Source organism: Thrips palmi, unplaced genomic scaffold (genome assembly GCF_012932325.1).
Source record: "Thrips palmi isolate BJ-2018 unplaced genomic scaffold, TpBJ-2018v1 HiC_scaffold_4, whole genome shotgun sequence".
NCBI classification, from domain to species: domain Eukaryota; kingdom Metazoa; phylum Arthropoda; class Insecta; order Thysanoptera; family Thripidae; genus Thrips; species Thrips palmi.
The window spans coordinates 12,480,459-12,544,640 of NW_023144631.1; the positions used below are offsets into that span (position 1 = coordinate 12,480,459).

Consider the following 64,182-nt stretch of genomic DNA (forward strand, 5'->3'; position numbering starts at 1 on the left):
ATTCTATTTGCTCTAAAGACACTAAGCGTAAATATTATTTGAAATACAACAATGGTATTGATAAAAAATTTAGGAAACCGAAAAATGTACTAAGTGGACGGCAATTTTTCACCCGTTTTCCGACTTCACAAGTATGAATTTTGTTTTCGGACGACAATGAACAAAACTTGATAGCCATCGCTCTAAATATTCAGACTTGCAAGTCTGAATTCAAATTTCTGACTTCAAGTCACACTTTTTAGACAATTGGTCTTAATATTCGTACCATATTGTGAATTTGCGATTCAGACCACAAAGTAAGACGAAATCAGTTTGAATTTTCATATTTTTTTTAACAGTGAGTGCAAAGTACGCGTTTTGTACTTTTCTTCCCCAACCTACCCCTACGGAAGTACACTGGTAAAACTGAAGCGTAGTTGTATGCTTCATTCAAGCATACAACTACGCTTGAAGACTTAACGCTTGAAGTCAAGCGTAGAGAAGAAATTCTCCCATGCCTTCATAAAGGCGGGAGAGAGGGCGAAATGAGAACTACCACTGTTAAAAAAATTCTGAAAATTCAGACCAATTTTGTCAGACTAGCGTTAGCAGTCTTGTTTAGAGTTTTTGTCTTACTTCGTGGACACTTTGTCTGAAAGCTTGGTTCAGACTCGAAGCGTCTTAATATTTGTACTCATTCTCAAAATTCAGATGAACTTGCATCAGACTTTCCAGACCTCAAGAGTCTGAATTTCGGATTCAGACTACTTTCTGAAATAGGTTCAAACATAAGAGAAAATTGGACAATTTTCTTCCAACATAACATTAGATTAACACACAATCAGTCTTACATTCAATTTAATCCGACTTCGTTTCGGGGACTTCATTCAAAACGAAAGTATTTTTCTCTCCGCTAGGTGGCACCAGTGTCGGTAAAGGAGCTTGCTGTTAATAAAACCGCCTTTTTCTGTTAAATTTTTAATATTTCCAACCCGAAATAGCTATCACTCTATTGGCTTGACGAAACACACGCTCCCATACCAAATTTATATCGGTAGCAAACGCGCGAGTTTAACAATTGACATTTGAAGTTACCTCTCGCGGTTGGCTCCGTGCCGTCGTTTCCTTGGGTGCGTCAGGCCAGCTCCAGATGAGTGCAGGGAGGAGTCCCGCTTCGGGGACATTTCCCTACAGTCAATTTTTTACATGGTCGGTCCCCTGGAGTACGTCTCTCCTTTGAGGTTCTGATGCAAACATTATTATATCACCGAGTTATGGGAACACTGTCCTGCCGCCACTTTCAGGCAAAAAAATCTAATAATTGAGACAATTTTGTCTGAATTTTTGAGACTACGACCTGCCTGAAAGGTTAAGACTTATGTAAGTCTGAAAATTTCAGATCAGGATTTAGTCTGAATTTTCAGTAGGATGTTCTGCATATTTACTTCAGTCAAAAAAGTCTGAATTATCAGCAAAAATTTTAAACAGTGACGCTTGAAGCCGAGCGTAGTTCTACTACGCTTGAAGAAAGGCGTAAAAGTACGCTTCAGTTCTACCAGTGTAGGTCAATAGCCTGGACCGTCCCTTAGACTGTCCCACGAAAAATTCGATGTTTGAAAATGCAACCTCACCCCGGACTTAAGTTCCTTATGTAAAAAAAGGACTCCATGAATTTTTTTCAGAATTTTTGAACAGAATTTAGAGGTCGCGCATCGGCAAAAACACGTTTTTTGCCATTTTTCTCGATGTTTTAAATATGCCCTACCACCACACCACACCCAGCCCCACCCCCTCCCCTTAGTTGGACTTCTAGTGACCCCGTGACGTCTTTCTGGAAGACACCCGTCCCTTCTGAACCCATCTAGACCCTCAAATCAGCACCCAAAACGATAAAAATAAGTCGAAAATTTCATGAAAAGCTGCAAAAGTTGTGCAAATGTTGTGTTTTTTGATAATCTGACATCACAGAACGATAGAGCGTGAAAAATTACGTAGGGGTGAAGACAAGTGAGCACGCCACACGGTCAGATTCGGTTACATAAGCGCGAGCGAAATAGAACGCCCCCACGAATTTATACATTTCCTGTTCAAAACTTGAAGTGTGGGGCTTTTATTCCTTTTGTGGGATGTCAAGAATCATCTGATGATTGTTTTATATGAAATTTGTCGAAATAAAAGCACTGCTTGTAATAAAAGTACAAATATATGGTGCGGGTCGCTGGTGGCGCCACCTGTCAGTAGTCACAGGAACTACATCGCCGCCTTTTCGCGCGCTTTGCCGCGCGCACGAAACGAACCGGCCAGCGAGCGTTGTTTTAAATCGTCGTTTGTGTTTTGGGATTTATTGTGTGGAATGATGGCGCCCCGACGGAAGAAGAGGGTGCAGGCTCACCTACCTTTGAGCTAAGGAAACAGCCATTCATAGACCAGCTAGACTCTCTGTTTGACGTAGCTCATCATGAAGCTACAAGCCAGCACCGACAAGCCAGTGCAACCTCTTCTTCCGTCGGGACGCCATCATTCCACACAAAAAATGGGGGGCGTTCTATTTCGCTCGCGCTCATGTAACCGAAACTGACCGTGTGGCGTGCTCACATTGTCTTCACCCCTACGTAATTTTTCACGCTCTATCGTTCTGTGATGTCAAAATGTCAAAAAACACAACATTTGCACAACTTTTGCAGCTTTTTATGAAATTTTCGACTTATTTTTATCGTTTTGGGTGCCGATTTGAGGGTCAAACCTCACTAAAAATTACTACTCATAAGAGTGGAGCACTTATCGGCTATTTCCACCGTTTCATCAGCCGATCAGCAGAAGAACTCGAGTCAAAAATTAGTTATACAATTGCAGTTGGTATCTCGCAGGTGTCCTGCAGTGGCCTGAGGTGTCTGATAAAACTCCCGGGAGAGCGTAGTGGGCCTCGTGTGAGAGGGACGCAGAGCGGCGGAGCGGCAGCCAATCAGAACGCATTGGTGTCCCCTGGGCGAAACCCGCCCCCGGGAACCCCCGTGCGAGGCTAGGTATGAGAGTTAATCGCGGTCAGACCGGCCGGCCGACCGGCAGGCCGGGGTTTCCCGCCTTGGGAGCAGCGCACGATTTTGTTCTCATACCGAAGCCTAGTCTCGCGCAAGCTACCCCGCGCCGCCGCCCAGGGGACACCAGGCGCTCGCTCTGCGTCGTCCCTCTCACACGAGGCCCACTAGGAGAGCGGCCTCGGCCAAACCACGCGTCGACCCGTGGTCATGCGTAAGAGAGAAGTTTCATTCTCTATTATTTAGCTAAGATTGCTCTTATTAACATCAATCTTGCTTTGGTGCGCTCTTGCCCTCTCAGACAATTACTTGGAATAAGTTTTTAACAAAATGTTCACCCCCTTTCGGCTTCAAGAGGCAATTTTAGCTCCAAGAGATCAACCAAGCGACACTAGCGCCACCTGGCGGATGGAGAAAAAAGTATCCATTTCGGAGCTCTGAAACATTCTATTTGCTCTAAAGACACTAAGCGTAAATATTATTTGAAATACAACAATGGTATTGATAAAAAATTTAGGAAACCGAAAAATGTACTAAGTGGACGGCAATTTTTCACCCGTTTTCCGACTTCACAAGTATGAATTTTGTTTTCGGACGACAATGAACAAAACTTGATAGCCATCGCTCTAAATATTCAGACTTGCAAGTCTGAATTCAAATTTCTGACTTCAAGTCACACTTTTTAGACAATTGGTCTTAATATTCGTACCATATTGTGAATTTGCGATTCAGACCACAAAGTAAGACGAAATCAGTTTGAATTTTCATATTTTTTTTAACAGTGAGTGCAAAGTACGCGTTTTGTACTTTTCTTCCCCAACCTACCCCTACGGAAGTACACTGGTAAAACTGAAGCGTAGTTGTATGCTTCATTCAAGCATACAACTACGCTTGAAGACTTAACGCTTGAAGTCAAGCGTAGAGAAGAAATTCTCCCATGCCTTCATAAAGGCGGGAGAGAGGGCGAAATGAAGAACTACCACTGTTAAAAAAATTCTGAAAATTCAGACCAATTTTGTCAGACTTAGCGGTTAGAGTTTTTGTCTTACTTCGTGGACACTTTGTCTGAAAGCTTGGTTCAGACTCGAAGCGTCTTAATATTTGTACTCATTCTCAAAATTCAGATGAACTTGCATCAGACTTTCCAGACCTCAAGAGTCTGAATTTCGGATTCAGACTACTTTCTGAAATAGGTTCAAACATAAGAGAAAATTGGACAATTTTCTTCCAACATAACATTAGATTAACACACAATCAGTCTTACATTCAATTTAATCCGACTTCGTTTCGGGGACTTCATTCAAAACGAAAGTATTTTTCTCTCCGCTAGGTGGCACCAGTGTCGGTAAAGGAGCTTGCTGTTAATAAAACCGCCTTTTTCTGTTAAATTTTTAATATTTCCAACCCGAAATAGCTATCACTCTATTGGCTTGACGAAACACACGCTCCCATACCAAATTTATATCGGTAGCAAACGCGCGAGTTTAACAATTGACATTTGAAGTTACCTCTCGCGGTTGGCTCCGTGCCGTCGTTTCTTTGGGTGCGTCAGGCCAGCTCCAGATGAGTGCAGGGAGGAGTCCCGCTTCGGGGACATTTCCCTACAGTCAATTTTTTACATGGTCGGTCCCCTGGAGTACGTCTCTCCTTTGAGGTTCTGATGCAAACATTATTATATCACCGAGTTATGGGAACACTGTCCTGCCGCCACTTTCAGGCAAAAAAAATCTAATAATTGAGACAATTTTGTCTGAATTTTTCAGACTACGACCTGCCTGAAAGGTTAAGACTTATGTAAGTCTGAAAATTTCAGATCAGGATTTAGTCTGAATTTTCAGTAGGATGTTCTGCATATTTACTTCAGTCAAAAAAGTCTGAATTATCAGCAAAAATTTTAAACAGTGACGCTTGAAGCCGAGCGTAGTTCTACTACGCTTGAAGAAAGGCGTAAAAGTACGCTTCAGTTCTACCAGTGTAGGTCAATAGCCTGGACCGTCCCTTAGACTGTCCCACGAAAAATTCGATGTTTGAAAATGCAACCTCTCACCCCGGACTTAAGTTCCTTATGTAAAAAAAGGACTCCATGAATTTTTTTCAGAATTTTTGAACAGAATTTAGAGGTCGCGCATCGGCAAAAACACGTTTTTTGCCATTTTTCTCGATGTTTTAAATATGCCCTACCACCACACCACACCCAGCCCCACCCCCTCCCCTTAGTTGGACTTCTAGTGACCCCGTGACGTCTTTCTGGAAGACACCCGTCCCTTCTGAACCCATCTAGACCCTCAAATCAGCACCCAAAACGATAAAAATAAGTCGAAAATTTCATGAAAAGCTGCAAAAGTTGTGCAAATGTTGTGTTTTTTGATAATCTGACATCACAGAACGATAGAGCGTGAAAAATTACGTAGGGGTGAAGACAAGTGAGCACGCCACACGGTCAGATTCGGTTACATAAGCGCGAGCGAAATAGAACGCCCCCACGAATTTATACATTTCCTGTTCAAAACTTGAAGTGTGGGGCTTTTATTCCTTTTGTGGGATGTCAAGAATCATCTGATGATTGTTTTATATGAAATTTGTCGAAATAAAAGCACTGCTTGTAATAAAAGTACAAATATATGGTGCGGGTCGCTGGTGGCGCCACCTGTCAGTAGTCACAGGAACTACATCGCCGCCTTTTCGCGCGCTTTGCCGCGCGCACGAAACGAACCGGCCAGCGAGCGTTGTTTTAAATCGTCGTTTGTGTTTTGGGATTTATTGTGTGGAATGATGGCGCCCCGACGGAAGAAGAGGGTGCAGGCTCACCTACCTTTGAGCTAAGGAAACAGCCATTCATAGACCAGCTAGACTCTCTGTTTGACGTAGCTCATCATGAAGCTACAAGCCAGCACCGACAAGCCAGTGCAACCTCTTCTTCCGTCGGGACGCCATCATTCCACACAAAAAATGGGGGGCGTTCTATTTCGCTCGCGCTCATGTAACCGAAACTGACCGTGTGGCGTGCTCACATTGTCTTCACCCCTACGTAATTTTTCACGCTCTATCGTTCTGTGATGTCAAAATGTCAAAAAAAAAAACAACACTTGCACAACTTTTGCAGCTTTTTATGAAATTTTCGACTTATTTTTATCGTTTTGGGTGCCGATTTGAGGGTCTAGATGGGCTCAGGAGGGACGGGTGTCCTACAGAATGACCTCAGGGAGTCACTAGAAGTCCAACTAAGGAGAGGGGGTGGGGCTGGGTGTGGTGTGGTGGTAGGGCATATTTAAAAAATCGAGAAAAATGGCAAAAAACGTGGTTTTTGCCGATGCGCGACCTCTAAATTCTGTTCAAAAATTCTGAAAAAAATCATGGAGTCCTTTTTTTACATAAGGAACTTAAGTCCGGGGTGAGAGGTTGCATTTTCAAACATCGAATTTTTCGTGGGACAGTCTACCGTCCCTACCTGTCCTACTAAGGAAATTCTGTACTATTTTTCCGTACCCGATTCCATGAGTTCTAGTGGGACAAGTACGGACGCTCCTTACTTTCCGTACTATATTCGTCTGTGCATTTTCCGTACAGAAGTGCGGAATTTTTTTACAGTGGGAGTTTTAATTTTTGAACGGAGAGGCTCGAATTGAGTGGACTCGAGGAAAGACCATCTTTGGCTTGTTTTGATGGTACTTCAGGCGGAACATCAGGATTTTCGGGTTGCCCCACTTGTCCTACCAATTATTTGTAGGACAAGTGGAGCCACCTGAGGATTTTCTACAACGTCACCTTGCCTTATCTTTCGAGAAGGCCGGACTTCTGGCTTAAGGACATTCGAGTGGGTAAACACTTGCGTAATACCCTGTACACAAAAGCCGGGTATTACGCCGTAATACGCCTAATAGTAACACATTTGGGGATCAAAAGTATCAAAAAATGTCATTTTTCAATGAAATTGAGGCGTCCCTTATAAAACGGGGAAGGTTCCGAAATGGGTCCGATCGGACGATCCGAAATTTTCCGGAGGACAGTCCGTCAGTCCCCGCCGGACAGTTCCGAAATCTTTCCCGGACTTGCCGGGAATCGGTCGAAAAGTACCACAATCAGAAGGATTTCGGGGAGTCCGACAGGGCTGGTCGGGCTCGTTCCGGGCCGTCCGAGACGCGTCCGGAAAAAAATGAAACGTAATACATGCGTAATACAAGTGTAATACCCCGTAATAGGGAGTAGTCTGTACTAGGTTCACCGGAGTGTTTACCCCCTCGAGGACATTCCACGCCAGATCACCGATTCCCTAAGTGACGCATCGCTGAACTCAAATTATATAACTATGTCTTGTGGGTACCAAACCCCCTGAACACGCATGCCCAAGAATTTTGAAAAAATATACGTCCCAGTCTGGTAAAACACTGGTAAAACAAAGGCACAAAAATTACGCCCTTTAGGGCATAAATACTCTTTTACGCCCTTCCCAAGGGCATAAATCGTTATGCCCTTGGGAAGGGCGTAACTGGTATAGGAATTTCAAGCTAAATTTCAATGCCCTTCCTAAAGGCCTTAACGATTTATGCCCTTTAAGGGCGTAAATCGTTTACGTCCTTAAAGGTCATAATTTTAATGCCTTTCTTTCACCAGTGCAGCAATTCTACTTTTGGAAGTGCCCTCTATTTTAAAAAAAAAACCCTATAGGCTAAATTTGTATGGACTTTCTTAAAAGATTAACGTTCACGACGCTGGCATGGGCGGAGTCAGGTTCGTTTAGGGCAAGTAGTTAATTGGCAACGCTGTGCTCAATGATTGCGGAATTTTGAAGGGGAGACGTCATAGAAATTCAGAGGCCCCGGAAAGACCATCACCTAAATTTGAAAGTCATCAGAACAGTCTTTCAGTTTTGGCCCTACGAAAGAGCCCGGGCTCCGCCCGCACAGAACCTTACGAAGTATTTTGAACTTACACAGTACAAACTAAACGTCGCACACGTTTTCTCGCTTCAGAAACAGGATCACGTACCGCGAAAACGCCCCAATGTGAAATTTGGCAATGATCAACCGAGCGTCACAATTTTGCCCTCTGCCCGGATGATCCAAAACGCGAATCATCTCGGGTTCACACCTTGAAGTACGCGTTAGATACTATCAAGTGGCTGCGTCAGACCGGTTTCGCGCACAATCCATCATGTGGGAGTCACAGGAATATCGGTCAATTCCCCGGAAGATCTGGGATTCCCAGAAGACAGGTTTACCATACAATTATTCGCAACTCACTTCACTTCGAAATCGATATTAACGATAAATTTCACTGAGGATGAGCAGTAGGGGCCGTCGACATTTGCGACTTTTCGATTTCGACAACGGAATAGCACTCAAAAGTTGCGTTTTTTAATGCTGATTTCAGATCTGTCCTCGGTTTTGCGATCAGACAAAGCTTTGATGACCCTACCGGCCGTTTTATGCAAAAAAGCGGTGTTTTTCATGTTTTTACTGTGTTAAGGCTCCCGGACAGCCTCCACGTCGTCGGCCAAGGTAGGTGACCGTTGAGTTGTCTTCAGTAGCATAAAAGACAACACTCTGAGCCACGAGGGGTCGTGGGTCACCCCTCTAATGTGCCAAAGACTTGAAAAACTGAATTTTTTTTGGTCGAAAATCACTCAATTTTTACCATTTTTTCACCGTTTATCGACTATTACGAGAGCCCACGGGCCCGAGGTCATAACTTACGCAGACCAAAAGGTGTCACTTGGTATAAGAAAGGTCACCCAGCCCCTGCCCGGGCCCGGGGAGGAGCTCGGGCAGCGAGAGAGGCGGTGTCGAATATGTTCAAAATGACCAAAATCAGCTGATCGGCCGCCTGGGACATGCTGTGTAGGGGATGGGAGCGTGTCGCCGCGCCGGTCACGACGCTTCGCCCGCTGCCCGCCCAGCCGGCCTGCTAGCCAGCCGGCCTGCCAGCCCGTCGGCGCTGCGTAAGACTGCAAGAGGGACAGAGCGACGGGAGCTGCAGGGCGGGCAGGCTGAAAGCGTTTCCGAAGAATCCATCGCTGCCTCTGTCGCACCCCGGAGGCAGAGCGACGGAGTGCTGCTGGCGCGTGTTGAGTTTGAGTTGCCAAGGCACAGTGAGGCAAGGCGTCAGTGTCGGCGGTGACCGTTGCAAGCGTCGTGCCAGCCTGGCATGGTCGACATGAGCCCCGATGGCCTGAGCCCCGGCCGAGCCCGACTTGAGCGCCGACACGAGCACTGACTGAGCTACGATGGCCAGAGCCCCGAACCGAGCCTGGTTTGAGCTTCGACCTGAGTCCCATCTGAGCCCCACGCCGAAAAAAATTCCATTTTTGAATTGTTCTTCGAAGAAGTTGGTTCAAATTGAAAATTTTAACTTTTTAGGCGCGGGGCTCAAATGAGGATCAAATGAGGCCCAGGTCGGGGCTCAAAACAGGCTCAGGTCGGGGTTTTGGACATCGCAGCTCGAGTCGGGCTCGGCCGGGGCTCAGTTCGGGGCTCTGGCCATCGTAGCTCAGTCAGTGCTCGTGTCGGCGCTGAAGTCGGGCTCGGCCGGGGCTCTGGCCGGCCGGGGCTCAGGCCATCGGGGCTCATGTCGACCATGCCAGGCTGGCACGACGCTTGCAACGGTCACCGCCGACACTGACGCCTTGCCTCACTGTGCCTAGGCAACTCAAACTCAACACGCGCCAGCAGCACTCCGTCGCTCTGCCTCCGGGGTGCGACAGAGGCAGCGATGGATTCTTCGGAAACGCTTTCAGCCTGCCCGCCCTGCAGCTCCCGTCGCTCTGTCCCTCTTGCAGTCTTACGCAGCGCCGACGGGCTGGCAGGCCGGCTGGCTAGCAGGCCGGCTAGGCGGGCAGCGGGCGAAGCGTCGTGACCGGCGCGGCGACACGCTCCCATCCCCTACACAGCATGTCCCAGGCGGCCGATCAGCTGATTTTGGTCATTTTGAACATATTCGACACCGCCTCTCTCGCTGCCCCAGCGCCTCCCCGGGCCCGGGCAGGGGCTGGGTGACCTTTCTTATACCCAGTGACACCTTTTGGTCTGCGTAAGTTATGACCTCGGGCCCGTGGGCTCTCGTAATAGTCGATAAACGGTGAAAAAATGGTAAAAATTGAGTGATTTTCGACCAAAAAAATTCAGTTTTTCAAGTTTTTGGCACATTAGAGAGGTGACCCACGACCCCTCGTGGCTCAGAGTGTTGTCTTTTATGCTACTGAAGACAACTCAACGGTCACCTACCTTGGCCGACGACGTGGAGGCTGTCCGGGAGCCTTAACACAGTAAAAACATGAAAAACACCGCTTTTTTGCATAAAACGGCCGGTAGGGTCATCAAAGCTTTGTCTGATCGCAAAACCGAGGACAGATCTTTTACGCAACTTTTGAGTGCTATTCCGTTGTCAAAATCAAAAAGTCGCAAATGTCGACGGCCCCTAATGAGCAGCAAATATCCAATGACCGAGAGCTTGGACGCATTTCATCGAGGTTGGTCGCAGCCTTGTCAGTCCGCACGAGCAAATTTGGTCTGTCGAGGGGCAAACAACTTCGTCAAAATTTGTACACCGCACGGAAAAAAATAATTTCGCTGATCCAGCGAAATTTTTGTTGAACTAGCGAAATTTTGTTCGTCATTTGGGAACCTAGTAATATTTTCGCTGACTGGCTACTTTAGCGCACATTGTTGACTGATAGAGCGAAAAATAGTAGCTGAATAAGTCATATGAATATCCTAAAAGAAACAGCGAAATTGTGTTTGCTGCCAGGATGTTCGCTACGTTAGCGAACACTTTTCGCTGACACAATAACCGTTAGTTTGTTGGCAACTTTCAAAAAGACAATCGGCCGATGATCTGGAATGTCGGCGATCTCGCACTCAGGGTACTAATGGTAAACTTCGTCCAATTCTGGCCGGGATCGAACCCTCGAACTCTTTGTTAGAACTCAGAGGCTTTGCCACCAGACCACCAAGCGACCTGAGGAGAAGAGGCCACAGGTCTTCTCTTGGCTTGGAAAGCCTTGCTATCTAGAGAATACTCAGGAAACTAATGTAGCGAATATTGTTTGCTTGTCCAGCAGAAATGTTCGTTGGATGGCAATGAAAAGAAGATCGCTTGAACAGCATTCAAAAGTTAGCGCATATTGTTCGTTCCTCCAGTAAAAATGTTCGCTGGATAACAAGTAATAAATTATCGGTAGAACAGCGAGTGGAAGTTCGCTACATCGACGTCCCAAATGCACTGAAGTAGCGAATTTGTTTGTCATTCCAGCAAATTTTGCTCTAGCAAACAAATGTTCGCTAATCTAGCGAAATAATTTTTTTCCGTGCGTTATTTCACTGTTATTTCAACGTTGTTTCAAGGGCATTACAATGTTATTTCGCGTTATTGCGCATTATTTCAACGTTATTTCACGGAACATGTACACTAAAGTTCAAGTTGTTTTCCCTTCGGGTCTGTCGCACAACTTACGAGCTATATTTCATCCTGTTGCAAACTGAACATCTTACATATGCTCAGAATATCTTTGTAGGGTTTTAAGCGTCCACCGACTTGCACTTGACGAGCTCGAGCACACCGCCGCCGCGTCGAGTCGAACGCCCGATGGGTAAGCAGCACCTTCGACATGGGGCGCCGGAGTGCTGCCTACCTGCTGGGAGTGCTGGGCGTTGTGGGCCGCGGAGAGCGGCCAATGCCCTTCCCTCCCCCTCACGTGCCCGAGCGCACGTCAACACTCCACACGTGTTGCCGCCACTGTGTAGCCTCTTCACCCACCACGCAGAACCTACGGCGTCCAGTCCACCTCCTTATTTTGAGGGTGGACGCCATGCTCGTTGGACACAACAAACGGACGTTGGATACCACAAACGGATTGAAAAAAAAAGTTGACGACTTTTGGCGGAATTGTGCGCGCAATGAAGTTAGGCAATTATGCAGACCCGTCTTGCACGTATCGCCAGACGTCCAACTAAATTTACGAAAAATTGGTTAACTCCATGGCGGAAATATCGCAAAAAAATTATTACTCATAAGGCTGACAACAGTTCTTCTCCGAGTTTAATGGCAAAATTTCCGCGTTGGGATTCCAAACAAAAATCTCAAAGCCCGCCGAAAACCGGAATCTGAGCGCTGAAGTACAGGAAATAGGTGAAATAGGTGAAATCATTTGCTAAAATCGTTGGTCGTAGTTTTTCGCTGGGCCCGGGCCGTCCCGGGCACTAGCGGTGCGTCACAACATTCGACCCGAGCTCGGCGCGGCCTTGACGCTAGCTCTAGGCGGCGGAGGGGGCTGGGCGCGCGGCGAGGTGGAGTGGAGGCGCGGGCGAGGAGGCGTGAAAGGGAAAGGGAAGAGAGGGGGGGGGGGGCTGAGCCCGCGAACGGGCCGCCGAAATGGCGCAGAGCGTAGAGCGCAGTCACCGGCGAGCGGCCGCAACGTAAGCCTGCTTCGCTGTTGCTTGCTCGCCACAACTCAGTGCTTTTATTTATTTGAACGAAAACTGCAAGCTATCAGCGGTGTCTTGTGGAACCGATTGAACCGTCGATTCTCTCCTCGGTTCTTTTACATTGTAGTGAGAATGGTCTGCGTGAGAAGCACTGAGTGCAAATACGGACCACTCATCGGACATTAATGGTGAGCTCCAGCGACCCGGTAAATTTGAAAGTCCATTGCGTTTGACCCCTTATCCGAAAAGATCGTTTCCTCAACTACTGTAATAGCAGAAAACCACCAAACTACCATGGACATTGAACAAATTGAATGCATTATCATAATTTGATGAGAGTGGCGGGTTACGAAGTGCGGAAACAAGTGCTAAATGTCAGAATTATCTTCAAATTTTTGGATTGAAACTACCGTGGCTTGGGGCGCAGGTACCGCCTACTAAAAGTGTCCGGTTGCATTTGTTTTTGATGTGCTTGTTTGTTGGTCCTAGAGCACTGACGCGCCTGTGGATGGGGCAGTAGGCAACACTTCGTGCACCTTCCAGCGGGAGCGAAGTGGGAGAGTGCCAGCACGCTATCGCCTGCGCCGATTGGTGCAGGAAGGGTTGTCTAGTGTCCCATTCACAGGCGCTGTGCAAGACCGGTGGAGCCGGCCAAAACTCAAGACGCCTTTCGACCTGCAGAGTCGCTAAACAGGACTCGAACCGAACGTTTGAGCCCACCAATGGTTTCCTCGCCAGTCGCCAGGGGAACAATCCATTGGTGGCTTCACACGTTCGGTTTGAGCCCTATTTTGCGACTCTACAGCTCAAAACGCGTCTAGAATTTTGACCGCCTCTACCGGTCGACAGACCCCTGCGCTGGCGTTAGTACAGCTCCAAGCGCAGTATCAACTACTGTAAAGTGAGCTAAGCTTGAGTTCACCCCTCCTGCCCATTTGCCATATCTAAAGTTAAGGTGCATTATTTCCTTGTGACTTCAGGCGACTTCGAAGACTGCAAGATGAATCGTGGACGGCTTGTGTCCACATTCCTGAGATGGTTTCAGCGTCCCGATGAGCGGACTGCCGAGCCGAACGAAGAAGAGGACGCAAATGACGGTAAATTGCTTTCGTGACACTGTCATTTATTTTGCGATACTACGACGTTGAGTTTTGTGACACAACCCGAGTTTGCAATTCCCACGATCATAACTAGGTTTTTGCAATGTTTTGTTTTGACCAACCCTTGATTTAGGCGATAAAAGAATTTTCAATTGCACTATTATTGCAAAATCTTGCCATTAACTTATTTTATAATTGTTTTGTATTATAATAGTATGCATCATTGCAAAATTGTAGTATTTTGTATTTCGTAAGTTTGCTTTCACTTGTGCATTGCATAATATAGACAGTGAGTGGGCTTGGCAAAAGTGAACTTATCGGGCTACATGGTAGTGTTGTTCGAGTCCAATTTCTACACTCTAAATGCTGTACAGTGAAGATTCTCCATATTATGGTGAAAATGATCCATATTATGGCGGTGCAGCTGATTTCGTAACATACCATTGAGAATTCACTGTACCTTCTAGATATTTTGACCAATGTCGTTGGTATTTTGGAGAGAATCTCCACCATAATATGTTGGTACAGCCTTTCACCGTAAGACATTTACAGTGTATTGCGTCCGTGTAAAGCACCATCAGCAAAAACTTGTGCATCCAATATTTCTCTGATCATAAACGTGGCGGCTCAACATTGCAGAGGACAATGCTTGCTTATTCTCGTTCTTCATGTTTGGACCAGGGCGAAGGGACCCACTGGAGGCGCTGCCGTTAGAGCTCGTGCTGCAAATTTGTTCTCTGCTCCCCGCGAGGGACCTCGTCCGACTCCATGACGTGAGTCGCGGCTGGCGGCGTCTGGTCGAAACTGCCTCTTTGTGGCAGGACTTGGAGCTGTCCGTGGCCGACCCCCACACAACCACGTCCACCAGCTTGTTGGTCCTGCGGAGAGCACCCTGTCTGAAGAGCGTCACATTGACGTGGCGGCTTCCGAAAAAGATTAAAGAGGCTCTCCTGGCTAACTGTCTCAAGGTAATTCAAGTATTAAGACTTCACGATTGTATCCGTGAATAGCAGGATTGTTGCCTACACTGAGAGTGAAACAGTCTCAACCGAACTCAAATTTTGGGTGAGTTGTACTTTACACTCTTAAAAACGAAGCAGTTGCTTCGAAAATGAAGGCATTGTAGAATTTCTTCGTATGAATAGGTCTAAAATATCTTGTAATGTATCATTCAATATTACAATAACTCTCAACTCTTCCCAATTTTCTTGAAATTTTACGACGTCACTTTATGGCCTGTTGAAGCAGTTTAGACCTCCATGTATGTCAAAGATTTGCAGTTTGCGATCCTAAGAAGCGCTTAAAACCGTACGAAGTATTTTGAGCAAATGAGCAACCGTTTAAGGGGGTAGTACACTTCGCAAGGTCAAAAAATCGCATTTATGGGACGTCTATTTGCGGACAAGGGAAGTGAGACACGTCAAAATTGATGATAGGTCTCTATTATAGTACTATTGAAGATCACAATTGTCAATTTTGAAGGTCCTCCGAGGTAGCTGCAGCGACTTTGGCCAATTTTCCCAAATGACTGCAACAAATACATAGTTCGTTGGTTTGCGTGATTGGGATCGAACGGTGCGACCTGGGGGTCCAAACTCGGTATGGACTATCAGTACACATGTAATTCTGGCGTACAGTACCAACTCGATCGCTGTCGCCTCGATCGCTGTCGTGTGCGAGAGAGACAGACATAGGATTCGGCGCTAGCCCGCTTCGCTTGCCGGCCCGAGCTGGCGGCAGCGCCGACGCACGCTTGCTCGGGCCAGCCAGCGGCCGGGCCGAGCCTAGCCATACACCCTCCCCGCCCCCCTTGCCCCGGCGTTCACTAGCCGGTAGGTGACAGCTCGTCTGCTCGGCGTCCGTCTGCCGCTAGGCTGCCCCAGCCAGCCGGAGCGCTGTGGCGCTCGCCCGCGGCCGGGGCTAGTAGAAGCGAACGAACTGCTCTCACTATCGCTGTCGCGCGACAGCGATCGAGTTGGTACTGTAAACTACGGAGAAAAAGTTTGGAAAAAATTTAGTGCCTCAAACTACACTGTAAAAAAAAAGTACGAAAAAAGCCCCTTTTTTCGCCCACGTTTGGCCCCGAAAAAGGTAGTAGTTTTTGTTTAATCGTATTTTCCGTAGTTCACGCCAAAATGACGTGTTTTTGCCGTGTCCCTGCAAAATTTCATCAAAATCGGTTGAAAATTGCGCCTGGAATCGCGCAAACCAGTTTGAAAAATGGTGTTTCGAGATAATCGCGTTTAAAGTTTTAAGTGGGGGAAAGTTCCCCCACTCCGCCACTTCCCGGGCGCGCTTAAGGGGGGACCCTGGTGAAACTTTCAAGTAGGCTTCAAAATAATCCCAGAAAGTTGAAACTTTGCTTAATTATGAGGTTCATTATGGTGAGTTCCCAAAACAAAATTCAACCCAAAATGTTGAACGGTCTCTGAGAAAAGTGGCTTTTTAGTGTTTTTTGGAGCGTTGGGGAAAAATCTTCCTGCGTCTTTCATTGGGACGGAAAGTCTTGAAAAATTTTTTGGGTTATCCTAAAGATGTATAGAAGAGATTTTAGTGACGGAATTTTCAAATTCAACTTCTGTCCTGAGATATGAGTTTTCAAATTTCAACATTAATAAAAAAGTGATTTTTTTCCCTTTTTTCAAACTTTTAGGTTTTAAAAAAAGTAGGGCTGATATCAAGATTCCGTCACTAAAATTTGTCGACAAGTCATCAATGAATAGAGTCCATGCAAGACCACTCATGTAGGTGTCAACCAGGAACGCAGGAAGTCTTTCTATGACAAATTTTTTTGTCGACTGAGCAAAGCTGTGAAGTTGAGCGTAGAAGCCAACGACAACTGATCTCAATGTTATTTCCTTCCAAATGATAAAGAAACTACCCACTTAGCTTAAAGGTGTTCAACCTGTTGAATTTGAAACCTTCTATGCACATTTTTATCTATGAACTGTGAAAATACTATTTTTTGGAATTTTGGCGATTTTTTCACCAGGGTCCCCCCTTAAAAATGGTATTTTGGCCGCGCCCCGACCCAGCTCCGGTCGGAACTTATAAAGTAAGGTACTAGGGACCCGAAAATGCAAAAAAAAAACAAACGATTTTTTGGAAGTCGCGAAGTGTACTACCCCCTTAATAATCGAAATATTAGTTCGTAAATAACAAAAGTACTTATCTTGTAACTCATATTTACTCGAAATAATTTGTAATGATAACCTACTTTCCCTTGACAGGTCTGAAACAACTAGTCAGGTTTAAAGAGTGGAGCCGTGTCCATCTACATCACTAAGGAGTTTTCTGTTACAGTTCCAGACAGTCAAGACGCTGGTCTGCGATGACGCTTCCTGGACTCTGAAGTTCCTCCGACGAGTGGCGCCCGTCCTGCAGGACCTGGAGATCGTCGCCCCGGACAAGAAGCACCTCGCCGCCGTGGCCTCCATGCCGCTGCTGCGGCGACTGTGGGTGACGTTCGAGCCGCGCGACGAACCCTTCGTGGGCCTGCCCGCGACTCCGCATCCCAGCGACCTGCAGTGGCTGCGCGTCTCCTGCGGCAAGGGCCTCACACTGTTGCGCATGCTCCACACTTTCGGGCCTCCGGTGCAGGAACTCCAACTCGGCGTCATCTGCCGAGAGTACCCGACCGACGTGGACTACCACTTGACCTATCTCCTGCCGGGCCTGCTGGCGTCGTACGGACTGGGCGCCCTGCAGCGATTCGAGCTGGGCCACGACGTGTACCCCGAAAACCACGACCCAGCGGACTGCCGCCTCCAGGTGGCCGCCATCCTGAAGGCATTTCCGAAAGTGGCAGTGCAGTGCCAGCTCTGCCGAGGCAGGCGGACATCGAGTGAAAGTGAAAGTGATTGCAGCAGCACCAATAGCTCTTCTTAGCCCTTGTGATGAGCATTGAATTCTCATGATTGGCAATCTCAGCTTGTTGCGTACCTTTTGTCATTGCAGACGACTTCGCATTTTCCCCTAAGCATTACCTGGTTATTGCTCAATTCTCATATTAACACGTATTTATTAAAGAAGGAAACTCTCGGTATTGTGTCCCCTCACACATCTTCGTCTTCTTATTAGGAAAACGTCAGTGGAAGTTCCGAAGATCCAAACTATCGTAGCGGGGCGGGGTGGGATCGTGTTGAATGTAAATGTGACTGTTAAACGGTCTTCAAATTTGTTACTCATGTTACTACAATTTTTTTTAAATAAAAATGTTCTCTGTTGGTTTTTTTGCTGTGGCAGGCGATTACGAAACATGTGTCGTTACGTTATTTCTTCTCTCTCACACAAAGCCCGGTAAAAATGTGCTGAAACTGACACCACACTAAAATAGAACGCACCTTTTGGCGCACAAGCTTTGCTCAAACTTGAGCATGCGTTTCGATATGCACGAAAGTGTGCGCAACAACGTACGTGCTGTGTCACGCACAAATTCCTGGCAGTTCAAAACGCAAGCTCAAGTTTGTACGAAGCCTGTCCACAAAAGAGTTCATGTTCATAGTACTTAAGTGTGACAGATCTATATATTAGGAAGCACCTTAGATGTGAGCTCTCCTTCGTGCGTGTCCGTTAAAGCTCGACTGCCTGCATTCTTGAAAGCTTACAAAACAAGTACTTCGCAGTACGCAGGGATTCTCTGTTCTTGTACTACGATCAACCTTCATAATCTTTTTATTGGATTGCAAACAAATACTCCGTAAGTAAGAATAAAACAAGTTCGTAACGCAAATTAGAAAGTTATGATTCGCAACTCAAAGAAAATTAGTTCGTAATACGATGCGCGGGGGGTGGGGGGGGGTAGAATGTATTACCAGAAGCGGCTGCCCGATTGTGCGTGAGTATTCGTGCTAACCTTCACACTAAATTACTGTGTAGGTTTTTCTGCGCGCCAATGCACGAAATTAAGCATGCCACTTCGTAACGTACAAATTTGTGCACGACAATGCACGATTTTCTGCATAATAACGCACGGAATCGCGCATTGTCGCGCACAAATTCGTGCATGTTTAATTTCGTGCATTGGCGCGCAGAAAAGAACTACATATCTATTTAGTGTGTTGAATGGAACTTCAAAGTTAGGTTGAACGAGTTCAACAAGAGGGCAAACGGGGCATTCCCGAATATTCCAAACCGTGTTCGGTACGGAGCTTCGAACCCTTAATTGGCTTGAGACGTTTTCGTATGTCAGCCTTACGACGATCCGCTCAACCCAGACGTCTGTCTTCGTTCTGGTCTGTGGCTGCACCAGAGAACGCTACCCTTTAAATTTTCTCTTGGGGTGATTGCACTTGCCGAATTACGTTCCCCAGCGATAGTTCTACGAAGGCTGTTCTGTCTCGGTTAGTTAGGTCAATCGGGGTCAAGCGTTGGAGTACCAGTTGAAGAGGGGGATAAGTGTAGGATATTATCCTTTGGTGTTCGTTCTGCAGTCTTCGCATTGAGGTTTTTGCTTACTTGGTCATACCCTGCACCTGGCGATCACATAGGTTTTGGCATCTGTTGCATAGTATAGCGTATCCGTCCACCTTTTCACATGGCTGTCTCCAATTACCATCAGGTTGGGTTTTCATTTACATTCATCTTCTCTTTATTTCTTGTTGTTGACTCGATTCCCATTCTATACTTCTTCTCTTCTTCCTCCAGGTTTATTACATTTACATTTGTTTCTGTTTCCAGAAAGAGCTGCTTAAGGTATCTCATAGTCCTAGGCCAATTTAGCATGCGTCGAGTCCTGAGCCAATCTTTGGAATGTGGATGCTCTTGAGGTTCTCTCTAATTACGTAGTTTTTCAAATTTACTAACGTCTTTCTGAAATTTTTCCATTCTGGTTTGACATGCGAAGCACTTTTAGTTAGCAAGTGCAGAATCATACCATTTTCATGGTTTTGCACCACTTCACTTCCAATTTCGTGTTCATCTTTATATTCTTCAGTGTTAGTTTTGAATTTTTCTTTTATTGCTCTTGCTATACCATCTTCCATTCTGAAATCTTGGGCGACACAGTGTGCTACCACTGCGCTTTCTGCTGTCTTTAGAAGATTGCCTTCTGTCATAATTATTGTATTGTAGCTAAAATTTTGGTGCATTTCATGTGTCATTAATTCCTTATTTGCCGGTTCTACTTTCATAGTTTTCATTGCATTGTTGTTATTGTCTCTCTGTTGGGTTAAGGCTTCTTGGCTATTATTTTTGAATATTATATTTTCAAGTCTCACTACCCTTTCTTTGAGTTCTTCATTGTTGTAGATTAGTGCACCTGGGTACTTACATTCACTGTTCCATTCTCTGATGTTGTGGAGAAAAATCTATCATTCATCAAGTCATTCATTGATTCATCATCTAGGTTATGTTCCTCTGTTGTCACATTGAGGAGCTGGCATGTTCTCTTGTTCAAGTTGATTCTCAGCTTTGGATCTTGCTTTCTTCCGTTTTAACCAATTAGGTCCTCCAGTTCATTAATTTCACTTTCTAATCCATTTGAAATTTTGGTCCTTGTTATCTATATTAATTAATTTTGACGGAACACTTTCGTGCCCTGTGCTCACGCCCGCCATCTTGGCGACTTCTCGAGAGCTGGTTCGATTGGTTGTCCCCAGAATTATTTCACCTCACTTGATACCAAATCATTACTTATTAAAATTAACACCGCTGGAGATGTAATTCCAAGTACAGCTTTCTGAGTCTTTGCGAAAGGTGACCAACCCACACTTGAAAAGAACAGTGTACGAAGCATCTGATTAATAACATCAAGGGAAGGGAAGTATAGGCATTGCAGCAGTGCGTCTTATTATTTAGGGCTTCACACTAAATAGCTATGTAGGTTTTCCTGAGCGCCAATGCCCGAAATTAAACGTGCACTTCGTAACGCACGAATTTGTGCGCGACAATGCACGATTTCATGCGCAAGTATGCAGAAAATCGTGCATTGTCGCGCACAAATTTGTACGTTACGAAGTGCATGTGTAATTTCGTGCATTGGCGCGCAGAAAAACCTACACAGTAATTTAGTGTGTTTCTGACGAAGCATCGAGGGGCAAACAACTTCGTCAAAATTTGTACACCGTTATTTCAAATTCACCTTATTTCACGTTATTTCATTGTTATTTCGCACTGAGAATGAAAGAGTCACCACCATCGCCCTTTCATTGGGTAACGCACGCACCGTTGCCCAAATTTGGGTGACGAGCCCGCGGTGACCAAATTTTGGGCAGTCATAAAATCGTCGCCCAAATTTGGGTAACGCCGTCGGCGACGCCGTAAGGTCCCCGATGACGCTCTTCCGAGGCCACCACGATGACCCAATGTGGTGTTGAGGCCTCCGGTCATCGTGGTGGCCCCGGAAGGACGCCATCGAGAACCTCACAGCGTCGCCGACGGCGTTACCCAAATTTGGGCGACCAAACGCCTGTTACCAAATTTCGGGTGATGAATTTTTCGTCACCAAAATTTGGGCAACGAAGTTGCATTACCCATTGAAAGGGTGATGGTGGTGACCAATTCATTCTCAGTGCGCCGTTATTTCAAGGGTATTTCAACGTTATTTCGCGTCATTTCCCGTTATTTCGCGTTATTTCACGTCACTTCACCGTTATTTTAACGTTATTTCACCGTTAATTCAACGTTATTTCATTGTTATTTCACGTTATTTCAAGGAAAATGTACACCAAAATTCAAGTTGTTTGCCCCTCGCGAAGCATCTATTCGCAGATTACGCCCTGCCTCGTTTTCTTTGTATGACGAATTGGTGCTTCTCGTACTTTGCATTCAGGTCTCACGACGGGAGTGGGTATTTTCGTGGATCCTGGACCGGAAGTCAATAGACTATACTGGTCGAAACTCAATCTTTATTTAGACCTACGCGCAAGCATGCTGTGAAAATTGTAATCCATATACACACACGTAATCGCATGGCACACACATTTTATATCTTCTGCTGGGGTTACTCTGTGACGCTGCATTTAATTGCCGTGTTACCTCGATGTCGATTTTGCTCTAATAGCGTCTCGTCAATTTCGGTTTAGTAGGATCCCGTTTGTTCAATACTGCGTAACGTCATTTTTGCACGGCCCCTGTCTATATGAATCCGTTCACACTCCCAATTTCCTACTGAAAAATGCTGTGCTGTCATAGTACTTAGCTGATTCTCAGTATTTTACGATTACGACTCAAATCCTGTCGTAATACAGAGAAATTTGTTCTTAATATGTATAAATATGTATAAATTGGTCATAATTAGCTACTGATAACTCTTCACCGTTAATATCTTCGCTGCGCAGACATAATTCTAAGTCTTTTGTTCGTATTTCAAAGAAAAAGCTCATTAGAATATTGGGAGTGCAGTGGTTGCTCTCATTCTTGTGTTTTTTTCCACTGAATGAGCGATAAGTAGAGGTGGTCCCACATCAGGCCCTTTCACATCCCCCCCCCTCTCTTCCCGCATTTTACTCTCAAAAATTGTGGAACGGGCCTAAAAGAGAGGGGTTACGCCTTACTTACACTACAAACGTAACTGTCTACTAAGTACACACTTACAAATGCATGCTTGCAAGTACACACTCTAACGCATGCTTGACGCATGGAGTTATACTGCGTCAAGCATGCGTTTGAAAGTGTGTACTTAGTTAGGTTTGTAGTGTAAGTCAGAGTTAAGCAGTTTCCGTTGGTAGATCTGTACGTTTTTGTCTTTGCAGTCTTCATTGTTCCTCGCATCGCTGCAACATGCTGCCCTTCCACAAATTGTCAGTTCACGAGCGCTACATGATAGAGATCGAGGGCGATCCCGACTGGACGGATTGTTCGAGCGGTGCGGAGTCGTCCAGTCCGAGCGAAGACTCCAGTGAGGAAGACAGCGATGAACCCGCAGAGCCACTCAAGGATGCAGATGAAAGCGGTGCCGAGGTGAGAGCTCCCTGAGAGTTATGTTGTCGGTTTCGGGACTGTCTGTTGCTGATAACTAATCCGTTGAGTCACGTCTGAGATTGTGTCAAATTATTTTCTTTCTGCTGATATCCGTCTCAGCCTGCAATTTCTTGTGTGATGCTTACCATGAGTCCGTTCAAGCCAACTTTTGGTTCCGTTCTTCCGGATGAATTTTAGGAAAAGAATATCATCGAAACTTTTGTGGTGACACATTTTTTCATTGTTTGTGGTTGTTTTGTAGACAAAATCATTATGACTTGCAAAATAGTCCCTCAATTATGTCACGGTACTTAGATGCAATACCTTCGAAAGTAATCAAAACAAGTTCCTGTTCCTAAGTTTGCATTACGGTTAGTGCTAAAATTTACTTGTGTAAAAACATATGCCATAAAGCCTCGTTTTTTTTTTAAATTAGTGTTTTGGTAAAATCTTGTAAAACGTAGATTTCTCGTCCGTTTCTATGTGAAATACGCTACTCGCTCGTTTGAAAATTGTAGCAGACTTCATCTTACTACATGGAAAGGCACCAGTAATTCCCAATGTTATCTTGACGGTTTTGGTAATTGAGGGACACGGGGTAAAACTGAAGCAGCTGTTTTCTGGAAAAGATTTGACAGTTTAGACCTCATGATGTGTCAAATATTATTTTCACAACAAGAACAAACACATTTGGTCTGACCAGAGTTCTAAATGTCTATTGTCGACCAAGAAACAGCTGTCCCAATTTTACCCCGTGTCCCAAAATTACCCCAACTGACACAGAAGTTTCTCGTGAGTAAAATTCGCCCCGTCAATATCTGTTATTTGAAGTCTCATATATTTTTCCCAGTGCAGTTGCATTGCGTGTCTACCTCGTGATAGATGTGGAGTGGAGTATTCACCAGGGGAAGTGCACCTGCACTGTGACAATTTGAGTCGTCACTTGATGACAATTTCAAGGCTAATTTTCCTTACAACAATGTCATCAATTCAATTGATGACATTGTTGTCACGCCCATGCAATAAGTAGGAGCTTTGATGAATATGCCATCAATTTGTGACGAGATTGTCATCATTTCAAAATGATGAAAATATCATCCATGTTTTTGTCCTAAAGTGACAACACATTTTTACAGTGTGTCTTCTTACTGAAACGCATTTTTTGATTGGCTTCCTCCAGGATGTGTGCGCCGTGTGCTACGGGGCGGTGCATCTGTACTGCCAGCGCTGCTGGGCCGAGTCGTACTGCGGCTACCGGCACCTCGCCGAAGACCGGCCCAGGCACGACAAGTGGTGCTTCCCCAGAAAGGTGCAGGACGACGAGGAATCTCCGCCAACGCCGCAGGTGAGACAAGGATGCACTCTCAGCCTCTTACTGACTTAATCGTCAGTAAACCATGTTCTATTGCCTACAGCAATGATTAGTAATTTCTTGGTAGATACGTGCATAAAACTATTTAGGAATTTTTGTTTGTCAATAAGTACTAAAAAATATGTTAATAATCATTACAAAAGCAAAAATTACGTATTTTTGATGCACAAATTACTTGAGGTGCTACTCACAATATATCAATACCATGTACTTAAAGTCAATAGCGAGTCTGAGTGTGGAACGTACGAACTCGCAGCTCCCGAGTAACTTCCACGATTTTGTGGGTGCTTACGTGGAAGATGCATACTATCATGCGTAAAAATGCATGTACTGAGTTAAGGGCTTATTTCTTCAGGTTTGAGACTGAGACACAGAAGCGGCTGTCAAATGCCTTTGAGTGCCAATAGAGCGCCTGCGAACTTGCGTCAGGCCGCCCGTTGTGCTCCGCTGTGTTGCGGGCTTGCCTACCCGACTTCGTCAGGCGCTCCGCACACACTCTCAGCCCGCCTTAACCTTTTTCGTTCATTCAAAGCGCAGTCGTTTAAGCTAGTACCATTAATTACAATTTAGTTTATTTTAATTGAGTGGGATATATCTGATTTGTAAATTAATTGTGAAAACTAATTGCTACTACACTGCGTGTTATGTTCGCAAAAATTACTAGGATTAGTTTTGACTAATTTGATATATAAGGCATAATGGTAACGCGCTGAGAGTGCGGCGTGAAACCCGTACACTCTCATTCCAGGAACGTGACATCACGTTGAAACGAACGTGACACAATGTCACGTTCATTTGAGCATTGTCACATTCGTTTGAATGTGAACAAGTTAATTTTTGGCCGATTCACATCCAAACGACTGTGACACAACGCTCAAACGAACGTGACATTTTGTCACGTTCGTTTCAACCTGATGTCACGTTCCTGGAATGAGAGTGTACCTTCACGTCAGCACCATTTCAGAAGTACCAAGTACGAGCTTTTCTGCCAACGCAAGTGTGCGCACATGCAGAAGTTTCATTAAATCCCCATGATTTTTCCATCTTATCTTTTCTCGGAAATTTTGGACAGTGTAAGCGGGGTTCCGGTTGCAGGACGCGGCCATCCTGTCCCTGGGCGAGGACGCGCTGCTGCTGGTGTGCCGCTTCCTGGGCGCGCGCGACCTGGTGCGGCTGGGCCAGACGTGCCGCGCGCTGCGGGCCGTGTGCCGCGACCCGCGCGCCTGGAGTCACGTGACCTGGAGCTTCGAGTTGTCCGAGGAGCGCACCCTCGCCAACGTGGGCCTGCTCAAGGTGGCGCCCGCCCTGCACACCATCAAGCTGGGCGAGCGCTGGCCCAAGGTCAACATGCTTCGCTGCACGCGCCGCGTCAAGAAGTTCGTCCTGAGCTGGGACGAGCAGCTGCAGCAGCCCTACGCCGTGGAGCCCGTGATGCGGCTGCTAGGCCACTGGCGCGGCACGCTGGAGGTGAGTCCACGCGGAAGTCCCAAAGGTAACCGTGTTTGTAGGTTACGGATAGTTGTGTACAACTACAGCACGGATCGAATTTCGTCTTCGTGCGAAAGTTTTTGTCCGTATGGCCATTTTTCGGTCATACACCTAAGTATGAACCTTTTTCGGTCTTACATTTCAATATGACCCTTTTTCGGTTCAGTATGACCCTTTTAGTGGTCAACGTTCTGACCTTTCTGTTTTCAGTGTACGCAGGAGAAGTAACCCTGTTTGCTATTTCGACAGGTGGTTGTCCTGGGCTGCCTCAACAGCGAGGGCGACGACGTGAAGTTGCTGCGCTACATCGACGGCCTCAACATCAAGGAGCTGTACATCGGCGACCTGGCGCCGACCCTGGTGAAGGCGTACCCCGGCAGCGCCAAGGCGGTGCGGAAGCTGGAGATAGGCACCCAAGTGAGCGGCGGCGTCCTGACGCACCTGCTCCGCGCCTGCCGGTCGACGCTTGTCCACTTCAAGGTGCGTCGGTATATGCGCTCTCTCTCTCTCTCTCACACGGTGAAAACGGAACCTGGTTTTCCCAGGAAGCCAATGGTGAAGGCATGAGCAACTTCCAGGGAGTTCCTGGGAAAACCAGGAACCGTTTTTACCGTGCACTCACTCACTCACTCAGCATCCACTGAGAGTGAAGGAGTCCTGATCAGGGCTGAAATTTTGGATGAGATATTTTTTTATCGCCCGACTCTATGGGGGAGATTCATTTTATTACTCCAAAATGGCAGAGGATGAAGGTTTCCTCGCCCTAATTTGAGTGGCAATATACACCTGGGCTTATCCTAACACTGAAGGTCTGCTGAGGCTTGACAGCGATGACGATGATGATTGATTATGATTCATGATGACAGTGGCGGATCCAGAGTCGGCCTAAGGGGAGGAGTAACACTTTTTGCCTACTTACAGAGGAAAAGTGGTGCTTTTAGCCTACCTTCCAGGCTGCTATGTATTGTCCTCCCCCCCCCCCCCCCGAAAAAAAAACAAAAAAAAACGGTGGATCCGCTCTTGCATGATGATGGATGACGATTGATGATGATTTTATCAGTGTGACGCCGCCATCTGAGTTCCTCTCTCCGCGTTGTTCCAGGCGTCGTCCTTCTTCATGGACCTGAACGCCTGGGTGCACCCGCACAACTGCGGGCGCGAGCCCCGGTCGTCGGTGCGGCGCGCGCTGATGCGTTGCCCGGGGCTGGAGGTGGTGGCGGTGCCCGCCTGGTACGGCAGCCTGTCCATGCTCCACGCCTGGCCCGCGCTGCACTCGCTGTGCCTCTACGACTTCGGCGAGGTGAAGCACCGCGCGGCCAAGGAAGTGTTCCGGACCGCCGCCGCGGCCAAGCAGCTGCGCTCGCTGTCGCTGTGGATGGAGACGGTGGCGCACCGCGGGCTGCTGGTGGTGGTCGCGGAGGCCTGCTGCGCGCTGCGGGAGCTGCGCCTCATGTTCGGCACCACGGACGACGTGGTGCTGGCCCCCGTGGACGTCCCCCGGGACCTGCACGCCGTCCTCGGCCGCCTGCCCGGCCTGGAGAAGCTGGTCCTGCACGCGGCCAGGGTGCCCGGCACCGTGTTCCGCGGCCTGGCGCACGGCGCGCTGCCTGCGCTGCGGAAGCTCGTCCTGCTCAAGTGCGCGGTGAGGCAGCCTTTCTCGTGTCGTTGTCTAGTTGAACCTGTCCCCTCCAGTCTAAGTTTTTAGCAGTTGAACGTGAGCTGTTACAGCGAATGTGGCGCAAGCACATCACGAAGAATTTTTTTCTGTGCGTATTTTTATTTTGAAGATACCTACCAAGTATAACCTTCGTTTTCTGGATATTAGTATCTTCCAATGGAAATACGTACAGAAAAAGTGTGTGCGAAAAATTTTTCTTCGTGATATGCTTGCGCCGAATTTGCTGTAACGTTGCTCAAATTTCATTGCAAGAAACTCAGTGTGTGTACACAGCATGCCTCAGGTTGAAGCATGCCTGCAAGTGCACCCCTACTCTCTAATTATCGTACACTGAAATCTTTCCCAATTTTTGGTGAAATCGGTGCAAGCATAATGTGAATCAATATTTCTTCATAATACGAAACTTTTTAGTCTTTTCACTGTAAGATTCAAAGAGTAACATTCACAGTAAAACTACCTTCGTGTTACGCTTGCGCCACTTCCTTCGTATTATGTAAAATTTCTTCGTGAGGCGTGCAGTGTGTGACGGGACTCCGACGCTCTCCCCGCAGGTGACTCCGAAGGGGCGGGAGGCCCTGCAGCACCTGCGCGGCGTGCGCCCGGACCTGCGGGTGAAGGCGAGGAAGCTGCGGACGGCGCGCTGCCAGGGCGACGGCCTGGAGGCGGTGCGCTGCGAGCAGGAGCTGTGCCGCGTGCCCTCCGACTGCGAGGACGACGACCCCGTGGGCGCGGACGCCAGCGACGACGACCACGACTCCATGGACTCGGACGACTTCACGGACTTCGTGGAGCGCTGTTGGAGCGTCGGGGACAGGGACGGTGACGACGAGGAAGAGAACGACGAGGAGGACGAGGACGAGTAGGCGGAGAAGTTACGTTAGGTGGCGAGCGGAGTCAGAGTACTTGGACTGAACAGCTAACTGTGATTGCCTCAGAGATGATTTTGAGTTGGTGTTGAAATTAATGCGGATGAATTTGAGTTAGTTTTATCATTTTAAATGGAATGAATTTGAGTTAGTTTCATCATTTTAAGTATGTTGAATTTGAGTTAGTTTCATCATCGAAAGAAGGATGAATTTGTGTTAGTTTCATCATTTTTATAGGTATGAATTAGTGTTAGTTTTGTTATTTTTAATGGTATCAAGTTGAGCTTTTGTAATTTTACTGGGGATGAATTTGAGCTCTGCTTTTGTTACTTTCATTGGTATGAATTTGACTTGCTTTTGTAGTCTCGATTGTGGCCACACGTTCGGAATGAGCAACTAACTGTTAATGTAAGAAGACGAATTTTAGTTAGTTTTACAATTTATATTCGCCTGAATTTGAGTTGTCTATATTTTGAAACTTCGATTGCGGCGACATGTTTTACTGATTTTATTGAGGCAATGCGGGACGAGGCTGGGAGTTTTACAGTTTTTCTAGTCTAAAAGAATTGCCCGCAGCCGCAAGTGATACTAGTTTTGTTGTACCCTACATTTATTTGTTTTATAAGGATTAAATTAATGGCACGTCTTCTTACGATGTGTACGCAAATATTCTTTTTCCCCTTCCTTTCCCTGCGCTTTCATGTTCCACGCAGCATCAGCGTCCAAACTCGATTCAAAAGTTGATTTGAAAACTTGTCTTGCTAAAACAGGAGGTTAATTTTTTTAACCGAACGAGCATGTACCATAACTTACTCTACAATTTGAACTCAGTGCATAGTGCACTCTGCGTGCACACTTTTCACATACACAGCAGTGTATCTGGTCGAGACAGCATGCTGCAAGCCACCTGCCCAGGAACTGTCCTTACGAGCACACCGCTTGTTGTAGTTTGCATGCTGATTACGCTCCAGATGGAGTGTGCCATGCGCGTAGTTATAACTGTGGAGGGGTCAAAAGTTCGAATTTCAACTTGGAATTTTTGTTGTTGATGCAGCTTGTCTTTATTTCGCCTACACGTTCCGTTACTGAATTAGCTAAACATTGGAATCTAATTGTGTTTTTAGAAATGGGCTGGGCCAGAAAACAATCTCTGCGTGGTCCGCTCACGGCCCACGGCACCGCTCGTTCTGATCCCGGCAGCCTACGATCTAAATGTCTTTACTATGAAATCGTAGCTGTGTTACAGTGAATTCGGCGCAAGCATAATACGAAGCAATATTTCTTCGTAAATCTTATCTCTTAATTATTTTATTTGTAATATCCAGCCTTCGTTACGTGACGAAAAACCACCTTCGCATTTGTATGCTTGCTCTGTTTCTTTCGCGTTACAGGAAATTTCTTCGTAAGACAAATGTCCAGATAAATGAATAAATTTAGAGCGCAGGCCTGCCTCTGGCTTGAGAAGAGGGATGATTCCTTGCCAAAAAAAAATCAAGGCATAGAAGTTAGACAACTAGACAGAATTACTGATTTAATATTAGGGATCCTTAACTTCACTGATATTCCAAACGCTATGAGTATAGCACGTATGTTGCAATGCATTAAGATATTGCACCATACGTGCTATGCCATAGCCATATTGCACCTTACGTGCAATGCGTCCCGAAAACGCCCTATGCTAATGCATGGGAGGCATTGCACTTCACGTGCAATGCAAAAGCATTGCACGCAATTGAGTAGCAACTGACAGAACTGTTTAATGATTGCACCTAATTACTGATATTCCAGCGCTATATAACACGTATGGATTCCAATGCACTTGAGAATTGACATAGTGCTGATGCCAAGTACACAATGTAGCAACAATACAGTGATTGCGTCCCGAAAATGCCCTATGCTAATGCATGGGAAGGCATTGCACTTCACGTGCAATGCAAAAGCATTGCACCAATTGGTCCAATGAAAATGTCCTCAAATGCATTGCACCAATTGACGCTATACCGAGCGCTATACTCATAGCGTTTGGATTCTCAGTGTTACCCCGAAAGGGCATCATAACGTTATCGGAAGCGCCAAGTCATAACCCTTGACTCGTAAGTTATTTTTGTTGGATCTCGAACATGTATTTGGAAGTACTCGCAACAATCCATTACCTTAGCAAACATCGTCGTATGTTACATTGTGAAAGCAGTGTAAGTTAAATGTTCCCTAGCTGCTACTCTTCACTCTTCAATAGAGATTACAAGCCTTTATACCTAGTTCGCAAGGGTGAGGTGATTTCTTCAATGAAGTGGTGTGAAAACTTCGTTTAAGGTGAATACAAAAAAAGTCACATAAAATGTTTTGGGCAGGTTTCATTTTTACTAATCACAAACTTACTGAAATTCCTCGGTGGATGGCTCTCCAACACGAGTAATTGAAAACACTTACAAATGACAGTATCACAAATAACTTAAGAGATAGGCTATGACCTTAGTGTTGACCAATTCGTCTAAACCCTCGCCGAGAATGAAATCATGGTGCTGGTATCGCGGAACTTTGTTGACGGACACAGTTGAAGGAATAGTTTTCGTGAGAGTATCACAATCCTGCAAAATGAAGGACATCACGTTGAAGAAGGAACGTAGACTAAGCGAAAGTTTGAAAGAAGACAGAGAATGTATGCATGTTGGTCGCTTCTTTTTCAGCAATTCAACTCGCCTTGATGCTGACTGTCCTGTCACTGATCCCGCAGAAGAAATGGACCGGTGAAGCGACAGCCTGCAGGTTGTAGGATGGCGGCTCAGACGACCCGTACAGCTCAAGGTTTCTAGCCCTTCCGAAGTCGTACTGCCTAAACTCGCCACCTACATAACAAAGCGTCGCGGAGAAGGGATAGGATGAAATCGCAGAGACTTGAGCGGCAAATTACTGAGCAGGCGAATTCACACAGCGTGCGGTGTGAAGCCCGGGGAGAAGAAAAAGTTACCTCTCTCGATGCTCTGGGCGTAATGCACACATTGACGTATCGAAGCCCCAGATGGAATTCGGACGGTGAGTCCACGTAGCAGCCTCTGCAATAAGAAAACAAATACACTCTGCAAGCAAACGTATACACACTGCAAGAAAAAGTGTGAATAGTTTACGGTAAAAACGGAACCTGGTTTTCCCAGGAAGCCAATGGTGAAGGCATAGGCGATTTCCAGGGAGTTCCTGGGAAAACCAGGAACCGTTTTAACCGTGTACAACAAAGGTACAACAAAAACTGTACACCTAAAGTAGAACAGGGATTGTAGAAAGTACAACGAGAACTGTACAAACCACAACGAGGCCTGGACTGCACTGCACAGCATTCCTCAAGCCGGTTCCATTGTGCTTTGTACCACAACTTTTGTACTTTGTAAGTATAAATTCCTGATAAAAACGTTGCCAGAAATTTGTGCACTTTTGTTGTGTTTTCTTTCTTGCAGTGCAACATTGCCCTCTTCAGCATTTGCGAAGAGTCTTGATAAATGCAATTTGTCGGTCTGGGTAACTATGTCACCCACCTACTGCACGGCAAAAGTACCGCCTGGGATTCCCAGGCGGTGCCTGGAAAATAGGCCCTTTTCCCCATGATGTGCCTGGGAATCCCAGGCGGTACTTTTGCCGTGTGCTGTTTATTATTGTACCACCCCAAGACGGGAAATGAAGGGTATATCTGTGATCCACTTGGCTTTTAATAAAAAAAATATTGGGGAGTTGTTGGTACGTACGTCGGCAGCTGAAGGACTGTGCCTTCCCGCGAAAAACTCCGAGAGCAGCGTGCATATTGGCGCCAGGATGATGTTGCGCTTGGCCACATGGCAAATGGTGGTCAGGGACACATCCGAAAAAGGTAGCTTGTCGTTTATTATGTGGTTCCCGGTGGCGTCCTGGAAAATCATGTTTTGCAGGTGTTGCAGAACCCTTAAAAATGCTACACTGCAAATCCTACTGCACTCTAAAAAGCCTACGAAGCATTTCCTTCATAACTACAAAGAAAATAAAGGGATTGTAGAATTGCTTCGAATTATGAAGAAATGTTTCGTATCACGAAGGATTTTGTTTCGTGACACGAAGCATTCTTCGTAGATTTTTTACAATGCCTTCATTTTTTTTTCGTATTACAAAGCGGTTCTTCGTTACAGTTTTTACTGTGTGTGGATACAGGCATACGGCAAGACGCACCTTGAGTAAATTAGTAAGACCAGGGAACATTTTCATCGTGACCTTGGTCAATTGCCACAGACCAGTCGGGTGCTTGATGAAAGCCGACGGGGCGAAGAAAATGTTGGCTATGACCTTGGAATTGTACTCCGGACGTTCGGAGTAGAGCACCATGGAGGCAGTGCAGCTCATGGAGTAGGACACAGCGAAAAGGCGCTCGCGCCCCGTGATGTTGAGTATGTAGTCTATCATGGCGGCCTGGTCAAGGACGCCGTTCTCATGCCAACTGAAACAAGAGGACCACACTGAAATTCGAAGGGTTAGACATCTCACCAATTTTCGGCGATACAAAATGTATCACCGAAAAAATGGTCGTACACACATGTATCACCGAAAAAATGGTCGTACACGCATGTATCACCGAAAAAACGGTGAGACATCAGCGAGATTGGCCCTTGTTTTCCTGGGGAAGTATCACCCTTTTTTCGGTGATACATTTTAGTATCACCATTTTTTCGGTGAGGCAGTTATGTCTCACCCCTCAGAGAGTGAGGTGTATCACTATTTGATTTTCAGTGCAAGAAGAATTACAGCTTAATTTTGCAATTAAGTATCTCTTTTCCGCAGTAATGACTGTAAAGATAATGCGATGGAAAGTTATCGCAAAAATGCGATAAAGTTACTACAAAACGCTCTTTTATCGCAACAGTTAAGGGGCGGGTATTGCAAAAAATTACAATAACAAAATAATTGCACTCCGGGGTGCGATAAATCGAGGAAATTGTGTCGTTTTGATTTCTTTCTATTGGCCAATTTAACTTTTGGTCGTAGGACAGCAGTGGTGTTGCCACGGAAATTGTTTTTCGACTTGAATCAAACTTCGTTGGCAAAGTGCCCGTTTCCCGCCCATTTCCGTGGAAAAGCGTCGGGTCTGGTTCCATAGTTCCAGGCTGATACCTTTCAGCACCTGGTACTGAAGACCGGAACTAGACGCGAGTTCGTTCCATAATCCAACTCACCTGAAGTCCCAGAACTCGTGTGACTTCGGACTGAGAGTTTTGTGTCTCAGACCGTAGGGAGTTCCTCTATAGTTACCCAGCCATACATCGAATCCATTGTCCACAAGCTGCAATGCTGTACCACAAAAAAGAAAAAAAAATGCGAATTATAGTCAAGTTAAGTGTGCACGATTTCTCGTCCTGAAATTTTCACTGAGATTTTCAATGTCACTGGTTTTCGGACAAAGGGACTTTAGTCCACATGTTAGTCAAAATGGTTTTATTGTTTTCTCAGAGTGCTGGCGAGACTTCACACAAAATGGTGAAAGACCTATGATCCTAAGGACATTAGTTCGGAGATCCGACGGCTGACGCATGAAGCCTGAAGCCCGTGTTCCGCGGCCATTGTGGGGCCACCTTCAACCTCATCGCATTTCATGTCAATAGAAGACCCTTTCATTAGACCATTTAATATTTTCTCTCTTAAAGTTTACTGTCAAGTTCATGGAACAGCTTTTCCTTGTACGTCCCTATTAACCTTTTCATTCACCCTTGCAAAATGGAAAATATATGGGCACTATATGGACAAAATATATGGCCCAACATGTATTGACGTCATATGTGGAAAAGATAATTTAGCAAGATACTTTTCTGATATAAAAAATATGTTGCAAATATATAAATTTCATACGTTGCTCTATATGTAGGCCATATATAGTGTGAATACACCATGGAGTCTGACGACTCAGAGACTTCCTTTACTATTATAAAAGAATGTAAACTTCGCCTAGCGCAGACATCCAATTGTGGTCCTACCGTGGTCATCTAGAACTTTTCACGCTACACTCAAAAAAGACGTTTAAAATTTCCGAACTGTTCCAGTTCACTTGTTGAACAGGATTTCTCAAAACTTCTTGGAGACTTAAACGCATGGAAAAGAACCTTTCCCCTGCTCAATATATGGCGTCAATATATTTTACAATATAAAATCATGTTGAGAAATATAGCCGTCTTTCAACATCCAGTGCCAAGATTTTAAGAAAAGTTACTTGAAAAGTCTGCCCTCCTCATCCTGCCCCATCCCAAGACGGGGACCGTGTCAGATATTGAAACATATATTTCGCGAAGATATTATTATATGGGGAAATATATGCAGTATATATTAACGGGCACCAATATATACCCCCATATATAAACCACGTATTGTGCAAGATAATTTGCAATATATTGAGCAAGATACAATTATATTGACAACGCATGAAACATAAATGGAGTCATATATTGACACATATTTTCCATACATTTTCCTTTTTGCAAGGGCAAATTCATCTATCTTGCATTACCAAATTTACCTTGGTTCAAACATTTTTATGTTAAGTCACCATTCAAAGATTACACCGAAGCAGTTCCAAATTTGTCTCATCCGTTACCTGTGTACATGTATTGCAGCTCTCTCTTATTCTTTTCTCTAACACTGCATATTGACTAATACTTTTATAATAACTTTCCACAAACATATTGTCCACTTTGTTTCAGTAAACAACAAATACATGTCAAATATTAGTTTAAAGATGGATGGAGAGATTTCAATTTCCAGATTTCTTACTATAGAATTTTCACCTTTTACCAGACTGTTAGGTTTTCGATGTTTCTTTCAAGACTGAACTCATGCCGGCCTCACAGATGTTCCAGATACCCCACTCCCCTTATGTCTTCACAACGCCAAACCTGGCCGGAAAAGGAAACTGGTATGTATGAATGAAATACATTGGATGTATGGGCTTGGTCGAGGGGTGACCGACTCCGAAAATTTGCGTACGAGGAACATGTTCCGTCGGAACATGTTCCAATTTTGGGAACATTTCGGAACATCTCGGAATATCAGGAACATAGGAAATACCAGGAACATCTGGGAACATCTGGGAACATCTAGGAACATTTGGGAACATTTGGGAACATCTGAGAATATCTAAGAACATTTGTGAGAAAATCTATCAAATCCAGTAAAAAAGACTCGTTTGCAGTCGAAGGCTATTGATAGAATCATTACTGCCTCGATTGTTTCTTCTGCTACTCCACTCTGCCTCCTCTGACTGCTTTTCACCCAAAGATGTAGAAGAGATTGTAATGTGACTACCATCTCTATGTGCAGAATAATCTTTTCTTTTCTTGCTATAAAAGGAAATGTTTCATGCATGGATTTAATATTTCTATTTGAAAAACATTGACACTTTTGACTCAAAATTTTAAATCCATTTGTCGCCTCTCACCAATTTTGGAGCTGCTTTGTGTCATCTATATTGTGAGTTTGTGTGCCAGCTATTGCAACCTTTACTTTGTTTCGTAGTTTCTTATTATTTCAGCAAGCGTAGGAGAAATACAAAAATTAGAAGAAATACATGTTTTTGAAATTTTTATTTGCATGCATATGCAGAAGTGCCTCCTGCTTCTGGGGATTTCACAACATGTTGCTACAAATAAATTAAAATTTGTATATATTATATATATATATATATATATATATATATATATATATAATTATATATATATATATATATATATATATATATATATATACACATGCATACATACATACATACATATGGATAACAAAAATAAAATACAGTGCAATTGCTTTCATTGCTGTTTCGTTATTTATAGTGTTTGAGTCTTAAAGCTGCACTTAGCAATAAAACACTGCATATACCCTCTTTAAATACTACTCAGGTCTCTGAAGTCAGTGGAAAAATTAAACAAAACAAATATTTGTCACTAAAGCAATGCTTCTTATGATAGCATGACTAGTAGAATTAGTATGTTGCTAACTTACAGGTAAAACTAAAAGAAATATTGCACTGAGCTTATTTTAAAATTAACAGACACAAATAAAAGCAGCAGGAAAATTACCATAAAATCTTTCTAAACAGTCCTTTGGAAAGTCATTAGGAAAACGATCACGTTTGAGTCTTAAAGCTGCACTTATCAATAAAACACTGCATATACCCTCTTTAAATACTACTCAGGTCTCTGAAGTCAGTGGAAAAATTAAACAAAACAAATATTTGTCACTAAACCAATGCTTCTTATGTTAGCATGACTAGTATGTTGCTAACTTACAGGTAAAACTAAAAAAAAATATTGCACTGAGCTTATTCTAAAATTCAAAGACACAAATAAAAGCAGCAGTAAAATTACCATAAAATCTTTCTAAACACTTATTAGAAAAGTCATTAGGAAAAGGATCACAAAAAACTACCTTCTTGACTTAAAAGAACGGAACAGAGATCTCATCTCTGTGCAAACTCTTCTATCCAAGCTAAGAGATGAAGCATCTTGGTTTGGCCTCGGAAGAGTACATACATAGAATGAAATATTATGAAATCCATGAGAGAAGGTTAAGTCAGGCACTAATGAGTTGCCCTTAAGGGCATACCATGCACAGAGGACCCCTACACTCTTCTCAGTTTTAGGAGTGTTCACCATAGCAAAATTTCTGGAATATTGCAGTTCTTTGTTCGTATTTCCAGAGAGATATCCAAAGGCAATGGTACGGCCCACCAAAAATGTTTTCTTGTCAGCTGTAGCAAAGGCACACCAATCACCTTCATTTATGCACTCAGCTTTGATTACTGATTGAACAAGCTCAGCAGAATTTCTCGATGATAAGTGATGGACCTCTGGCACCTTAACTCTATGAAGCCTGTCACTACTAAGTTTTGTGCCTTCTTGACTCCAGATGTACAGTAAAGTTTTTTTCTTAATTATCACAGGTTGCTTGAAGCCATCTGCCACTTTGACATACATGCTGTTTGGGGCTAAACTCACATTTTCCCAGGTTTTGACACCAATAGCTCCAGTTGAAACCACGCACAAATCTTCAGAAATTTCTATAGCTTCTTCATCCGCAAGACCCATCTCATCTTCACTTATTTCTTCCTCTGCATCCATTTCCACCAGAGAGCCATCATTATCCAGGTCCTCATCAACAGGAAACGAAGCGAAAGAGAGAGATGGTTCGGGAATAATGCTTGATTCCATTCCAAGCTTCTGAGCTGTCTTCAAGGCAAGAGCTTCCGCTTGGGCAACTGCATCTATAATTTCTTCATCACTTGGCAGTGGAAATTTTGGAGGCACTTCCTGCCTGGACTTAGTTGAGCGTCGACTGGAGGGAAAAGTAAATGTATCACCCAGCGATGCCTCAACGTCAGCTTGAAAATCTATCCTTCTGATGCGGTGTAAAAGTTCCAAGATGGTAAAATTTACCACTGTAGTCAGGGTTGAAGTAAGTAAGCGAGCAAGGCGGAAGAATGCTTCACAGCATTGACTGGAAAATAACCAGGGGAAGAACAAATCATCTTCTGCTAAGTCACGCAAGGTGATGATAAGAATAATTAATGAGTGTGCATTAATTTCAATACAAAAATAGGCATTGCTGGTGATGAAATTATCTTGAGGATTGTAGTTATTTTTTATCAACCAATCACGCCACAACCTGAGAAAGAAAACCCACCGCCAAATGGAAATTATTCTTTGAAGTGGTGACAACATTTTATCTTTATATGAGGCCACGACTTGTCTTGTCATTTTCAGGTATGTAGCTGTCCCAAGGCTTCCAGGAACTTCTGTCTTCAGTAGGCGGCAAACATTTCTCTCCATCATTTTTTCTATTGACCTAAAGTTCATTTTGTCTTGGGAACTTAAGTCACTTAGACACAAATTATGCTGGTCTTTACTCACATTTTTTATAAGTACTCTGAGGTCAGCAGGTGAAACAAGAAATGAGCCCAGCGGAAGCAAAATTGATGGGGTTAAAAGTCTGTTTCTTAGCTTTGTAGCTATGTGGATATAATCCTGAATGCACACTTTTTTAGAAGAGGAGTCAGACTTAAACCATGATCCAAACTTGCCAGCTGATGTGGAAAATGTTAGATTTTGCATGCACTTCATGAGCCGGGTGTCGCCATCAGAGGCATGAGCAAGAACTATGATGCCATGCTTTGCTGCTTCATCTTGGAGGTATTTCCACCTTCTGGAGACATCTAATGCAACAAACTTATTATTAGATCCAAATAACGATAGACAAATGGGTGCTGCTCCATCAGCTAAAGGTTGAGCCATCACACAATAGCCATGATTACTGAGGGTATTTTCTTCAATGTGCTTTTTGATTACAGGTGCAGATGTTGCAGGAAATGCTCCTATCTCAGGAAGGCCTCGTTCATCTAATTTAGGGACAAGTCCTACCAGCTGATTTGTTGCTGAGTCGTACTGAACCTTGCAGATGATCCTTGTTCCGTCCTCACCAATTATGATCATCTTGGGGTATCCTCTTTTCTCCAGATATTGAGCGACCAAGTCAAATCTGATCTCGCCCTCCTTCAGAGTATCATTGCTGTTGGAAATGGTGCTCTGGAGTACAGATATACATGGAAGGCCTCCTGGCAAGTTAACATAGAGTAAGTTATAAAATTTTCGACCAGCAACTTGGAACATGTAGGCAGAGAATTGTTTCCATTCTAGGAAAAATCTTCGACCATGAGGGTCTCTTCCTGCATTGCTTTCAGAGGCGGCAAGAAGGAATTTCAAAAAGTTGCTCAGTTTACCTTTTGATGATGTTTTGTTCTGTTTCTCTAGATCTTTAGACATTGCATCAAGTTTCAATTTTAAAGCATTATTTTCCTGAAGCACACTTGTCAAATCACGAAGAGAAAAATATTCATTAATTTTGTGGCAATTGACCGCAGCGGCTTCCAATTTTCTCTGATTTCTTGCTCTGCGACTCCAATCAGTCTTGGTTTCTCTTTGGCTGCGTTCTGGGTTTGTTGAAAGTGAGAGAGCAGATGCAGCTTGACTTGCGCTCTCAGTATCTAAAAACCCAAAGTAGATTCATCTTCAGATTCATCACGGATTTGGTTTCCTGAACATTTCTTTTTCGGTGAAATAGGAGCTGACTGAATTGAATTAATATCATTATCAGAGTCATCAACAGTATGAACCAGAACTTCAACATTCATAAGTCCCGGGTTAAATTCATCTTCTTCAGTAGTTTTCTTTTCAAATGATTTTCTTATGTCCACATTCTTTGTGCCCTTTGTTTTCATTTGACATAGTCTGATGTGTTTGTAGAAGTTACAGGTTTGCCATGGAGTTGAGGCGTTCGGTTTCTTAATAACCCATTGCTGATTGCAAATATGACAGTTAACAGATGCCGATGTTTCTTGACAGCTTGTGCAAGTTGGTATCACCTTTAGATCTTTGATGTTCAGCGTACCTTCATAGTGTTTTCTTATTGAAGAATTCAATTTTTCCTTCAGGGCTTGGACTGGATCTTCTGGTTGCACCTCTTCAGTGCGAGGCTTCTTGGCTGGCACTGTGTTAACAGAACTGGGAGATTTTGTTTTCTTTGCAGAGAAAATTTCTGGCAGCTTTTTTTTTTCTGCTGTTCTACAATCTTCTGTGATATATTCCTGAGAAGTTGTTTGTGACCTGTAAATAAGTATTGAATGAGTAACATTTATAAAAAAGTTAGATGCACAGCAATAGACAGCTTTGTTGATAAAGTTGATACTGGTTTTCAAACTAGAGAATGAGTAATGCATTATATTGCATTCTAATATTACATATCATTGTAACTAAGGGAACTAAGGTGTCATTCACATATTTTCTCAGTCAGTCCACACTATTGTAAATTAGTTACCAATATTGAGATACATGTGCACTTCTTCCCTACAGTTGTAGGTATATTAAATGGAACTTTGTTTCTCAATGTTTACTACATTCTGTTCCACACAGATTAGGAATACCTTAAACTGAAGGAAAATAGTGCACTGGAAAGAAGTTAATGAGTAGAGGCAAACAAAAGAAAATGTGGGTATAGTTCCATTGATAACTGGAAGGAAATAGAAAGTGTTAAATGAGAATGAAAATTTTACCTTCTAGTAGCTGAAATTTATCTGGTTTCGATTTGAAAATTCCATAGTATTGTTGGACTTCTTCTTCAGAAAGCAAGTCTGAACTAGCCTTCATGAAAGCTTCAATCTTGTTAAATACTTCGTCATTAATTGAAGCCAGAAGGCTCTTTGAATCGTAACCATTCAATGCCAGTATATTTTGAAGCATAAGGGGTATCTGTATATCAGTCTCTACCGCTAGTTCAGACCACATACTTGTCGCAGTCTGCGTTGACTCGTCCTGAATTAAAAAAGAAACAAAGTATTTCAATGTCTTCACCAGGTAAAAAAGATAATGAAGAAATTTTGGATGTTTTAAAGTACACACCTTCTTACTGATTCCGTCTGAATTTTGTTCAAAGTGATCACCTCCTCCTTCGGCCATTGTTATGCTTGTTGCTTGAGTACGAGTGGATTGTAACTCAAACTTTCTGAAAACAAATCACAACCAAAAGCAATATTAGAATATGCTAAAAAAGGAAATGAGAATGTTGAGCTGTTAACAAAGTGTGCTTTAGTCAGACATGTTTTCTAGAACTGCTTGACAACAAAAACAACGTCACATTGAAGGGTACTATTTTGGTGAGGTTAAAGATACTTGTGTTCGGTTACACATGTACGTTCCTCACTTCAATGCGTAGGAAACAATTTTTCTAGAATTTCAATGCGAAAATTACGCGAACTGCCACAAATACTAACGACGAGAGAGTTACAAGAAGTGACCTGTAAGAAACAAACTTAACCTTTAAAACGCAGCAGATCCGAGCAGATGTTTCCAGCCTTTCCGTTTACATATTTTTACGACTCGGAACACGCAAAACTAGCAAATAGTAAACACGCCGTTGATTTAAAACATTTCGGTCGATCAGAGGCGTATATAATTACCTTTTGTAGTACCAAACTCGGACATGCACAACTTGACTATGTCCACAGGTCGCAGCTCGTCTCTGGCTCGGAGGGAATGCCGTTTTAGAGGGCGATGGTAGCGCCGTGGAGGATGGATGAACTACGACAAGCTGCTGTAGGCGCCGATACTCCATGCTGCACCGGTGGGCGACGCGGACCGGCTATACTTGTATTTTTTGAAAAAAAAAAAAGGGGGGGACAGGGAAAATATCGGAACATTTCGGAACATTTTGGAACATTTGGGAACATTTGGGAACATTTGGGAACATCATGGAATATCTGGAACATTTTGGAACATGAGAACATTAGGAACATCAGGGAACATTTTTCGGAACATTTGACCGATGTACGAGGAACATCGGAGTCGGTCACCCCTCGGGCTTGGTGGTTTTCATCGGGTACTTTATGAGGCCATAGTTGGCGGGCCTGCCGTTCGTGCTTTTGTCTGAGTTTCCCCCGTTGTTATTGCAGGAAGCTACAAAATCGCCCTCACCGCAATCATCTTCATCATCATCATCACCATCATCAGCAGCATCTTCATCCAGCTCGTCGCCCTCACCGTCGCCCGTAAGTACGGCAGCACGGCCGCGTGTACCGCTTCCCACTCAACTCAAATATGCTCGGTTTCTCCACCACGGTATTAAAGGGCCTCACACAGTAAAAAAAGATTCGCTGTTTTGGTGGTCGTTCTATATCCAATCTCACCGAAACGGGTACCCATACAAACCCGGCGACGGCCCGTCACCAAAACGGTGACCTGCGTCACCAGGTGGTGTTCCGCCAGAGAGGTTAGGACAGCGGTTCTCAACCTTGGGGTCGCGAAAAAATTTCGGGGGGTCGCGGCGAGGTAACTGGGGTCGCTTGGGGTGGCGGCGGTTTCCCAGCTGGCCCACACGCCGAGCACTGGCGGGAACAACTTTTAAGTTGATCAAAACGGTCACAAATGTCTATTGAAAAATCGTGTTTTGAGCCGACTTTAAGCAGCCACTGCGTCTAATCCGAGGCGGTATGCCGTCCTCCCTCAACGGGCATTTGGTCTTTGGACCTTCCTTTAGCATGCCTTTGTTACGGAGTGCGATTATCTACCTTAGTTTGTGAGCAGTATTGCCGCAAAGTTGATCAAAACGGTCACAAATGTCTGAAAAATCGTGTATTGATCAACTTTGCGGCAATACTGCTCCCAAACTAAGGTAGATAATCGCACTCCGTAACAAAGGCATGCTAAAGGAAGGTCCAAAGACCAAATGCCCGTTGAGGGAGGACGGCATACCGCCTCGGATTAGACGCAGTGGCTGCTTAAAGTCGGCTCAAAACACGATTTTTCAAAGACATTTGTGACCGTTTTGATCATTTTTGCTGCAATACTGCTTCCAAACTAAGGTGGATTATCGCACTTTGTATCAAAGGCATGCTAAAGGAGGGGTCGCGTGGGGTCGCGAAATTTTTCCTGGGGGTCGCGGAAATTTTTCGCTACAAATTTGGGGTCGCGAACCGAAAAAAGGTTGAGAAACGCTGGGTTAGGATGACCACAGCAACTGTTTTTGAGCTGTTTGTGCATATTTGTGCGTGCCCGCCGGCAACGTTACGCTTTGATGAGTCACACGAATGATTACTGACAGCCCCTGACTTGTTTTGTGTCCTATTTCACATTAATACGACGGTTAAAAGTCGCTGGCGGGAGGGTGACTGCAGTGCCGTTCTGGTGAGGTGGCCGCTCCGGAACGGACCGAGCGCCACCGAAACTAGACCGAGCGTCGCCGAAACGAACAGAGGGCCGCCAGAACAGTTTGAGGGTGTTGCTGTTCTTGTAATATTCTCGTTTTGGCGCCCAGACGTCACCGAATTGGCGAATCTTTTTTTACTGTGCAGGCCACCTTCTTCCAGAATCTGACAACCTTTATCTGGAATTTGATTCTGTTCTGCCTCAAGAGGCATTTTTGGTAATCTATTTACACATTTTGAGTTACAAGCAGTTTAGGACTTTAGAGCCGTTTTTCTCAGTTGTTGATCTTCTGAGCTTGTGTACAAGCTTTTGAGAGAACGGCTTGAAATATCGCCTTGGAAATACGCTGTTTTTTTGGGTTTTAAGATTGATGCATCTCAGTTGAAAGACAATGACAAATTTCAAAAGGTGTTTTTTATGGTTTAAAAAAATTAAGTTTTGAAATATTTCCTGATGTTCTTTCTTAAAGCTATAGGGTTCTTTTTACTGCCAAAGTAAAAGTTTATAAATTACCAATATTCTTTGGCGTCTTGTTGATGTTGTTTTTGAAATCCTCTGGTGAATGTGCAGTGTTTCCTTGTGCCTTTCATCTTTTTTCTAAATCATCTCCACAGAAGAGCGATTCTCACGTTTCGGGGTAGTTTTGGCGTCTCTGATTAGCCGAAAGTGAGAAATATCCAATTAAGTTTTTCTGATTATTGGGGTCCTGGATGATACTAGAGTTATGGCAATGATATTTATAGTAAAGACCTTTTACTATCTTCCTAAAAACAAGAGCCATAAGGTATTCCCATACGTTTTAGTGGGTGTTTTGATCACGGAAATTACGTTATCATGGAAGTTACAAAGTGTGAAAATCAGCTTTACGGCTGACTCGGGCTTGCTGTGGCTTAAAAGTCGTTCCAGGGTCAAATGATACTCTAAGCCCGACATTTCAGCGGAAAATTTTTTCACCTAGTGCTCCTGCAACATTGGGTAAAGGGTGCCACGGAAGTTACAGGTAATTGTTGATACACGCCATTTTATAATGCTCTAGCCCGCTTTGAGACCGTGTACAGCATCTTAGATTTCCGCGACCCATGCAATTATATCCCAGGGACTCCACTTTGATGGCTTGTGTCATGGAAAGTTAAAAGTTTGGCTTGGGGAGAAGTCCAGAGCTGCCTTTTCGAAATTTGTGTAGTTAAATTGAATATACGGAGGACATTTTTCGTTGCAGGATAAGTACCTTTGAAAGAAGTCTGGCGTATTGGTCTTCGGTTGAAATTAGCTCGAGACATGCCAAGCTTCGAATCCCCATCGACAGTGGGCAGCATTTTCGAACCACACCGCCACACTGGGGGCGGAAAGTTCGAGTATGTTCTCTTTGGACAATCACGGAAGTTACATTTGGGGTATTCCAAACGCCACGTAGACCAATCCAACGAACGAGAACTTTTCGAAATGTGTGCGTTTAGTGGGCAATGGCCCTCCCTAACATCAGAAACAAACCCCATGTCGATATCTGCGCAGGAGTCAGAAGAAACGAAACTACCCCGAAACGTGAGAATCGCTCAGAACTCTTTTTCAGCGATAATAGCCAATTTGCTTGTAGACCTATAGAAAAGCTCTGACAGACGCAACTTGGGTAGACTTTATCTAAAAGGATGTTTGTCACCAGTTGATCATCTTGGTAATGAATATGTTGTCCTTGTGCATGTTCTTGCAGAAAATTCGGCGGCGTATGAGGAGGCACTCGTCTGTCACATCCTCCAGTTCATCTCAGTGAAAAAACAACTAATGAGCACAATGAGCAACTGAAAGAGTAAGTTTGTTCCATTCTCGACTATGAATTTACTTGTGGAGGAAACCTATTGCAGTGCCATACTCCAGCTGAAATTTGATAAGGAAAAAGAGGAAAATCAATTGCGGATTCTTGTAAAAGCAAATTTGGACCTCAATGTGTAAGTAATTGGTGCTAAATGCTCTGCACTATGAAAGAGTGACGTTATGTTGCTGGAAGCACAATTTTAACGCAACAGCGTTGAACCAAACAACGTAAGTCCAGTCGTTTTCTGATAAACCCGGGGGGGGGGATGCCACTCGTTCCTAGGTGAGGTTCGGCTAGGCCACACATGATCGTATGCCATTTCGGGCCCGACACAAGCTCGCCTGCACTGCGAAACGAGACATGGCCGTCCTTACTAGGGTGACACGTTATGGTTTATCTGATAAAAATTCACGGTGCACAAAAAAAAATCAAAAGGTCATTCATTACATTCACAGAAAATATCCCTCACAGTATCAAAATATCGTTCAGAAAGGAAAGAAAATGAAAAGGGATGCTCTGTGGCCGCTGTGGCTTTGGGTTGGAGAGTCAACAGTAGACTATCGCCACTGCTGTATGTTGCTGGACGCGGGATTTAGCGGGACGATTGTGCAGAGAGCAACACAGAGCTTACAATTGTGTGTTGTGTGACATCATTCATTATCTTGTAAACGAGAGGGATTATTTTTCTCTCGATGATCTGCGTTCTCGTGTAAGTAACTTTGACTACTGTTCTACTGAAGTGGGCAACCTTCCCCCTTCATGTAAAATTACAGCTGATCGCATAGCTTCTAGTAACTTGAACTTTTCAGCTTCTGAAATGCTTTGCTTTACAATTTATTTTGGTGAAATGGTTGGTGATTTGGTTCCAGAGGACGATGAAGTCTGGTTACTCTACTTACAGCTTAGAGACATTCTAGATGTAATTCTTTCACCAGCTTTTGTTGTAGGTACACAAGTGTTTTTCAACCACTTGGTAGAAATATTTTTGGATTTCTATGTCAACCTTTTTTATTTTAATCTTACTATCAAGTTTCATCTTTCGTTACATTATGGTTTTTTAATGGCATTGATTGGGCCTCCTGTTTTATTGTGGGGTATGAGAGATGAAGCCAAACATAGGGAGTCAAAAATCATTGCACACTGTACAAATTTTAGGGTCAATCTGGCTCTAACCCTTCTTATCAAGCACCAGCTAAAATTAGTACAGAGACTACTGGCAAGGGAACATTCACAAATTACGTAAGGGCCTCGAGGGGGTGGGGGGGGGGGTGGGGGTCGACCAATCGTTACTAGAGTCTTAGTGGGGGTGGGGGTGGGGTTTTGGGGGGGGGGGGGGTCTAAAGCAAGCCTTATGTAAGGTTTCTGAAAAGCGCTGAAATGGGTTAAAAGTGGGAATATCTTCTGTTATGTCATGTTTGCGTTGATTTTATTATGGCCAAATGCCCTTTTATTGATTTCTAGTTATGAACCCACGCTTTTGCAATGAAAGCAGTGCCATCTTAAATCAGAAATCTGATTGATTTCTGCCTCCGAAACCGCTGACTTATCTCGTCTTCTGCACAAAACACGTAAAAAACAGAAAACCGTTTTGAGGGTTTTATGGGGATTTTTTGGGGCGAAAACCTTACGTAAATGGGGGGTGGGGGGTCTTGAAAACCTTACTTGGCCTTACAAGGGGGTACAGGGGGGTCAAAAACGCCCCAAATCGCCCTTACGTAATTTGTGAATGTTCCCTCAGAAGTCTCTTCCTCCTGTTTTGTGTGGTTGCCCGGTTTACACTTTCAATCTCAAGAATGGGCAGATTTATTATGCCAGACACCGACGCTTCAGTATGGCGATCAGAAGTCTCTTCCTCGTTTCGTGTGGTTGCCCGATTTACGCTTGAGAATGGAGAGATTTACACTACCAGACACTACGCGTCCGCCACCGATGATTCGGTATGGCGATGCAACCATGGTGCAACCACCGGCGCCCATCGTCATGATGCGGCGAGAGTCCGCAAACCGACGCGTTTTGGTAAGTACAGCACACAGTGCCCTCGACGTTGCCTTTGTCCTGTCAGTACCTACATTACGAATTTAACCAGTTGTCTGACTAGAACCTTAACCTCAACCTTCAAAACGTACGTGCCGCCTTGTACCTGGGGCACAACCAATGTTCACTCCGCCAAAATGAACTGCCCTTTTCCTAAATTGCATCAGTCTTCATTGTTGGCTGAGCGATAGCGAAGCATGTTTACTCGGGTGGTGTTGAAAAGTTTTGTCTGTCTGTCTGTCTGTGTGTGTGTGTGTCAGCACTGCTGCTCCGGAACGGCTCGGCCGATTCAGCTGAGATTTTGAAGGGTCATCGGGTATATTCTTAGCTCGCCACACACCAAAATGCAGCTTACTATCTCAATCCCTGCGGTTAAACCCACAAAAAAACACTTTAAAAATGGCAGGAAAAGGCATGGTTTACATATATAAGCGGATGGAGGAGTTTTGCCTCAATTGGTGCCAGTGCCAGCAGGGCATGTAGGGGTGTTTTAGAAATCGGGGTGACCAGACCGGTTCGACGAACCCGGTTCCGACAAGATGGGCCGCTCCCACGAGTTGGCCAGATCAGGATCTTGGAAATTTCTGAGCGCTTAGAAACTTAACCACTTAAAGTAGGTGTAAACGCCAAGCGTGGATTGTCGTGACTGGGGCAGCACCGCGAAGCCTGTTACGACGAGACACGGTCTGGCGTACACCTACCTTGTTATGTTCAAAAACGAAAGGACTTAAGTTGTTTTGTTCGAAAACGAATGGACTTACGTCACCGAACAATTGCTACAGTTTTCTGAGTACCATGTTCACTGCTAATCCAAGTGTGGACCAGGTCAACGCTACGTAGCGTGGACTACGATGGTCCAAGCTAGGAAACGTGGACCAAGCTGAGGTCCACACTTCACAGTGTTTAACTCCTCATAGGTCAATCATACTTCCAGATGTAGACTATTCGTGGTCCCTTCCATCAAACTTTGATGGAAAAGGAGAGATTTCATAGATACTCAAAGAAGATCCAAAGCTGTGCGAAGTGGAAAAGGAAAGTAGACATATCCTGCTCCTCATTCTTGGAAGAAGTGTCTCAGAAAGTAAACATTGTTGAATCGCCACCAAACTATTGTGCAAGTGTGGTGCTGCTGAGACCAGCACAAAACCTGCAGATCCCTAAAATGTTTAAAAAGAGTGCAAAGAGTGCTGCCAGGAACCTCAACTTTGAATCGAGTAAGGAAAACCTTGGAAGAAGAGAAAAGTTATGTCACTCTTATTTACTTTATATAACCTTATTATTCTCAATTTATTCTTTTGACTTCAGGATTTGCCTCCACCAGCAGACGACAACAACAGCAGACTAACTGTGCTCTGGAGGAACTTTCAACTTCTGGTGTGAGTGATGAAATTCCTGCCAGTCCTCCTGTCCAAGTGACACTACCTAACAGTGATTCAAGCAAGCATGGACCATTCGTGGTCCACGCTACCTAGCGTGGACTTGGCCCACACTTGGATTAACAGTGTTGTCTTTTACCTGAAATTTCATGACCATATTTGCCATAACAAAGCTTAAAACGACTTGTAACTGTCTCCTGAAAAACTAAAGGAAATGGACTCACGTCCCTTTGTCCAAAAAGCAGTGATGTATCTCGAGTGATTCAAGCCTATTCTGCCTGAATTAATCTGAAAATGTGTAAGCAGAACTGAGCCAGAGACAAGGCGGAGAATTTGATATCTTCGGAAGTATTGCTCTCTCTCTCTCTCTCTCTCTCTCTCTAATCAAATCAAATCTCTCTCTGCGGCGGCGTCCACTTGCGTACAAAGAAGAGCCTTTTCACGACGAGATCGAGAAAGGTCGGTTCTACCAAATGCCGAAAATAAGATTCGATCGGATCACGCGTTCCGGACTTAAAAACAAAATTGAAAATCGAATTTTGACATTGGTTACCACTTTTCGGCAAGAGTACGTACCTAGGTTCCCGTCCTGCCGGAAAATCCACTGCTCACTGCTTGTCAGAAGGCCATGGCCCAACAGGATAGGGCTGTTGTGCCTGCTGGAGTTGAGCGCGTCTGGCTTGGACAGGCGGTGCACAGTCAGGATGTAACCATCAGGCGTAACCACGTCGTGCGTGTCGTCATGGTAACCATAAGACGCCGCTAGCTGTTGATGCGAAAGGGGAGGGTTACTCAAAAATACATGCGTAGAATTCTTCAAACCTTAGTTACGCATCCTTAAAACCTTACGAAGTATTTTGAGCATACTTACAAACTAATTTACTTTGTTATACGAAGAAATAGTTCGTAAATTACAAAGTATTTTCTTTGTACACACTAAATTTCATGGGCCTTTTTTTGTCCCACGGTTTATGCAATTTTAAGCACATCCGACACTGATACAATTTTGTCCCCGTCTGGTGTCACATTTTGTCCGGCGCCAGCTGCAACTTGTACTTTCACTAGACAATTTGTCCCGCCTGGCGGACACAAAATTGCATCACCACCGGATGTGCTTAAAATTGCATAAACCGTGGGACAAATAAAGTCCCATGACATTTAGTGTGTAAGCTTATGTATGCTCAAAATACTTTATTCTAACAAACTGCTTTGCTTTGTAAGACAGTTTGTAAGGTTTTCTCAGAGCGAATCGACACCTCCGTGGAAGACTATACTTTCCCCGTGGCAGGGGAAGACTGGTCCACACTGCGAGAAAAAACTGCAGAGAATCCTGTTATTTTTTTCACAGCGTCGCTCTGTACCCACAACTACAGTGATCTCTGTCTCTTAAAAGACGGAGCTCACTGTTGTTTTTTGGGTTCATCTCTCTGTTGTCCGAGCGGCCAATGCCACATCGGGACAGCATGGCCAAAGCCTTATAGGTCACCGTTGGGTCCCCGAGGGCGTCGACGGGTACCTCACAGGGTCCCCGATGACGATGCGAGCATTTTAGACCTAGGTTCCGACCATTCGTTGAAAAGGTCTCGTCAAGATCTACTCGAATCAAGAAAAAAAAAAATTGTTGGTCAACCCCCTTTTTTCAAGATCCAGTTGACCAATCAGGATTTTAAAAAAGGGGGTTGACCAATAAATTGTTTTTGCTGAGCGATAGCGAAGCCCTTGCCGTGTTTGGGCGCACCAAAAACTGACTGGTCGTGCGTCTGTCTGTTTGTACTCACTAACGATTCTCAGTAAGTACATGGTCTTTAGCTCTCATATTTCGCATTTAACATCCCCTTAGTTTCTCCTAACACGAGTTTGTTTCAAATCATTGATTAGTATCGTTTGAAATATTCAAAACATATTTTTGAATCAGGTCATTAGCATGGTTAGGTTGGCAGCAGTCAGCAGTTACCAATTTCTCATACCTGCAGCCGCGGCTCTCAAATACGGGACAGAAGCTAAACAGCAAATAAAACAAAATAAAAAGCAGAAGGGTTTGGAAATGAGATCGACCTTAGTTTTCCAACATTCTAGAATGATTAAAACCCCTTTGGAGTATCAACACAGCGAAATATGGAGAATGGAAGTGAAAATGATTTACGTCTTTCGTTCCCCTCTCCCCCCTCCCCCGTTAGAGGGGAGTCTTCTTCAGGTCAGTGCACTTTGACAGAGCATTGTAAAAAGAATGTTTTTATTTTGACCTTTTGTATTGTGGGCATCTACTTATTTCATTTTCTATAGTGTCATCCTCTTTTTTAAATTTTCATAGCAGAGGAAATCAGGGAAATGCATAAATAACTTGTGTTGAAATTAGCAGCAAATTGGTTTGGACTCGAGAAATACATTCTATTGAAATGCTGCAAGCTGACAAGAGTGCAAAAGCACTAACATGTGTTTATTTATAGAATCAATGTATGGTTGTGTATATTTAATCCTAATAGAGTTTGGATAGATATTGGCTTCAAAGAGACGACTCAGGTTTTGAGCGGTGAGTGAATTAGTGAATGGATTTAATGAGACGATTCCTTTAACTTCACTGAAGTTAATATAACTGGTACTACTCAGTATTGTATACCTGAGTAAGATAAATTATGTTGGTTCATTAAGCCTTGGGTAGCCTTGGGTAGCCTTGGCATTGGACTCTATGTGACGAATCACTGGGTTTGAGTGACGAATCACTGGGTTTGACAATAATTGATCAGCCTACCCTAAACCGACTCTCTTAATATTAACTGTGATAACGTATTCTAATCAATATTGTTTTATTCACTGGTTCACAATGAAAGAATGACAAAATGTTTCATAGATATTACTTATAAAATTTTGAATTCATCAGTTAAGAAAAAAGAGATATCGAATAGTGACCCAATCATACGAGTAACCAATTAAGCGATTCAATGCTGGCAATTGAATGTTACTCGACTGAGGGATTCGCATTGGTGTGGCATCAGGGAATTGGTGACGACAGAGGGTGCTTCATGAAGACAAATAGTAACGATATAAAGAAATTGAGTCTTAGGTATTGTATGTAGTTTTCAGAGTACTAGTCACAAAAACTACATTTATTTCAATGCCAATCCTACATTTTCATCTTGAGCTACACAATTTGAGGCCAAACTTTCCAAGTTGAGATTTATGTGTTTCCCTGTAGTTTTCAGTGCACTGTCCTCAATATTGACCTTTAAATTGTCCTCAGATCCAAAATTTATACCGATTTGGGGTCAAATTTTTTGAATTGAATTGTACATTGATTCTTCCAGTTTTTTGAGTGCTGATAACGAAAATCACTTCTATTTTAACACCAGACCTATATTTTCATCCCATATTAGGTCATTTTGGACCAAAATTTTCAAGTGGAGTTTTATGCTGTTTCCTGCAGTTTTTGGTGTGCTGAACCCAAAAATGACTTCCAAAATTTTCCCAGACTCACACTTAACCGAATTTCGACCAATTTTGGACCAAAATTTTTAAATCGAGTTTGACGTTGATCTCAGCAGTTTTTGGTGTGCTGGTAACGAAAATCACTTCCACTTCGACTCCAGACTTATATTTTCACCCCAAATTAGGCCATTTTGGACTAAAATTTTCAAGTCGAGTTTTATATTGCTTCCTGCAGTTTTTGGTGTGCTGAACTCAAAAATGACCTTCAAACTTTTCCCAGACTCACATTTAGCCGAATTTTGACCAATTTTGGACCAAAATTTTTTAATCGAGTTTGACATTAATCCCAGCAGTTTTTGGTGTTCTGATAACGAATATCACTTCCATTTGTACCCCTGGTCTAAAGTTCACTCAATAATGAGCCCATAAGATGCACATTTTCACCACTCAAGCAAAGGCCAAAGTGTACAAACTATGTCAATTCGCATCGCTCAGCCACACTACGCGCCCACACTAAACGGCGCGCGGCGCGTACCCCTAGTTTATTCTTGATTCGAGTAGATCTTGACGAGACCTTTTCAACGAATGGTCGGAACCTAGGTCTAAAATGCTCACATCGTCATCGGGGACCCTGTGAGGTGACCGTCGACGTCCTCGGGGACCCAACGGTGACCTTTAAGGCTTTGGCCATGCCGTCCCGATGTGGCATTGGCCGCTCGGACAACAGAGAGATGAACCCAAAAAACAACAGTGAGCTCCGTCTTTTAAGAGACAGAGATCACTGTAGTTTTGGGTACAGAGCGACGCTGTGAAAAAATTAACAGGATTCTCTGTAGTTTTTTCTCGCAGTGCAGGAGTGCTGTAAGAAACTGAAGGGAAAGATATAAAGTGTACTTTCATTCCAGATACGTAACTCCACGTTGAAACGAACGACACAAAATGTCAGGTTCCTTTCGGCATTGTGACACATTCGATTGGATGTGGATCGAATCAGCCATAAATTAGCTCATTCATATTCAAACGAATGGGACACAATTGCTCAAAGGAACGTGACATTTTTCTAGATTCGTTTGACCGTAATGTCACGCTTCTTTGTGCAGTCGTCCTCAGCCTCCCTGAACTCTTTGAGTATCAACGTCACTTTATTCTTAAGAGGATAAGAGGATGCACTACTGAAAGTAGTGCATTTTCTAAATCGAGCTTTGATGTAGAACTTTGCTGTTTTTCAGGGTAAAGTGTCAAACTTGAAACCCAGAACCGACCACCGAACATCCCTCCAAATCCAGTCAAAGTAGATTTTTACACCCATTTCAGCAAAACCTTTGATATAGACACTTCCACCAGAATGCCGAGTGAAGAACAAGAGGAAGAAATGGTACCGGAACCAGTTCCCATAAACGTATTATTTATAAGTTCTGACAGTTTAAAATCATGAAACTCGTCTTTGACTAACTTTAAACAATTTTTAGTGCCCAAATGAACCCATAATATGAACAAATGAGCGCATTTTATGGACTGTTTACGGCTTTTGTTATTCTTCTTGTTCCTCACTCGGCTCTCTGGTGGAATTGTCTATTTTCCTACGCGAAATGGTAAACTGATTTTCTGAACATTTTCCACTTCTTTGGTTCATATGCAACAAAGCGACTTAACACATTGGGTTTTTTTTTAACATAATATGTTACTCCAACAAATATAAGGGTTTTCAAAATTTTCTTGAAATTTGAGTGGTATGATCTCTCTAATGTGACATCGTCCCGACGCCAAAACCTCACCTTTTCGACGGTAGTCGGCGGGAGGGAAGCCAACACACGGCAGCAGCAGGCAGCCACGATTGTGAGTGACAAAGTCCGGGCCGACATTTCGGACGAGAAAAAAAAGGGCGACTGGAAACGTTTCACGCGGAATGAGGCTGTATCCTGAAATAAAAAGAATCGGTTGTTGATTATAGTAGGAAGCGAGATGGACCTTGGAGGTGGGCGGGACGAAGTGTAAGCAAGAAGTCTCCCCCTCCCCCCAATCTTACCTTCTAGACGAGTGATGCGTGATGATGACTTTCAGATCCACTTAAAATTGAGAGATCGGACCGCAAATGATCGTATATCGAGCACCTTTGACTGTCGATGTTTTTTTTGCATCCATCCATTAAGGCCTCCTTTTTTCTCGTGAGGTCTAACTCGTCCGTTCCTCCGGGAATTCTTTTTTCATAAAGCCGGTCTGAAATTTAATAAAATGCTGGTGAAGTTATCATATGTTTTGAAATTTCATAACACGAGTCACGACGTAATTATAAAACAGTTAATGCAACAAAAAGTGTGAATAGTACAACAAAAACTGTACAAAACGAGTAAAACGGTGATTGTAGAAAGTACAACGAGACCTGGACTGCACTGCACTCGTTATGCAGGTTCCTTTGTACTTTGTACAACAGTTGTTGAAATTCGAAAATATAATATCCTAATAAAAAATTTCCTAGAAATTTTTGTTTTTTTGTTGTGGTTTTTTCTACCAGTATAGCGCACCTTGCAAGTGCCTATTCCCCCTCCTCTTCCTTTTGTACGAAACGTCGATGTGCAAGTCCAAGTTCCAAAAAGCAACTTCAGAACCATTAAAATCGCATTAAATAATTGGCACGATCTCGGAGCAAGCAGTGAAGAACATATTAATAAATAAATCCCACCTTTCCATCACACCTCCTTTCAGTTTGAGACGTGCGCAGGCTGAGCGCGTCAAATGGCAATGGCGAGCGAAGAGTTACTTGTAGCACTTAGTCTTCCGTTGAAACACTCAGTGCGTTACGATTTGATGCACCGCGAGGTTAGTACGGACACTTGTCCACTACACTTGTTCACTACACTCGGAAAAGACAACTTGTAGGACGGACGTAGCCACACTCGCAACTCTTGCGCGTCACTTCACTGGCCGCGGACGCGGCGCTGCGATGCGAGCGGCTCTGTTGACACGGAAGAAATGAGGAGCTGGAAACTGTCGAAAAATCCGAGACCGGCTGTGGCCCGGAGCGGGTAACCTCGGCCAACCTCCGGTCTGATAGCGGCCGGGACTTTCCGCACTCGTTCGAGCGCCCCGGCTAGGTTTAGATGCCTGTGGACTGGTTCCGAGAGTCGTCGTCGTCGCTCTGTCTCTCTCGCACCAATACGGGATGCCCCACGAGTGCGAGAGAAGCAGAGCGACGACGACGACTCTCGGAATCAGTCTATTGGCCCGGCTGGACTCCGGTGCCGGGTGGGGCCGGCACCGGTTGGGCGCCACCAGGGCAGCCAAGCGAAGCGGGGCTCAATTAGATGTGTGCGTCGATTTGTTGTTGACGACGGCGGCGGCGATGGACCGAAACTCATCCTTCGGCGCCTGCGCCCATTTCTTTGCCAGCGGTGGCGGTCGCCAATTTCGGCTATCTTCTCAAATTTAAAAACAAGTTTCATGAAAAACATTATTGACACCTCTTGGAGGGGAACTAGATATGACTGGTTCAGTGTCACCTTGAATTCCTATGTAGTCTTTTGAGCATAGCTTTGCTTGAAATTGAGCTTACGTTAAGAAATGCACGAATTAGTGCGTAAAGCACGAAAATGTGCGTTGTTGTTAAGGGGGCAGTAACGTCGTTTGAACGTATTTTGACGATTTTTGAACCTCCTGTTTAGACGTTTATAAAGAAATAAGTACGAATGCCAGAGACAAACGGCAGGTTTCAATATTGGGCAAGAAAAAATGTTATTCGTTTCCATCTAAAATTGAAGATAAGCGTTTCAATAGTTTTTCTTGCCCAATATTGAAACCCAAGGGTCATTTTATGGGCAATTTCATGCTTTTCCAGATGCATTTTACCGATTGGTGAAAAGTTAAAAACTTTGGCAGCAATCGTGCGCACCATGTAATTTTGCAGACCATTTTTGCATAGATCACAAAACATCCTAATTCCATGCTAAAACAAAATATTTTCTTGAATATGTTCTAAAAACTTTCCTCTTTAAAATGGTGCCTGCCGTTTGTCTCTGGCATTCATACTTATCTTTATATTAACGTCTAAACAGGAGGTTCGAAAATTGTCAAAATACGTGCAAATGACGCTACTGCCCCCTTAAGCAGCACCGTGTGCGATGTCACGCACAGACCCGTACATTACGCACGCAGACTCAAAAACACTTCTCATTTCAGGAACGTGACATCACGTTGAAATGAATGGACAAAATGTCACGCTCCTGTACATTCGTTTCAACGTGAATAAGCTAACTGATAGCTGATCCACGTCCAAACGAATGTGACACAGTGATAAAAGGAACGTGACATTTTGTCACATCCATTTCACGTTCCTGAGATGAAGGGTGAAACCCCACTCTAAATTTCTTACGAAGAAATTTCCCATAATACGAAGGAAATGGCGCAAGCATAATACGAAGGTGGTTTTTCTTCGTATTACCGTCAACGGGGGTAACTTGGGACACCAGGGGTAACTTGGGACAGTCTGCCCTGTACAGCTTGTTGGTGCTGCCATTCAGCGACGAGGGTTCCTAGCGTCAAACCCGCGGCAGGGTTTTGTTTCAGAGGCCTCAGGGCACGCGCGGAAAGGTGGAAGAGTGCATAACATCACAATTAGTATTTGCGAAACGGGAAACTACATGATAGGGTTTTTGACAAAATATGTCAATCATTGACAAGTTGACCTTAGTGCAAGGAGTGAAATGCAGATTTGGCCGATTAGTCTTTCTGGGTTGTTAGATCATACACAGACAATAAAGTTTGAAAAAGGGCGTTGGTTATAGTTTTCCCATCTTCGGTCCAGACTTCAATTTATCAAAAATCGAAATTTTACGGGGTAACTTGGGACAGTCTTTTCCTCATGTTTCCAGCAGTCCTAGCCTTCTAGCAGTTGACTGACCCGATCCCTAACATAACTTAAACTTCGTATTTTACGCTGATGATGGAAAGAGATGCCTTGCTCTGCAGTTTTGCCTTCTGGTAATCCATATTTTGAAATTTTCAGAAAATGCCTAGAAAATGCCAGTAGAAAAGAAAGTTCCACGTAGAGCCCTAGATATAGTCCAATATCGGTCCTACAGGGGTTCATAGGCCTGAATTCTTGGTCTACATGTTGTGACTTAAATTTATTACATCCATTAACATCAATAGATGCATGGGAATGTAGCTAATTGCCTACTGTCCCAAGTTACCCCCGGTCATGGGGTAACTTGGGACACTCTTTCGAGACCGATGGGAAACGACATAATCGAGGCAAATGAACCAGACAAGCATGAAATCATGGGGAAAGGGTCAAACTTTAACATAGTTGGGATCCATTGGTCTGGGTTGAGAATCTTGCCTCTGGCGTCCAAAAAACGTAAAAAAGTGTCCCAAGTTACCCCCGTTGACGGTACGAAGGTTTTTCTTTGTATCTTACAATGAAAAAGCTGAAAAGATTCGTATTACGAAGGAATATTGCTTCGTATTATGCTTGCGCCGAATTCACTGTAACATACGAATAACATAGGTGAAATTTCATTGGAAGACATTTGATCCAGGAAGCGGAAGAAGGGGATAACTCAATTTTGGCCATTTTCCAGGAGAAACAAAAAACTGTTACCGTCAACGGGGGTAACTTGGGACACTTTTTTACGTTTTTTGGACGCCAGAGGCAAGATTCTCAACCCAGACCAATGGATCCCAACTATGTTAAAGTTTGACCCTTTCCCCATGATTTCATGCTTGTCTGGTTCATTTGCCTCGATTATGTCGTTTCCCATCGGTCTCGAAAGAGTGTCCCAAGTTACCCCATGACCGGGGGTAACTTGGGACAGTAGGCAATTAGCTACATTCCCATGCATCTATTGATGTTAATGGATGTAATAAATTTAAGTCACAACATGTAGACCAAGAATTCAGGCCTATGAACCCCTGTAGGACCGATATTGGACTATATCTAGGGCTCTACGTGGAACTTTCTTTTCTACTGGCATTTTCTAGGCATTTTCTGAAAATTTCAAAATATGGATTACCAGAAGGCAAAACTGCAGAGCAAGGCATCTCTTTCCATCATCAGCGTAAAATACGAAGTTTAAGTTATGTTAGGGATCGGGTCAGTCAACTGCTAGAAGGCTAGGACTGCTGGAAACATGAGGAAAAGACTGTCCCAAGTTACCCCGTAAAATTTCGATTTTTGATAAATTGAAGTCTGGACCGAAGATGGGAAAACTATAACCAACGCCCTTTTTCAAACTTTATTGTCTGTGTATGATCTAACAACCCAGAAAGACTAATCGGCCAAATCTGCATTTCACTCCTTGCACTAAGGTCAACTTGTCAATGATTGACATATTTTGTCAAAAACCCTATCATGTAGTTTCCCGTTTCGCAAATACTAATTGTGATGTTATGCACTCTTCCACCTTTCCGCGCGTGCCCTGAGGCCTCTGAAACAAAACCCTGCCGCGGGTTTGACGCTAGGAACCCTCGTCGCTGAATGGCAGCACCAACAAGCTGTACAGGGCAGACTGTCCCAAGTTACCCCTGGTGTCCCAAGTTACCCCCGTTGACGGTAGCAGGGAAAACTAAAACAAAACAAATGAATGTTGCACATGTTAATAATTTCAAAAAGCATTAGTAAAATTTTGGAAAAAAAATAAAAAGTGTAAGGTCACTCCGTAGAGGATGCGACTTATCGCTTTTCGTTGAAATGGAAAACAGAGTCAGCTCACCTTATATTTCCTAAACAAACAGGAATGTGGAGACAAGTCAAGTGGAACAATAGTCTGCATAAAGTGTATGTTACTCTGGTGTATTTTTTGGACTTAGCTCTTTTTTCCAAATTGAAATTTAAAATTTAGGGGGGGTTAAGTTGAGTTGATTCTTTTTACAATAGATTCAAAAAAACACAAGTTGAGTTATATCCTTTTGCCAATTTGTCAAACGGACTCATGTAGACTAAGGTTGACTTATCTCCATTTTCCAATGAAATTTAGACTGTAAAAGGGGTTAAGTTGAGTTATACCCTTTTTCCAAGTGGATTTTCTCCTAAACTGCTTGGAATCCAGTCAAATAATTTGGTGTAATGATGTAAACCATTCTAAGGCACAATAATAAAATAAAAACTCAATTTGGGGATAAGTCAAGTTATTCCCTTCTTCCGCTTCCTGGATCATTTAGAGTGTGGCCTAAACAAATAGCAATTGCGCAATAGACAGTAATTAACGATTAGTTGGCCTTTCGATTTTTCCGGCAGTATTGATCGAAGTCACAGTGAGAAGGTGAAGCTTGACATTTCTTTTCGCCCGCAGGAGAGATGTGCGCAGGAGAAAAGGGAAATGAACTCTTGTGGGCAGCCAGAGGTGTTGCCTACCTCTTGGGCGTTACCCCGGGCCCGCAATCAGGACGCCGGGGGACTTGTACAGCCTTGCAAGGCTCCTCCAAACTGACGCCACGCCGAATCGAGCTGAAGCCGAGGAGGCTCCTCTGTCTAATAAAAAAATTCCAATGCTAACGCATTGCACGGTGTTCCGGTTGTAGAAATCAATTTGAAGTCTGTCGTCTAAACGTTAATCACGTTAATTTTACCGTTATTTACGTAACTTTGAATCCTACCGGTATTTTTACATCCCCAAACCTGATTCAGTTAACACAATGACCATCTCAGTCCATCTCGCGATCTCGCGATTTGCAGTGCTCATGTTCGTCAAACGAAAGTCATCCGCGTTCCGAAACCACCCCTCCCGAGTTTGTAAAGTTTGTCAAACCAACCGTCGTGCTGGTTACAGAATTGAGGAAAACATCACAGGAGAACCGCAGCCTTTGAAAGCAAGCCAAACAATCCAACCTCAGCAACAATGTAGGGGCAGTTTCAATGCGCGACTACTCGTGTTTTCAGCCTCGCGATTTTCGAAAGGGCGCAGACGCCGAGAAAATTGTTGCCAACCCCCGAAAATTAATTTATTGCGACTTTTCTGCTACGAACATTTTACTGACAGACTTCAGAGATGTTCCAATGTCGGGACACCGTGCGATGCGTTAGCATTGGCATTTTCGAATTTCACGGCGTTTTTATTTCTTTTTATCAGCGACTTTAAATTTTGACAGTTGGTACGATGGCACCGTGTCGTTGCCATGGAGACTAATGTTTTAACCATTTTCTCAGAACACAGACGATTTCTTGTCACTTTGATGAGGCAGGAGGTTTAGTTTTGAGGAGTGGCACATTTTCTCTTTGAAACGTTTCTGGAAAATGTGAACGGATAAGGGTGCTTGATTGTTGCAAATTTATGTTTTAGTCGTTCACGTTAAATTCTCACGATAAATTTTTGAAATTTTCAGGAATTTTTATTTGATTATGATAACGAGTAATTTGGCGGGATCCATTTTCCAATCACCGGATACCGGAAAAAAAATAAGAATCTGAGCCGTCCCGGGCAATAGGGGTCCTCCTTCGTCGGAACCCCTAAAAATCACCATTTATCGATTCATCGCAATGAAAATCCCATAAGGCAGACGTCACGACGAGTTGGGTCTGGTCGTGTCCCCGTCGCTCTAAAGGGCGTAAACAATGCGCAAGTTGTGTTCAAACCGATGGTCCTATTTTAATGAAACTTCTCACTGGCTCGTAAAATTGTACGCGCTACAACGTAGTGATGTCACATTTTCACTCCCAACTTTGTTTTTTTTTACCCTCCGTTTGATTACCGTTAAGGTGTTTTTGTGGTGTTTCTAGACTTTTGCGCGTTGAAGTTTAACCTTTCAAACACCCATATTTTTTTTTAATTCAACAAAGTAACATGACCGTAGGGCAAGCACTGTTGTGGACTTTACAACATCTTATTATTTTTTGTGCTTCTTCGGCCCTTCCTTAGGCCGGCTCTGAGTTCGCCCTGACACGGGACATGTCAAACACGTACACTACTTCACAGCCAGGCAGCACTTAGCTCCAACCCCGAAGCCGCGTGTTAATTGGTTGCTTGGGTACACAAGCCCACAGGCGACTCGTCAAAGTGGACGGCGGCGGCCACGGGGGCAGGTCACGCAGCGGTCACATTTGAGCCCACAACAGGGAAAAGTCTTTGTAACGGCAGTTGGCACTCAGCCATGTCCCTCACTGTGGGAAAAAATCACAGTAAATCCTGTAGTGATTAGTGCAGCTGCGAGTACAACTGTCACTGTAGTTCAGAGTACAGGATTTACTGTACTTTTTACAGGATCTACTGTACTTTGTACGGGATCTATCGTACCACGGGAGTGGGGTACGGAATATCCTGTATCAGGTACGGTAAATTCTGTAGCCAGGCACAGTAAATCCTGTGTTCTGAACTACAGTAAATCCCGGCAAAAAAATTAACGGGATTCACTGTTGTTTTTTCGCACAGTGCTTGGTGTATTTACACTCTCGATCAAGAAGGCTAGAACATGAAGGTGCTTCCATGACATTCCTAACGATTTGTTTTTCTGTGTCTTTGGAAGGAACGGCGGTACAACCTCAAGGCTTTCAGGCACCTCTAGGACCAGCACTTGGCCGCGTGGGCTCTTTCGGACGGCTTGCGTCAAGATTTGGGAACAATCTTAAGTGACTGCCGCTTTTCCGAAGCAGCTCATCTGGACAGCCCATCGCTTAGATCAGCAGCGGAGGACAGTGGTCGCCTCGCATCAATCATGGGCCTGTGGCAAAGCATCGTCAAGCGTCTCACAACGTACTGCCAAGCCAGCAACACCATGTGGCTCATATGCCGAGTCGCCCGGTAAGGGAGAGTGGGGTAATTCCGGACGCTTTTTTTCTCTTTGGTCTTCGAGCTTGAATATGCTTCTTGGGTTAAATGTTATGACAGGAGAGTAAAGTATGGACCTTTACCTTCAAAATGGTATACATGAAAGCCAAATCTCAGCAACGGTTAGGGAGATATAGGCGCCTAACAAAAGCCCTGCACGTGTCCGGAATTGCCCCAGGCTGGGGTAATTCTGGACGACCTATGGGGCAATGCCGGACGACCTTAAAATTTGACACTACTCGAGCTTACTTTCGCTTGTTTTGATGTGAGGCATGCTTTTAGAAGGCGTTCAAGGACATTTGCTGCGAACTGAAGCGTTTGATTATTACTCAAAGCATATAATAAGGAATAATTTCTATCAAAACCCCTAAATTGACAACACTGTCTTGAGTAAAGCTCTTAAACATAGCTGCAATGCTATTTTTCGTTCTTTCTTTATCCTTCTTAACGGTAGGGATGCATGTCCACAATTTTGAACCCACTACCTTAACATTATGCGGGAAATTGAAGAAAATAACCCTTACTGTCTGGATTTACCCCACAGGTAGTGAAAACCTTTGATGTTCAACTGTAAGAAAACGGCGAGCCATACGAGCACTCCTGAAACGCCAAAGTAAAGTCCAATGACCATATAATATGATAAAATTTTAGTCATGGGACTGAACTTGACGGTAAGGTACGATAAGTACATGGAAATAAGAGGGAAAGATGCAGCTTTTGCCTATTTTTGATGGTACTCAAATTTCGTGAAGCGACCACAGGCAAACGGTTTGACCTCCTACTTTGGCGATTTGGAATTCTCCTTTTAAACTGATTATCTTCCTCTGTTAGGCGGGCTTTTGAGTTAGTTATCTTCACTCAAACCCAGTGAAAATCGAAGTGTCCGGAATTACCCCGTGTCCGGAATTACCCCACTCTCCCTTACGTTGCACACAGTCCGCCCTTCCCCTTTTGTTTAATGTTTAAGGGGCCAGTAGCGCCATTTACATCATTTTTAGCTCGACTTTTTGGTCCCTGTGTCTTGACTGGCAGGCCTCGCACAGCGCGGTGGTGCATGCGGTACTGCCTGGCGCTCTGCGAGGTGACGTCCCTCGTCCCTCCGCCGCCGTCGCCGCGGATGCCGTCCCTGCGGTGGTTCAGGCTCGTCGGGTGGTTTGTCGCAGCCGTGTCGGTCACGCTGGGCAATCAGTACCTGCTCCTCAGCGCAACGAGATCCTTCATCGTCGGCTTCAGGTAGGTCTTAAATGCACGAACACCGGCGGCAAAATATATCTAAAAATGTAACGGCCATTACCGGCGCAAACTCGACACACACTGCAAGAAAAAAGCCACAGCAAAAGTACACAAATGACTGACAAATTTGTTATCAGGAATCAATAGTACTTTCAAAGTACAACAATTGTTGTGCAAAGTAAAATGGAACCAGCATGTCGAGTGCTGTGCACTCAAGGCCTCGTTGTGGTTTGTACAGTTCTTGTTGAACATTGTACAATCCCTGTTGAACTTTTGGTGTACAGTTTTTGTTGTAGTTTTGTTGTACTTCCCACACTTTTTCTTGCAGTGAGGAATTTATTGCACTTTCAAAGTAGTGCCGAGTACAATGGAACCAGCATGATGTGCAGTCCAGGCCTCGTGGTTTGTGCAATTCTCGCTGTACTTTCTACAATCCCTGTTGCACTTTTGGCGACTTTTGGTGTACAGTTTTTGTCATACTTTTGTTGTACTATTCACACTTTTCTTGGAGTGCAATTTTGTGGTGAAGTGAAACAAAGTCGTGTAGGTACAGGTTGGATGGAATGATAACACAGAGGGTGTGGCCTAGAGGAGAGTTCGAGTATTTTGTATAACCTTTGCAGCGTTACCAACATAAAATCCTGCACTCCAGTTGTGCCAACTGCTACACAACATCAGACATCTCGCTTACTCTCAGAGACAACGTTCTTCCAGAATGCCTCAAATCAAATCAAAAGGGGCACTGAGAATGAAAGAGTCATGATCATGACTAAAATTTTGGGCGAGGAACTTTATATCAACCAAAGTCATAATACTATGGAGCCATGTAGGTAGCTGATTCACCCTTCCTCACCCAAATTCACTGTGGCAAAAAGGTACGGAAAATTCTGTTAATTTTTTGCCAGGATTCTCCGTAGCCCTCTTATCAATATTCTCCGTAGGCTCTTACAGTATTCTCCGTAGGGCCGTACAGTATTCTCTGTAAGTCCGCACAGTCTTCTCCGTAGGACCTGGAAGACTGTATAGTCCTACGAAGATCACTGTAAGGTCCTACGGAGAATACTGTGCGGTCCTACGGAGAATACTGTAAGAGCCTACGGAGAATATTGATAAGGGGGCTACGGATTACCACAAGCTGTTTACAGAATTTTCCGTAGCTTTTTGCCACAGTGTTTGGGCGGGGAAACGATCCTCGCCCAAATTTTGGATTATAAAGTATACCTCGCCCAAAATTCGGTACTGATCATAACTTTTTCATTCTCAGTGCGGACTCTGCACTGGGAACAACTCACTAGGGATTTTCCCTTCCGAGCTGTTGTTATGCTGTGCAAGGATTGAATTGCGATGTGTCCCGGCAGCACGATTTCTCAGATGTCGTTCATCGCTTCCACGGTCATGACGGCCGTGCAGCCCCTGGTGGTGCTGGTCAACAACCTGCTGCACCTGAGGGCCATAGCCCCGCCCGTGGCCGGCCTGCTCATGCCGCCGCTGCGCGGCCACGCCTTCTTCATCACCTGCGCCACCAGCATGATAAGCCTTCTGCTGGGCAAGCACGTATGTGTGGCATTCGTACGGTAGCGTATCTACTGTGGACTTCCCTATGAAGATACGTTGTTATGTCGGATGGTCACTCATATGTTCTCCGGGATTGGTGTAAAGGCTCCAGGGCAGAGGATAGAGTCAAACGGCACTGCTAACCCTATCGTGGTCTACTCACTCTAAATGTTGTACAGTGAAGATTCTCCATACGTATTATGGTGACAATGTTCCAAATTGTGGTGGTGCAGCTGACTTCATAACATACCATTGAGAATTCACCGTACCTTATAGATATTTCGACGAATTTCGTTGTTATTATAGAGAAAATCTCCACCATGCAACCTTTCACCGTATGGCATTTACAGTGCAAAAGGGTCCAGGGCAGAGGATAACAAAACCCCAAAACCCTGGTCACCCGAAATGTTCAAAA

General features: G+C 44.3%; 3 protein-coding genes across 5 annotated transcripts; 1 reads left to right on the plus strand and 2 right to left on the minus strand.

Annotated features, from left to right (window-relative positions):
* The first annotated feature begins 19,006 nt into the window (after positions 1–19,006).
* LOC117649031 lies at positions 19,007–28,490 on the plus strand. Its single transcript, XM_034391398.1, has 8 exons — positions 19,007–19,022; positions 19,213–19,227; positions 22,227–22,434; positions 23,615–23,779; positions 24,902–25,273; positions 25,544–25,774; positions 26,397–26,936; positions 27,524–28,490. The coding sequence occupies exons 3-8, from the start codon at positions 22,255–22,257 to the stop codon at positions 27,833–27,835; spliced, it is 1,800 nt and encodes a 599-aa protein (XP_034247289.1). The 5' UTR covers positions 19,007–19,022; positions 19,213–19,227; positions 22,227–22,254; the 3' UTR covers positions 27,836–28,490.
* Positions 28,491–30,177: 1,687 nt separating this feature from the next.
* Positions 30,178–54,177, minus strand: LOC117649459 (lipase 1-like). 3 transcript variants are annotated; one of them, XM_034392274.1, is made up of 10 exons: positions 53,906–54,177; positions 53,252–53,442; positions 53,001–53,144; positions 48,379–48,568; positions 33,025–33,139; positions 32,027–32,291; positions 31,573–31,731; positions 30,807–30,891; positions 30,539–30,684; positions 30,178–30,426 (listed from the first exon to the last, which is right to left on the minus strand). In XM_034392274.1, exons 3-10 carry the CDS (start codon positions 53,085–53,087, stop codon positions 30,280–30,282), a joined length of 1,194 nt encoding a protein of 397 aa, XP_034248165.1. In that variant the 5' UTR covers positions 53,088–53,144; positions 53,252–53,442; positions 53,906–54,177; the 3' UTR covers positions 30,178–30,279. The 3 variants fall into 3 exon arrangements, with proteins under 3 accessions (XP_034248165.1, XP_034248168.1, XP_034248166.1); XM_034392277.1 differs by lacking the exons at positions 48,379–48,568; positions 53,001–53,144; positions 53,252–53,442; positions 53,906–54,177 and adding an exon at positions 46,533–46,626; XM_034392275.1 differs by lacking the exons at positions 48,379–48,568; positions 53,001–53,144; positions 53,252–53,442; positions 53,906–54,177 and adding an exon at positions 46,299–46,486.
* Positions 39,027–41,011, minus strand: LOC117649460. Its single transcript, XM_034392278.1, has 4 exons — positions 40,839–41,011; positions 40,282–40,384; positions 39,936–40,194; positions 39,027–39,489 (listed from the first exon to the last, which is right to left on the minus strand). Exons 1-4 carry the CDS (start codon positions 40,991–40,993, stop codon positions 39,314–39,316), a joined length of 693 nt encoding a protein of 230 aa, XP_034248169.1. The 5' UTR covers positions 40,994–41,011; the 3' UTR covers positions 39,027–39,313.
* Positions 54,178–64,182: the final 10,005 nt, after the last annotated feature.

Coding starts and splice junctions, on each gene's coding strand:
- LOC117649031 (XM_034391398.1), top strand. CDS start 22,255: ATGCTGCCCTTCCACAAATTGTCAGTTCACGAGCGCTACATGATAGAG. Junction 22,435..23,614: donor CAGATGAAAGCGGTGCCGAG/GTGAGAGCTCCC, acceptor GGCTTCCTCCAG/GATGTGTGCGCCGTGTGCTA. Junction 26,937..27,523: donor TCGTCCTGCTCAAGTGCGCG/GTGAGGCAGCCT, acceptor CTCTCCCCGCAG/GTGACTCCGAAGGGGCGGGA.
- LOC117649460 (XM_034392278.1), bottom strand. CDS start 40,993: ATGGAGTATCGGCGCCTACAGCAGCTTGTCGTAGTTCATCCATCCTCC. Junction 40,195..40,281: donor CAGACGGAATCAGTAAGAAG/GTGTGTACTTTA, acceptor TTTTTAATTCAG/GACGAGTCAACGCAGACTGC. Junction 39,490..39,935: donor TAAATTTCAGCTACTAGAAG/GTAAAATTTTCA, acceptor ACTTATTTACAG/GTCACAAACAACTTCTCAGG.
- LOC117649459 (XM_034392274.1), bottom strand. CDS start 53,087: ATGTCGGCCCGGACTTTGTCACTCACAATCGTGGCTGCCTGCTGCTGC. Junction 33,140..48,378: donor CCGGCAGGACGGGAACCTAG/GTACGTACTCTT, acceptor TTTGTGGTACAG/CATTGCAGCTTGTGGACAAT. Junction 30,892..31,572: donor ACAGTCCTTCAGCTGCCGAC/GTACGTACCAAC, acceptor TTCTTATTGCAG/AGGCTGCTACGTGGACTCAC.